The sequence below is a fragment of the Colossoma macropomum genome, unplaced genomic scaffold, assembly GCF_904425465.1.
Source record: "Colossoma macropomum unplaced genomic scaffold, Colossoma_macropomum, whole genome shotgun sequence".
Lineage (NCBI taxonomy): Eukaryota > Metazoa > Chordata > Actinopteri > Characiformes > Serrasalmidae > Colossoma > Colossoma macropomum.
In genome coordinates, this window is record NW_023494791.1 from 46,130,576 (window position 1) to 46,191,523 (window position 60,948).

At 39.4% G+C, this 60,948-nt stretch overlaps 3 protein-coding genes across 4 annotated transcripts; 1 reads left to right on the top strand and 2 right to left on the bottom strand.

Moving 5' to 3' along the window:
- The first annotated feature begins 11,875 nt into the window (after positions 1-11,875).
- Positions 11,876-18,018, top strand: tmem234 (transmembrane protein 234). Of its 2 annotated transcripts, none has more exons than XM_036575172.1 (5): positions 11,876-11,940; positions 13,150-13,301; positions 14,106-14,172; positions 15,075-15,167; positions 16,467-18,018. In XM_036575172.1, the coding sequence occupies exons 1-5, from the start codon at positions 11,928-11,930 to the stop codon at positions 16,601-16,603; spliced, it is 462 nt and encodes a 153-aa protein (XP_036431065.1). In that variant the 5' UTR covers positions 11,876-11,927; the 3' UTR covers positions 16,604-18,018. The 2 variants fall into 2 exon arrangements, with proteins under 2 accessions (XP_036431065.1, XP_036431066.1); XM_036575173.1 differs by having other exon boundaries at positions 11,894-11,936.
- Positions 18,019-22,755: 4,737 nt separating this feature from the next.
- dcdc2b (doublecortin domain containing 2B) lies at positions 22,756-48,856 on the bottom strand. The gene is made up of 14 exons (XM_036575174.1): positions 48,597-48,856; positions 46,451-46,562; positions 43,185-43,383; positions 40,701-40,749; positions 37,949-38,019; positions 35,644-35,775; positions 34,855-35,001; positions 34,722-34,761; positions 34,263-34,322; positions 32,907-33,084; positions 31,327-31,433; positions 30,901-30,972; positions 28,618-28,803; positions 22,756-23,235 (listed from the first exon to the last, which is right to left on the bottom strand). Exons 2-14 carry the CDS (start codon positions 46,530-46,532, stop codon positions 23,131-23,133), a joined length of 1,428 nt encoding a protein of 475 aa, XP_036431067.1. The 5' UTR covers positions 46,533-46,562; positions 48,597-48,856; the 3' UTR covers positions 22,756-23,130.
- A 1,186-nt stretch (positions 48,857-50,042) lies between these two features.
- On the bottom strand, positions 50,043-57,976 carry iqcc (IQ motif containing C). The gene is made up of 5 exons (XM_036573525.1): positions 57,860-57,976; positions 54,375-54,518; positions 53,012-53,294; positions 52,778-52,899; positions 50,043-50,354 (listed from the first exon to the last, which is right to left on the bottom strand). Exons 1-5 carry the CDS (start codon positions 57,899-57,901, stop codon positions 50,319-50,321), a joined length of 627 nt encoding a protein of 208 aa, XP_036429418.1. The 5' UTR covers positions 57,902-57,976; the 3' UTR covers positions 50,043-50,318.
- Positions 57,977-60,948: the final 2,972 nt, after the last annotated feature.

A 60,948-nucleotide genomic window follows, 5' to 3' on the forward strand; every position in this document is an offset into this window, starting at 1 on the left:
TCTCTATTCATATCCCCCATCTACAACCCCTCCTTACCCCCCCTCAAAGTCCTTTTGTTCCTCCGTCCCCCTCCTTAGTTTATAAGGTTCTTCTAAAATATTCTTGTTAGACTGGACTGCAAACTGGACTACAGACTCGACTAGACTGGTGACCAGACCAGACTGGTGACACACTGATGACCAAGCCGTGCCCGTGCATGATTGTCTGCATGCACGTGAATAAGACTAGACTCCTGATCCTGCTGATTGGCTGCTGATCGACCACGCTGTACCCATACTCTGTATGTGGAAATAAACTCCAGTCAACGCCGAAGCTCCAGTCTCCTGACTCTTCTTGCCGAATTTCTAACACCAGTCAGACAGCACATATACATCCACACACTTAGTCACACCTAGGGGCAATTTAGCATGTCCTGACTGCAATTCTTTGGACAGTGGGAGGAAACAGCCGGGAATTAAACCCAGGTCCTTCTTGCTGTGCCAACGCCCTTCTTGCTGTGACAGCGCTACCCACTGTACCACCGTGCCGCCCAGAACTACCCAGACAGAGAAAAGCAGACAAAACATGTAGAAACACAGTTCTGTAAAACTGTCACGGAAAAAGAACGGCTGTCCTTCATTGTCCTTAAATATTTTTATTAGGGAGCATCTTGAAACTTTTTTAAACACTGGAAAAAAATCAACATAATGCTTAAACACTTAAAACAGGACAACAAGAGTATGTAAACACAGGAAAACCAGACATACCAATATGGAGAAAAAAAAAACACTTCCAACCCAGATCCGCCTCAACCCCCACCACCCCCCCAAACCCTCCGAGCACCACCCTATCACTAACTACACATGTGAACGGACTGTTTAACTTCACCATAATCTCTCTGAAGATTAGACATGAAGGAGTACCAGATCTTTGCAAATCGACTAAGTTTATCCTTTATAATATCCCTGATTGTCTCTAGAGGTAAAGTGTTTGTTAGCTCTGTCTCGTTGAAGGCACCTCTGCCCCCCTCCAAAACTTAAGGATAAGTCTTTTGGCAACAATAACACTGTAGGAGATAAGTTGCTTCTGAGCTAAGCTAAAGCTAACAGAGTTCCAGATACCCCAGATATAATAAAGATTAGATCTGGCTCCAGCTCTTTCCCAAGCATGTCTGAAATAGCTGTGAAAATTCCTGTCCAGTACTTGTGAAGCTTGGGACAGAGTGCATGGCAGTGTGAAAGAGGTGAAACATCTGGAGCACATTTGAGTAGTTTTACTTTAGAATAGTGCAATTCATTTAGGACTCTGAACTGAATAAACGGTGTCCAGCATGAACAGAGCAAGTGTATGTATTCAAGACAGTCATCCCAAACATCATTATATACCCCCCCCCCCACCATTCATCTTCCCATGCTTCTTCAAGAGGCTTTTATTGTCATTCCATCTACATACGAGTGCACAGTGGAACAAAATTACATTCCTCGAAGATCAACATGGTGCAACATGGAACAAAACAATACAGTACAGACAAAGTGCAAACGTGCAGATGTAAGTGTGCAAACTTTAAACTAGAAACAATACAGTAAATACGATAAATTAAACAGACATTAGACACAGTGAACAGACAGGACAGTGCAGCACCGACACAGCACTCATTTCTGAGCATGAGGTAGTGAGGATGAGGTGCAGAGATATTTAACATGCTGTGATATGTGGGTATACGCAGTCAGATTATAACATAACGTTGCACCACAAAGCAACCCAGCATGCTCTGTGTTTTCGATTGAAATGAATAGAATGCAATGGGGTAAAGTTGCAAGTGGACACAGATTATTACTGCTATCGTTTGAAGCCCTCAAAAAAAGTTATATGATCTTGATTACACCATTTTCATGCAGTCAGAGTAGAGTCAACATATGCAGACCATAACCAGGATAAAAAAAAATGTGAGGTCCTTTTTCAATCTCTCACTTTCTCTCACTCTCTGTCTCACTTCTTGGTCCTCAGTGATTACTGAAGAAACGTACATTAAGCATACGTCCTTAAAGGCTGTCTGTACCAAACCCCGGCTTGGCTACTCACACGAGTCAGGTTTCCATTCAAACGTTTGGCAAATGTTATGCGCATTTATAAAATTTCAGCTGAAAAAAAATGTGGATCAAGTCTTGTTTTCATCCACTGAAGTTATGCAAAGAAACTTTAGATGAAGTAGGCTACCATGATTAGGGGTTGCATCAAAATGAGCAGGATGGAGGGATTTAACCCTTGTACTCAGTGGTCTGAGGACCCACCACATTATTGGTTCTATAAATCAAGGCAGCCATAACAATTTATGTAAAAGTACCGGATTTTTAAAGCCAGCCTAGGGTTCTCCTTTAGCAGCTGTAGCCAGTCAGCAGCCTGTCCATGTTGTCCACCTTTCCATTCAAACGCTTTGCAAATGTTATGCACATTTAGAAAATTTCAGCAGAAAAAAGTACAAAGAAACTTTAGATGATGTAGGCTATCATGGTTAGGGGCTGCATCAAAACAAGTATGATGGAGAGATTTAATTTGGTTTTGCTTTAAGTAGAATTATCGGTAACACTTTCTATGAATGTCACCTTTGTAAGCATCTATAAACACATTCATTATATGTTATAATGCATTCATAAGAAATTATAAACATGGCTATAAATATTTATAAAAATGCATTACACTTTGTAGACATGCTTATTATGCATTATGAATTGTTAACATGATACATTATAAGTACTGATCATAACAAATTATAAGAGCTCATAAGTCGTATTTGTCCACTCTAAGTAAAGTGAAGCGTACTGTACTAAAGCCTCCTCCAGTGTTCAGAGTGAGGCTACAAGCTGAAGTATTTACTGAAGGATTTACTGAAACACTAAGACATACACAGTAAAGCTCATTACAGGCTTCAAATGTCAGAGTTTAAACTAGAGCTGCCATCAGTGTTTTACCCAGCATGGGAAAGGTAATGTACACCACCGTTAGCTTGGTATTTGGCTTTACTTTACGCTCTCCAAGCTGGGACTGACTTCATTGGCACTGACAGTATAACATGTTATCGACACTACTTATAATGCATTATATTAACAATTCATAATGTATAATAAACATGGCTGTAAAGTGTTATTCATTTTTATAAATGTTTATAATCATGTTTATAATGCCATTTGAATGCATTATAACATGTTATAAATGCGTTTATAGATGCTTACAAACGTGACATTCATAGAAAGTGTTTCCGAATTATCTTTACAGCCATGTTTACCATCTTTTTATGGCTGTGCTGTTTGCAGCTCTGAGACACCGGGCAGGACGGGCAATGGCCTAATGAGGGCTGAAATCTCCAAGCCACCCTGACAACGTCCACTTTGTATCTGGGAAAGCAAACACACCAGACAATTCTGGGAGCATGGTGTGCAGAGCCATTTTTCAAACGAGCTTTGGATCAGGCATTTCAGAATGTTGAAAGCAATCATCAAAAAGCTATGCACCATGAAATGACCATCTGTAGAGCCAGTCGTTTCTTACTTACGGCTTGATATGTCATCGTTTATTCAAAAACCCAATTCCATTTTCCCATTTCAGCTTTAACGATATTCTAACTTTTTCACCTGGTCCTAGCATAAAAACTCTTTTTAGTTTTGGACTTTTCCATTGAGTTGTTTTTTCCAAATTTCCAAAAAATGGAGAATGGAAAACCTCCTACAGTTATCCAGACATAATACAACCTAATGACACTGTTACATTCTTCATTACGTTACGTGATACCCTGCTATAATAATAATAGTGAACGTTCTGATGCTGGTTGTAGTGTACGCAGGTAACTGGACAATACTGTAGTGTACGCAGGTAACACAACTACTTTAAACCACAAATAAGTTCTCATTCCATCACTAATATAGCAACTACACAGCTTGTAGCGTAAACTGAGCAGCTACTGGAGCTTGGCTAAAGTATGCTGACCCAAGCCTTTCAAAAATGAACGATGCCGTTTGCATTTTACAAGCATGATTTGTTAATTACCACCATAAACTCTCATATCAAAGTCATATGTTAGCCTTTAGTCAGTGTGCCTGGACACCTCAAGAGGTAAAAGCCACCCTGGGTAACGTTAATGTCTAATAAAGATATAAACACAGTGGGCAGTTAAGTCTACAGCTAAACCACAGCTGTTCTGAAGAGCTGCTGACTGGGTGGTCGCATCACTACCTCCACACTGAATCCTATGAAACTCATCTGAAACTTCAGAGGTGCACTGCAGTCCTCTGCGTCCTCATGCTAGTCACAGCCATGAACATATACAGACTTTGTTACCACAACACAAAATTCAACTGTTGACAGAACAAAATTGTAACAGTTTATTTGGTTTTCATTGGAGTGGAATTTCCTTTGGATCAAAATGAATAGATGTCATTCAATGAAATGTTCCTTTAGTAATTCTTGGCTTTTTTTAAAATGAAACAAAGACAACACAGGTAATTTATTTAATGTTGTTTTTTCGGTTTATATTTAAAATAAGTTTGATATGAAGTTTGGAATCAATGTTTTCAATCATTTAAAACTAGTTTGGTCACAGATTAACACAATCAACCCCTTAAATGGCCAGTGGCCACTGGCAGGCCCAACGTTTAAATACACACTTCTATAACCTAAGAATAGCTCAACCAGTTTGCTTTGACATGCCTGTATTTACTGAATAATAAGCTTTAATATGTAATAAGTCTGGAATTTTAAGGGGTTAAGAGACTAATATGCCTGTGCTGTGCAACCTGACACATTTAAATTCATTTTTAAATATTTATTTTCCATTTGGATTAATAGGGAGTCCACAAAGTACTGAAAAATATATTTAATTTAGAATTTCCCTGTAAATTTGATACATTTTTTCTAGGGGTACTGGGTTTTGATGTGGCAAGATCGGACAAATATTTATGGAATATTCTATTGATTGCAAGTAAAAAAGTCATAACAAGGAAGTGGCTGTCTCCTGATCCCCCTACACTGGATGACTGGATAAACCTGGTCAATGAACTATGTCTAATGGAAAAAATTACTGTTTCTATTAGACTGAAAATTTGTAAAATCTGGTTAAAGTGGGTTAATTATATAAAGTCTGTAAGACCAGACTTTGTAGAGATACAATATGAGTGAGTACTCCCTCCCTTTTTTATTTTATTATTATTTTTTTCATTATTTTTTTCCCCTCCTTTTTGTTCTTACCTAACCCCTTTATTTTTTACCCCAAGGCATCTCCTCAGGTTTTAATGTATGTAGTTATTTGTTTACTTTTATAGAATGTCAAAAAGAAGGGGGGGAAAAAAAGTGTTTTTTTAAAGAATAAAAAAGATGGAGAGATATAGATCACAAGGTGTATGAAAGGATATATATAATTGGAAATTAACATGTGCATGGAATTGTATGTTGTCATTGCATGCTTTTGAATGTCTCCCCTGGAAAAAATACAATAAAAATCTAGGTTCTTGGAAAAACTAAAAAAAAAAAAGAATTAATAGGGAGTCAAAAGGCTATAAAGAAATTGATTGATTAATTACTTGATTGATGAGGACCCGGAGAAATGGCAGGTCACTTCTAGTCTTCTAGAGCATGCCATCACTAGCCAGAGTGAGAGAAACCAGCTCTAACATCCCACAACCCAGGGTTAAATAAATAAACAGATAGAAACCGTAGCTAGAGGGCAGCACTGTGGGTAGCACTGTCACCTCCCAGACAGAAAGGCCTGGGTTCAATTCCCCAGCATGTTCTCCCCGTGTATGTGAGGGTTTTCTCCTACAGTCCAAAGACATGCAGTCAGGCCCTGTGATGGACTGGTGACCCATCCAGAATGCTGTTCAGCTGGTTGTGGTTATGCTGCTCTGTTTATAAGTAAACACAGACGTGTTTGTTTGTTTGTTATACACATTAGCTCTTAACTATACGGTTCTGACAGCTCTGGCTTCGGCTGTGTTGTTCCTGTTGTTGTTATCGTCACTGTTAACTCATTGTTTACCGGGCAATGTTAATGACTGTTTGTCCTCAAAGTTTTGAGCTGGATTTCCCATGAGAAGAAGAACAGCTTAGAACGTCCACACTGCCACTCGTTGGTTACACATCTGTCTAGACACACTTTCGAGTTTAGAGACGAGTACCACCCCCTGTATTTTCGTTAGAGCTTAGCCTAGAGTAGCGGTTAGCTGTTTGGTTTCTGTTAGTTAGGTAAGATACTAAAAATACAGCCTAGTGTAGTTTCTTTGTTATTTTCCTTTCTTTGGTGCCGTCTACATTCTCTCCCAGGTTGGTTCATCCCTCTGACACCCCAGTTTTCTTGTCTGTCAGTGTCTGTTCACCTTTGGAATTGTTTTCTGTTTTTATGGTGTCTTCTGGTTTTGTGACTGTTTTTATAAGAAACACATGATTATAGTAACTTGTTGTTACTTCATGGCCAGCCGTTTCAATCCACTCACCCTACACACGTTACTGTCCCCACACTCACGTCTAGACCATAACCTTTTCTGGGAACGTAACATTGTTTAAATAAATAAAAATCAAAAAATGGCCAGAGTGATAAACAGAGCTGTAATTGGTTCTAAAATTACACTGAAAAAAATCTTCTTGTTTCCAGAATCCTTAAAACACTGAATAAAACGTCAAAATACCCCTTTTGTTGTCTAGTTTATAGCCTTTAAATATGCACTCTCATAGTTGTATTTGCATATAACACAAATAACAAAAACGATGAATAAGAAACAAGACTCCAAACTGTTGAACAGTAGATTATTTAGATTATTAAGCACTTTAAATCTTCTTGTGGTTCCGATACGTCTTGACATAAAATGAATAACATCTACGATGTGGCCTGATTCCACATTTTTGAATGCTAATGTTTGTACTAAAACAGAACTCACCTTGTCAGGAGTCAAACAGGGGAGCCATTGTGTGAAATGAGGTCATACAAGAATGGTCACATTTCTTCACAACTCAAGAAAAACACAAACACACAAAAGGCCCATTTACACCTGTAGAGCCAGCATAAGTTTTAAACTCCGTAACCCTGTAGCTTTATTGCTCACCTTACGCTTCTTCTTTATCATTTTAGCGTATCATTTCCCTTTGGCACTGCATAATTTTCTCATGATTTCTAAAGTTTCACTGCTTGAATCACCCTGAGGTTACTTTACAACATTACTCAACAATGAAGGTTTCAGGTATTCCTCTAAGGAAGTAATAAATACAGTGAGCTGGCTTTTATACTTTGACTCATCGTGCCATGGGTGAAATAACCTACACAAGAAAGTAGTATCACCTTTGCTGCTGTGTGCCAGCAGCAGAACAGGAATTGGACTATATTGAACTATATTGCACCTAAACCAGTCACCTTTCACTTTCCTTCTTGTAAAGGTTAATTCAAATCCATTACATCATACTTAGCACTGCCACGGTTTTCGGATCACAGTCAGTGACTGAAGGATTGGGAAAGCAGCTCAGACCGCCCTCTGCAGGAGGAGAAATCTTTAGAGCAAACCAGTCACCTCAGTGTAGCCCTATCACAGCTAACATTTCACCATTTGTGACATTTGTGTTTGTCTCCTTTAACTGATTAACTTTAACCACACCACCACTTTAACCGCATCTTTACACTCACTGCACTGTTACTGTACTTTATGTCCTGGTATTATTGCTCTATTCATATTTGCACAGTTACAACTTATCTTTTTACATATTCAGTCAAACTATAGAAAGAGGCTGTATTATGTCATTACATGCTGTTATATAAAACTTCATTATTTTCCGAATGACCATTACCGGTCTTGTTTTTTCAGCCATCTGCATGCATTGCCCGTCACTGAGATTTTGGGATGCCCAACTCATGAATCAGTTCTGGAACCAGGCCAGTGTAGAGCATTTCAGAACTGTTTGCCAGACATGGATTACGCCTGGACTTAGGCTAAATTGCAATTGTAATGTTGTTTCAGCTTAACAGACATTTTATGAAGGCTTAAGTTTAACTAACGTGTGGGAATCCAGCAGACAGTGTTACACATCCTTGGCTAATCCTAGCAGGAAATACACACACAGGATGTGGAGCAAACTACTAGTGTCAGTTGGTTTATGAGCACATTAGAAATTAGTCTGATTCCATTAATCTTAGTTTATCTTGAAAAAACAAAACAAACATTATTGTCACCAGGACAACACTGTAAGAAAGAGCAAGTCCATGCAGGGCTCGACTGTCATTAATGCATTTTGGTGAATGGGAGGCCTTAACTCACAGTACTCTTGTTCAAATGTGTCGACCTACACATTTTACCTGTATAAAATACAGTTTGTCTCATTTTTGCAAAATTTATTTATGTTGTGCTTTTTACAACAGGTGTTGTCACAAAGCAGCCTTACAGAAAAATCCAGGTCCGAGCCCCCATGAGCGTCGGCAATGGCGAAAAACTCCCTAAGAGTAAGACGAAGAAACCTTGAGAGGAACCAAAGCTCAAAAGGGGAACCCATCCTCCTCTGGTCAACACCGGATAGCAAACAGCATTAGTATAAAATATTAAAATGCATATGAAAAATTATATGGATATGGAGTATTCCAATTTATTACTGTGTCCTTATCTTGTCAGGTAACTTCAATAATTCTTTTGGGCTCAGATTTTATTCCCCCCTTTTTTGCCCGACTGGATAGCCTAAAAAGTAATGTTATCAAAGTTTGGGTGCAACTTGCTTTAGCAAAGACACCTTTGGCCTCAATTTCACCTCGTCAGCAACTTTTCTTTTGTCAGCTCATCACAAAACACTGTCTGCTTTCATTATGTCTGCGTGTTTATTTCCCAGATGGCAAGAGGATAGTTGTCCACTGTTGGTAAAGCTGACAGCCCACGGGCTTTTTGCTCAGCATTTTCCAGGCAGCCCACTGGTGGTTGAGCAGAACGTTACACAAAATGGCAAAGTCATTTTCCACTCACAGTATAATTTACTTGTTATTGCTTAATTTTTTATCTTTTGTTAATTAGTTTAGTAAATCATTTTAACAACAGTATCATAAATAAAGCCAGTTACACAGCTGTAACCAATCTAGCACAGCGTTCATCAAAATCATTTTATATGAGGCCTAATCATATTTTTTTCTTTTGATTGTTTGTAACATTTGTCTTAGTTTATTTTCCAAAAATAAAAGGCTGTGTGTATTCGAATCTGTTTGAGGAGATTAAAAAGCAGTTAGACAGTAATCTGGGTGGTGCGAGGGTGGACTAGCAGTGGCAAACAGTCAGCGGGGTGCTGACCTTACCAAGCCAGCGGACTGATGTATGCTTACTTTCTGGGTAACTGTGTAAGAGAGACTGTTTAGCTGTTTTACAGTCAAATAAAGTAAAAATAATTGTCTGACTCTGTATGAAGGAATGAGTATGATAGCCACAGTTCATCTAGAAAGGGTGGAGTCCTTCTAGCTTAATGAGTTTATGGTCACTGCTTTAAAACAGCAATGACTCTATAACAGCAATGATAAATTCCATTGATGTGCACCAGTTACAGTGTAAAGGCCTCTACCAGCTCCACTCAGGAAACTGGAACTGCATAGCTTTGTGTTTTCCTGCACCTGTCATTAGCTTTGCTATTTAGCTGTTAGCTGATGATTAAGTCCTTCTGGAGCTAAATCTGGACTCCAAAACTGGTCCTCGGAAAGACTGGACTATAATATATTTAAAGCAGTAGTTATTAGCCCTCTGCCTCCGTCTACCTGCAAGTTTCACCTCCAACCCAAATCACCCCATCCAGCTTATCTAGCACATCTGAAGACCATGAATAGCTGGCTAAATGGTCCCATATTTGTGGTTTTTGTTAAATGCCTGCATGTTACAACTGGAACAAAGGCATAATTTTCAACAGGAGATTGGAAATAAGAAGTAATGGAAGCCCCACAGATTAGCATCATGCTAACAGCATGCCTACATCACCACACAGAGTTGTTAAGTTGTCCTAGACTAGCTGGTTGTTTCTGAAACTGTGTGAAATGCTGTTATCCATAAAATAGACCAGTGTGGATGCATTCAAGCTTTCAAATAGCTGCTGTTTCATGTCATTTTGTCTATTTTTATTCATATAGCATGATGCTATCTGGTGGCTATAAACTTCCATTACTTGGGATTAGCTACAGCTTTAACTCTCAAAAGCTAAGAAGTTTTTCAGAGACTTCAGAAAACAACCCTTTTTGGCTGACCAATCAACAGACTTGAGTTGTGTAACTTCTTAAGCACTCAGGCTTATAGGGGAATTCCACCGATTTTTCAAATATTTTTGCATAATTCCATCGTTGCGATATGAACAAAGTCATTCAGAGTGGTTTGATGTGAAATGCTTTGTTGTAGAGAAAGTTACAGTCTCAGATTTCTTTACAGTGGTGGTGATAGGAACCAGGGGTCGCCAGAACTACAACACAAATATAGACATTTTATTTACTATCCCAAACCACCAGTGAACCTACACGAGTCTTCTGAGATTTTGAAGTGATGTTAAAGATGATAAAATAGTGGAAAACCTGAATACATACATTTTTGTGGGACTATTTTGCCTCAAAATGCTCTTCATGAATCCCTCCACCATGAAAGAATTCAAATAAATGGATTAAAAAGACATTTTAGGCCAAAACTTTATTACATAACTGTTGCAAAACAATGTCTCAGGCGTCAAGCTGCGTATTCATAACCATTTATGGTAAAACGCTCTTTGCCGGGAGCTTTTAGAGGTGGATGTCTGGTTTCTATCACCACCACTGTGAACAATCCTGATTCAGTATTTCTCCAGACCGGGGCGTTTCACACCAAATCATGGCTCTTTCACAGCTGTGTGTTCCGCAGGACTCTGCACTAGGACGTTTGTATACTTTGCTCACAGCACGTTGTTCATGTGCATCCGTTAAAGTCAACATCCCCTGAGTTGTAAATATCCTGTACTTTGTTTTTTACACTCATTGTTCATTTTATCATTTCCACTTACCACACAGGTGCAGCTCTGCAGTTACAAATAGAAGTCCATCTGTTTCTCTGCATCATTTGTTAGCCCACCAGTGATCATCAGTCATTTAATAATCAAAAAACTTGAAAAAGTTAGATTAATAAATCTGACAAGCACTGTGAGTTCATTTTTATTAATAAAGTACAGCAGTAGAACAAATATTTCTTGTTCTAAAATCTGATGCTGAGCCACGTTCAAATGATGGCACACATTATTATTATTATTATTATTATTATTATTATTATTATTATTGACCAATTTAGGTCCAGCAACTATTAAGTATTATGGGGGAAAATGCCACAGAACTTCTTATTGGTCTTTTATAAATTTTGTAGTTTGGATTAATTGGATTAATATAACAAAACCCATATTTTTTATTATATGTAATTTTCATAATTGTATTCACAATCAAATTTTCTGTTGTTTTGTTAAAACTCAGTAGTCCTAAGTGACCAACAGGCCAAATTTAACATGATAAATTAGGTGATTAACTCGTTTTTTGCACTGTTAAAGAGCCTCTGGTGACACAGTGATTATTTTTTAATAAAACATGGCCGCAAATTTATATATTCAGGCCAGAAAATAATATGTTGAGGCACAAAATAATATATAGAGGCCACAAATTAATATATTGAGACACAAATGAATATATTAAGTTAGGTTTCTCATGGCCTCAATATGTTATATTGTGGCCTTAGTATATAAATACATGCTGTCTTAAAAATAAAAAAAGCTCCGTAGCTCCGTAATGTGGCAATATGAAGGATTTTTACAGATTTGTGCTCGGACAACAGGCCGAGCTCAGAAAACACTGACCAAATTAGACTTCTTCATAGTGTGTTTGTGTTCCGATTCTCCTGAAGGCCAGTAGGGAGCGCTGGTGCGCCCGGTCACTGCGAGGCAGCAGGACCACGAAGAAGACACAATGAAAACAGTAGGTGTGTTTCATGTAAACAGGTTTTCAGTCTCTTATTTTAATTATCCTCAGAAATTATTGACTTCAGATGACATTAAACACGTTTAAACGGCTGTTTAAACCTCTGTAGCACAAACTGCACCCTTCATTTACTCGTTAGCTGAAGCAGCGCAGATATCTGTGTGTTGTTTGGTGTCTTGTTTTGACTGGTCTGTCTGATTTTTTAGAAAACGAAATAAAATCCAAACTGTTCGTGTTTTAAACCGCTACTCCAGCAAAGTTACTGATCTGAAATAACGAATCAAAAAGAAGTCGTTTGGCAAAAAAATACAGCTCGAGCAGAAATACAGATGCATCAGATCAAAACAGTGCTTAAAGGGGAATTCCACCGGTTTTTCAAAAATTCTGCATAGTGCATCCGTTGAGATGTCAAAAGATTTATTCAGAGTGGTTTGATGTGAAATGGTTCATTGTAGAGAAACTCACAGACTCAGATGTCTTTAAAGTGGTGGTGATAGGAACCAGGGGGTCAGCATGACTACAACACCAATATAGACATTTTATTTACTATCAAAACCAGCAGTGAACCTACACGAGTCTGAGTTTTATATGGGATGATGATGATGGTAAATTTGAGTAAATATGCAGTAAATCTGGAGTAAATTGGGTAAAGTAATGAGCACCAAAACCCCATCTTTACTGTGCATATATTTTAAAAATAACCTTCTCAAAACTATCGTAAAACAGTGTCTCAGGCAGCAGGCAGTGAATTCATAACCATTTCATGTATTAACTTTCTGTGAGGGAGCTTTTAGAGGCATTAAATTCTTCGGACGTCTGGGTTCTATCACCACCACTATGAACGCAACTGTTCTTAGTTTAGTTTTAGTTTTTATCTAGTACGGAGCATTTTACTCCAAACCACTCTGATGAATGACTTTTTTACCTTAATGAGTTAATTATGCATAAGTTTTAAGTAAAGAGTGCTGTGGAGCTTCTTAGTAGATCCAGCATCTATCAGCATAGAAACTGAATTTTGTTAGGCTCTGTGTAAACACTTTAATCAGATTATTACCGTAAATTACTTTTTGCCAGTAACTGGACTATTTTTCTGCATGTAAACATTAAAATTGCATTAAATTGTGCACAGAATGTCTAAAAGCAGATTTTTATTGTTACTTGATGCTTGGCTGTGTATCTGTGCATGTAAACTCATTGTCTCTTTGTGTAGTGGATATACTGTGGCTCCTTCTGGTCGCTGTGTTGTGGGGGGTCACCAACCCACTCCTGAAGAAAGGAACTGTGGGTATTGAGCATGTGAAGGAAGGGAGCAGAATCTCTCAGCTTCTGGCTGAAGTAAAATTCCTCTTTCTCAACATTAAGGTGAAGTTATTTCAAAATCAAGTGTAAGAGGGTCATGTTTATTCTCTCAGATCTAGAATACAGAAGATAAGGCAGATCTAGCCGAATAATGGATCTGAACCAGGCCTGCTATCCTTTTCACAGATCTCTTCAAATACAGAACATTAAATAAATGAAGACTTTTTTTTAATTCCACAAATACGTTGTTAATTAAACCCAACAGTTTTGCTTACAGTTTTATTGCATATGCTCAAAAGCAGAATTAGGTCATGTTATTTGGCGTGTGAACCAGGCCTGCGACAGTAAGTTTTAGCTGACAGTTAATTACCAATTAATACCTGCAAGAGCAATAACGGTTCATTCTGTGTAACCACAGTGGCCAAATTGTCTAATTAGCGATCAAAATTGTGCTGTTTGACTGAATGTCACATTTCTCAACCATTATCAAAGCATTATATGCTTCTCACTCACCAAAAACAGTCATATACAAAAGTTTGATTGGTCAAATTACATGGTTTATTGATTTTCTAAGTGAAAATAACTTTCTACAGGAAACAAATTTAAATATGGCATTTCCCTTCAAGTTTATTTGCTGAGTTTAACATATTGAAAAAAAAAAAACATAAAATATGTAAAGTGTGCCATAACTTTTGCAGTGGCCACATTTTAAGTTTTACATTTTTCCTCAATATGATAAATTTAGACTGTGCATTAAAATGTGTAAACTATGTTCTCTATAGAGGATGTGTTCACTTGTTTACACTTGGAAAATCAACAAAACCCTGTCATTTGACTGGGTGCTTATTTATGCCTTTCTCTTCACAGTATCTTTTACCGTTCCTGCTGAACCAGAGCGGCTCTGTGGTGTTCTATTTCACTCTCGCTACAACAGGTCAGTTAGACAATTGCATTAGCTAATGATTGGCCCATAGCAGGGAACTATATTGTGGTTCAATGATTAATCCATAGAGGGGAAAAACACTGCATGTCCGAAAGTATCCAGACCCTTCTGACAAGTGAATTCAGCTACTTTAAGGTGCACCAAAAGCATTCAGTTGTGCTCTACAGTCTCCACAGGAAAGCCTTGACCAGTAAAATTCACAGTAGTCTGGAGTAGCCTGTTTTGCTCCAAAAACAACAGGATCCTCTTCAGCTCAAGTCCTGGAGGGCTAATCTGATGATTTCCTTGCACAAACACACCTGGTTCACTCATTTGTTTAACCAGGAAAAGCACTAAACTCTGCTGGACACGAGCCCTGAATTGGTGTTGAAGAACCCTGGCCTAAGGTTACCATATCTAATGCCAAGAGTGGGCTAGAGGGGTATAAAGCCCCCCCAGTATTGGGTTGTGGAGCAGTAGAGCTGCGTCCTCTAGAGTGATGGAGTAAATCCAGAACTGACCATCCAGCATCAGTACCTGACCTCACTAGTGCTTAATCAAATCCTCACAGCAGTGTTCCAACATCTAGTGTAAAGCCTTCCCTTAAGAGTAGAGGCTGTTACTGCAGCACAAACTCACTTTTAGTACCCTTCATTTCAGAAGAAATGACCTACAAACTTTTGAACATATAGGTCGTATTGCTGTCCAGCTATATCAGTGATTGATCCATAAATCAGAACCGTTCTGTAGTTCAGGGGTTTCCTGAGAGGGGAACTATAACAATACAGTTCCCCTTTCAGGGGTTCCTGAGATGGGAACTGTATTGTTATAGAGGTGAAGAGGTGATGTGTGGAGATAACTGGTTAGGAGTTTTATGGCTTCTCAGTGGCTGATGACTGTTATGTTTGTTGTAGATTTGTCGCTGGCCGTGCCAACAGTGAACTCTCTCAGCTTCCTGTTTACATTGCTCACTGGAAAACTGCTTGGGGAGGATTTTGGAGGGAAGAGTAAGTCTGATTTCTGTATAATTACTAGGGATGCACAATTTCAGAATCCTATTGGTATCGGCATATATATATTATTTTTTATATATATATATATATATAATATATATATATATACATACATACATACATCATCTAAACCGCTTATCCTTGTGGGTCACGGTGGGGTGCTGGCGACAGCACTACCCACTGCGCCACCATGCCGCCCTCATATTTATGAACACTACACAAATAAATGTTATATTTCTAGAGTAGATTTAGTCCCAGTTTCTAGGTTTTACAAATGGTAACGCATCATCATCTGCAGGTATGTACATGGACACTATCAGATATAAGCCCTTTTTTTTTACACTATTTTAAAAAATGACCATTTAAAAAAATGCATTTCATGTGAACATTTTATGATGAATGGACTAATAAACAATCCAAAATAACTTGGAATAAAATCTCTTTACATTCACGTACAATAAAGTTAAGGAGGGTTTTGACGTGCATCATAAAATGACCATTTTTAACAACAGCGACACAGTCGTGTGCAAAAGTTTAAGCACCCCTGGTCTAATTACATGCTTTGTTGATTGTGAAAATGAGTGCCCTTTACAGGAAATTTTCAGTAAATTTTAGTGCACAATTTGTTTATTTGCTCAGTTTAACCAGTTATAAATTGACGTTATAAAGGACGAGATGGTCACTGGTGCAAATATGAAAGGAAAAGCTTGTACCGTTCAACATGGCATCTGTTTAAAATCCTGCCCTTTAATAAAAAGAGCTAATCAGCTTGCTGGCCACGCCGTGAGCAAGTAAAGTCCTCTTTCATTGTGGAGATCTGTGCAAGCGCAGTAGCTAGAACAACCGAAAAACATACTTTTTGTGCATTACTGAGCCAAACGTTACAAACTATTTATGAGGTTTTTGTCAGATTTTACCAGTATGTTTTTGAAATAATAAAAGTAATTTGACCCTCAGTCTTGAATATTCCATTCAAAGAGAGAGGAGTCTGATCTTGTGTGGCTGGAAATAACTGCCCAATAGCGTTGCAAAGATGGCTGCCACATGAACAGACTTTGATTTACCACACTGGAAAAAAATAAAACAAAATATAAAACATAAAATATAAAACATGCCAGGCCATATTTGATCTTTTTTTCACCCCCAGTATGTTAAATTCAGTAATTGTGCATTAAAATATGCAGAAATGCAAAACAATTTGACTGGGGCGCCTAAACTTTTGCATACAACTGTATAACTTTCTTACAATCTGCATAATATGCTCATTAATGATTATTCCCCTCTATGTGTCAGGAGCTGTGCTGGGGATGGTGCTCACTATGCTGGGGGTCACTCTGTGTGTGGTCAGTTCTGTGTCAGAAGCTGAGAGTGCAGGACTTCACAACACGTCGCATATCACAAACACCGGACACCAGACCGTCCCTCACTAACAATGGACACAGCTGCATCAAGGTGGACACTCTATGGAAAGTCTTTCCTTACCAATGGGGTTTCTGTGGGTAAAATAAATTAGGGCTGAACTTGTGGACAGGATACAGTATTGCAGTCACGCTGCTGCTTATTTATGTTTTAAAAACACACTGGCGAACCGTTAATGTGACATGGTTGAAGTCTGGCCCTGCATTACTCTGACTTTCCTTCATAATCTTGATTTGCTTGATGATGTGAATGCTCTGAATCATCCAAACACCCACAGCAGCTCGTCTGGGACGTGTTAAAAGCGGTCAGGATGCTCACAGCACGTTTAGTGAACCGTTTGAGGGCATGGCAAGTATTGTGGTAACAATTCACTAGGCAACGTAAACATGAATATTTTTCCTCCTTACTTTAACCCTACAAATGAAACAGGAAGACAAACGTGAAGGATTTGGCACACTTTGCCGACAGGCCTACTGAAGGAGTCTTTGTTCTAACAGAAAGTAACCATTCTGAATGCATGTCGCCTTATTTCAGTAGATAAAGTTCACTCTATCAGTTCCTCACAGATGGACCAGATGCAGTTGTTCATAAATTTTTACCATAAGGTGACAGTGAAGTCTCCCCCCGCCTCCCACATACACCAGCTGCTTTGTAATCTTTGTTAGTGTTTATGGTTATTGATCCTGAGCCAGTGCCTGCAAAAAAACCCCAATCAAGAGAGTAAAACCAAACCAGATGTTTCCTGGCACGTGGGCTTTGTTTATTGTGCACTGGCAAAGCAGCAGTTAACGGATCCCTGATAAGAAGGCTTTTATTGACTAAATCATTCTGCTCAACTCCTGCTGGCAGTTTTGGCTCAAGTTTCAAGTAATTGCTTTGCAAATGAATACATTTTGTATTCCCCTTAGAGCACAACGGCACCTGTTTAATATAATCCCATGTAAATGAGTGGTGTCGGCTTCGTGGCCAGAGGGATGTTCAGGAAATGTTAACTGTCAGGAACCCTAGACTGGTCGGCTGCAGTGAACAGAATTCTTTTTAATTATACCACTGACAGCTAAATAGCACTTTAAAATATTCTGTTTACACAATGTACAGGCAGTGGACATTTCTGACCAAACTCTTCTTGACCTACAAGTCCTACACGTTACAAGCCTCATTGCTCAAATCCGATTTTTTGCTCAAATCCGATCTCTCTGACAGGATGGTTCACACTCGTTTAGGTAAGTGACTCAGATCCGTCATTAATGTGATGAACCCGCATCCTGAAATGACCCTCATGAGCTCATCCTACTCAGTAACATCACGTGAATGAATTGCATGCCTCATCAGCACAAACTAACGAGCAGAACGAGCTTCGCTGAGAAGATAATTAACTCTGATCAGCTCTCAGCTTCATTATTAGAGCGAGACGAAGGAGAAAAAGGTGAGATGAGCTGCTTTTCCACCGTTTACAGGCTTTAACTTCTGTTCGGCGCTGCTGCCATGGTAACGCTGAATAATGGCGCACGCACAGTGGAGAAAAAGCACATGAAGTCCGTTCTGAGCGTCACATTAAGGTCGCATGGCCATGAATCGGATACGTATCCGATCTAGGACCACATATGAAAGTGACTCAGGTCGGATTTGAAAAGATCAGATTTGTGTCCACACAGCCCAGAAAACATCAAATCACATTAGGGCAAAAAATCAGATTTGTGTCACTTCAGCCTGGTAATGTGAACGTAGCCAAAGTGCACTGGATTATCGAACGGAACCCCGTTCGTTTTTTTTTTTTTCCTTTTTCATTTTCTTCTCCATTATGTTTGTTTTTTATTCATGTTTTTGCTGAAATGTCACTAATGATTTTATTGAGAGTCACATTTTAAAACAAGCTGTTTGGAGCTTGACGGTTTATTGCTAAAACAAAAATAGAACTATCATTGAATATTAGCATAAAATGAGAGAACATAACTTTTTACATGTCTGTCTATACGTTGAACTATACATGAACTATCAAGAAAAATCCATACAATCACATGTTCTCATTAAACTGTAGCTTCACATACAGACTACAGACTTCCACAGCCGTTCTACTGAAGGCTCATGTTAAAGCACATTCTGCAGTTTTACAATACATTGGATCCTAAACACATGCGACCCTGATCAAAACTTCACATAAGCAGGGTGGCTAAAGTCTAGCTGACCTTTTGTAATAAACTGACAAGAACCTATTAATACAAATCTTTGGGCACAAAGTCACTCCAGTTATATGATCATAATCAGTAAACTCATCCCCAACGAAAGACAGATGGGAGGGTCTAGCTGCAGGGGATGGACTGGGTGATGGACTGTGTTGTTCTGAGGATGGCTGGTCAGGGGTAGGGGCAGGGGTCGGGTTTGATGCTAAAAGGAATAGTTAGGTCAAATATGTTAGTGTTGCTAACAGTCAATGAAAGCAAATAGCCACCAGTCAGCATTACGTAAACAGCCTCATACGGAGCCCTGCTGGTGACATATATAAATGAAAATAATGCATGGCCACGCCTTATTAACTCATGGAAACAAGATCCTAATGCATGGCAATTACTTAGTAAGACATGGGAGCGAGATCCTGCCTTACTAAGTTGTGGCCACACATTAGGATCTCATTCCCATGCCTTACTAAGTCGTGGCCATGACTTAATTATCTTGTTCACATGCCTTACTAAGTCATGGCTGCGCATTAGGATCTCATTCCCATGCCTTACTAAGTCATGGCCACGACTTAATTATCTTGTTCCCATGCCTTACTAAGTCATGGCCATGACTTTATCTTGTTCCCATGCCTTACTAAGTCATGGCCATGACTTAATTATCTTGTTCCCATGCCTTACTAAGTCATGACCATGACTTTATCTTGTTCCCATGCCTTACTAAGTCATGGCCATGACTTAATCATCTTGTTCCCATGCCTTACTAAGTCATGGCCATGACTTAATTATCTTGTTCCCATGCCTTACTAAGTCGTGGCCTTGACTTAATTATCTTGTTCCCATGCCTTACTAAGTCATGGCTATGCATTATTTTTATTTATACAGGATGTCACTAGCGGGGCTGCGTAGCCTTGTGCTAAATCGTGCCTAGAAGAATCCATAGACCTCTGAAGTCATTCTGTACTCAATGTTGTGCCCATATTAGGACTTTCCAGGTCTAAGCAGATTTTATCTATGGAGATTAATTAAAATGAATTAGAACAAAAATCAATTACGTTTTTGAAAATGACCTCTGTCGCCCCCTGTGGTAAACAAAAATACTCCAAAGCCGATACAGTGTGTCCAGTTTACATTTTTCCCCTGAATTTCACTGGATCCTCTCAATAAAGAGACTGTTAGGGTGTGTAAATATGAATATTGCTACATTCATGCCATTAGCAAGCTAACACTCATATGTTCAAACTAATGTATGTCAAACTGCCCATTAGCCTACTCCCGCTAAAACATCTTACAGAGTAACTCCACCCTGAGACCTTTTTTTTTCATTAACAGCTGAAATGCTCTGCTCTGTAATAATAAAATATACCAGCCTTGCGTAAGATGTGAACATCTTTCCAAACTGTAAAAATATAATTTTTATCATGGTCAGTTCCGCCTCTGCAGCACCCCCTCTGGTTCAACTCTGCTATAGGCACGGATGCAGATCAGTCAAACGTTACCGCCCCCTGATGACGTCCTACTTGTGCCACACACACATTAATATGTAAGCACAGGACTGTGGAGTGAGGACAGAACCACACTCACATGCTGAGCTAAAGACCCCCAGCACCACCTCACAAGGCTGCGATCTGCCAGCTGTCTGTACCAACTGTAAATAGTTAGTCCGAGCTTAGCTTGTAATAAAGATGTTGGACCGATTAAGTGAGGAGTCTCCATAAAGCTGCCGGTGTTGCATCCGATTCTCGTTTCCCTTCATAACTCAGACCCTTGTGCGCGACTCACTGAACAGAAATCAACGGCAAGCAACACTGGAACGGTTCAAGAAAGGTTAATGGTAAATGGCCATTGTTACTGACTGCATCACCCTTCCGTCCGAACTTTTTTCCTGCTTGCCGTTGATTTCTGTTCAGTGAGTTTGTGCGACCGAGGGCTCAGTTTGTACACGGGAACGTGAATTTGAGGTGGAGCTGAATCGGATGTAACACCGGTAAGCGCCATGAACAGCTTGCAGAACGTGAGGATTTAGGGCCACTGCAGCAAATTCTGACTGACCGGTGATGCAGTCTGTGACCTTGATGTCAAACTGAATGAAACTTAGTGTTCAAAGAAATCCACTTCAGGGCATCTAAGAAGTCAGGACTCGGGTGATATTGAATATGGACCTGCTGAACAGATCATTAGGAGCTGGCTGTCCCAGTTTTAGGGAATGTTCTACCATTCGGCACCTCTGCTGCTCGGTGTTAATCATTTTCTGGCACTACATTAACTCTTTGGCGGCTTGAGTCAGGGGCTCAAGACGCACTGCCTGATCAGAAACATCTTCCCTCGGTGAAGATGGGGATGGTGGTGGAGAAAAATCGTCAACCTCGTAAGACTCTCAGTCACAAAAGTGCCATTTGATTCTGTCGCTCTCCATATTTTGTGGTAGCTAATGTTAACTATAAAAACAAAGCAGCCCAGCCCACCCAGTTTCCCTCTCAGCCCCACTTCCAAACCTGTAGATCACTGCAGTGCCCCTCCCAGCGTGCCCCTCCCTTTTTTGAGCATTTTTTAAAGGTGAGCCAGGGTGGAGTCAGCTGAAAGTAGGGGGGTGTAGTTACTCTATAACCACCACATTCCATGAAGCGTGCTGGGTATTGTGGGGTATTTTGGTAAGATCAGTCTTATGATATCAATTCAGTGTGCAGCACCGTTAGCTTGCATGAACGTTAACGATCACGTTCGGAGGACCCAGAGCCATGTGGAGGAAAACATTTCGTAAGGTAGAACATACTGGGGTTGGGACATTTTTGTCTACAACAGGACATCATAGCAGTGACTTTGGAAAACGGCATTCGTTTTTGGGACAGAGAAACAAGCTTAGACCCAGATCATGATACCTACTACAGAATGACACACGACTTCAGAGGTCTATTTATTGTTGGCCATTTTTGGTCAAGCTAAAAGGCTATGGTAGGTGTACAGTATGACTGCTTAACCCTTAGAAGTCATTATTGTCTTTTTTTGCTATAGTATTTAAATAATCAAATTATGAAGTGTTTTATATTAGGTATTTTAATGAACAATTATGTTATTAAAATATATATATAAGACCGTACATTTGCAGTCGATTTACATCGTGTATCGACAAGTTTGAACCTGCACTTTTGACAGAATTTCTCTGCTTCATTCAATGAGCAATGAGTAAGAAAATTAATATAAAATTTGCTTTTTTTGCTGGCAATAACTTTGATTTCTAAGGGTTAAGGTTAGGAGTAGTGTGTGTTATATGTATGATGGTTCAGATTAGGGACATACTGCACATCAAAAGTTTGGGGACACCCAAGCATTGCTTTTCAATTAATTGAACAAAAGAGCATATTATCATAGCTGTTTTGTACTATTCACAATTAACTAGGCTCATTCTGAGAAAAATAATATCACACATGACGACAACTCTCTACAGTGCATTCACTCCTACAGCTGCTGTCAGTTTTTCCAAATGGTCCTGCAGAGTTCTAGAGATTTGTGGAGCTGATTGAACACCGCCCTGAGCAGCCAGTTGTTTCCATACTTAACAAGCCCCTGTCAACTCACCATTTCCCCTTCGGGGTATTTCCCAAGCAGTACTAAGGGCCCTTTTATTACTGTATTAGCAAAAGTGAAGTTAGTGAGATAAGCATTCTGAGGGGAAAGAGACGGAGTCAACACAAGTGTCAACTTAAGCAGCAGAACTTCCTCAGAAAGTTTCCCTTTTCAAACCCCAAACGTGCAGGACAAACAATTTTTAAGCCACAGCAGAAAAAAAACTTTAAAATGCTTAATTTTTCAAAGCGATGACATTCGATTTGCTATATTCGGAATGGGTTTGAGGAAGCAAACTGCTCCAGCTGTTATACATGACTGCTGATACAACTTCATTACTCTGCTAGCTTGCTACACCGCTAGCAACAACAAAAAATAAAGGTAATACAACACCGTCCAAAAGCAAAGCTTACAGCCAGACAAAGCAGTTAGTCACAGAATTTATTCACAGAATGTAACATTCTGCATTATGAAGTTTGAGTGACTGTCTATATAACTCTCTGAAAATAACCCAACTGAGGGCGAGCGTATTTCGACTGAGTGACCCCTCGCTGCCCCCTCCTCCTCTTGTATTGTGAGTGGCCACTTGTATAACATAGTTGGTAAGGCCATGTTAGAGCAAGCTCAGGCAAAACCAGGCCAGAGCTCATAATTCATGGGAAAGTAGCAGTGAAAATCATGTACTCAGACCAGGTGTCCTCAAATTTTTGATGAATGGTGTAGATGTACTGATAGGTCATGTTAAAAGTGTGACTGGACATCAGCTAGACCCTCCCCTATACATAACCCTGTCGAGCAGGTCACTCTGTCTGTTCAGATGAGGACATCTGGGTTCCTTCAGCATGGTCAGCCACTGGACTGTGCTGTGCGGCCCTCACTGGATATGCATCATGGGAACCTCCATCCTGACAAACCCACACAAACAAACAAACAGAGAGCGTCAGCACAACACATACATATTCCCTGGCACAGCAAACCTCATTAAAAGGATATGAGAACTCAGTCATTTACAGTCATCTGATGAACTCAACATAAAGCACAGTGCTGACAGACCACAACTCATACTGGCGGGTGCTTGGGATTTCTGTGGGTGAGAGGGTGTAGCTTTGGTCTCAGTGGTGGGATTTGCTGACAGAATGGATTATGCTCACCATCAGACGACTTGCAACTCATTTAATCTCTTTCTGCTCAATAGTTTTTAATATTCTGAACAAGTTTCTTCATGCTGTAAATAGCATTTTGGCCAAACCGCTGATTTATCATCCAAAAAACTATATAGACTGATATGAAGCACCACTCAAAATGAAGCTGCACTGATTTTCTTAAATTTGTGCAAAACCAAATGGTAAACATGTAAAGTCATTCAGAGTGGTTTGGTGTGAAATAATCCATTTTAGAGCAGCTTACAGAGTCAGAATTGTTCACAGTGGTGGTGATAGGAACCAGACGTCTGAAGAGTTTAATGCCTCTAAAAGCTCCCTCACGGAAAGCTATCACATGAAATGGTTATAAATACGTTGCCTGATGCCTGAGACACTGTGATACAATAGTTTTAAAATGCGAGTGTAGTTTAAAATGTATTTTGTAACATCTAGTATTGGTGGAGAGGTACATGTTCAATGCTGTAAGAGCACCAAAAGAAAACATATTTTCAGAATTACCACCGCTAACGTCACATATTAAACCTTTTGCAGGTTCACTGGTGAATATAAAAAAAAATTCTGGAATTCCCTTTTGAGCCCCTCAAAATCTAATTGAGGGGTAATAGCACCCCTTTATGGAGGACCTTCAGGCTGCTAAAGGTCAGTGAGTTCCAAGCCAGACCCATGAGATGCTTTGTATTTAAAAAAACAACCCCCTCAATCCTCCTCTGGTTTTGAATGTCTCACTCATCAGAACAACTGAGTAATTCAAGTTTATCATGTTGGAACAACCTTAAGTGGAACAAAAACAGCACTTGCACCATTACGAAGACTCAAAACAAGTTTCTTCCTGTGACAGCTGAAAGTTCATCTTCCCACAGACCCTCACTTTAACTGCAGAAGACTAAGCACTCTAGTTTGTGGTGATGATGATGATAATGATAATGATAGACTGGAATTCTGGTTAACTTTGCCTGACCAAGAGCGTGGGCTGTTAATAGTGTTGAGTATACTCTGGTTCAAACCCATACGAGAAACAGTCTGGCATGTTCCTCTCTGTCTGCATTCCTCACCCATCTCAACTCAACATTTTGATCAGCTTGCCCCTGCTTGAACTCTTGAAACCAGTCCAAGAAGATATGCTCAAGTCTTGAACACATTTCCAGCGGGTGACGTATACAGAGAGTGACAGAAATGCAGTAACATTCCTTACTTTAAAAGGAAGTAAACAGAGCAAGACAAACAAGTACAACCCCATTTCCAAAGCGTCTGGGAACTGAGGAGACACTGCTGTAGTTCTGAAAGTGAAATGTTTTTCTATTTTAGCTAAACATAGGATTTCAGCTGCTCAATAGTTTGGGGTCTCCTCTGTTGTATTTTTCATTTCATAACCCTCCAAATGTTTTCAGTGGGTGACAGGTTTGGACTGCAGGTAGGTCAGTTTCTCATCTGGACTCTTTTAATACAGAGCCATGCTGTTGTAATACATGCAGAATGTAGTTTGACATTGTCTTGCTGAAATAATCAAGGCCTTCCCTGAAAAAGACGTCATCTGGAGGGCAGCAAATGTTGCCAAAACATGTATATATCGTTCAGCATTAATGGTGCCTTCACAGATGTGCACGTCACCCATGCCATGTGCACTAATGCACCCCTATACCATCATCAATACTGGATTTTGAACTGTGCACTGATAATAAGCTGTGTGGTCTTTACCCGGAGGACACAGTGTCCATGATTTCAAAAAAGAAATTAAAATGTTGATTTTTCGGATTACAAAACACTTCTCCACTTCACTTCAGTCCATTTTAAATGAGCTTGGGCCCAGAGAAGGTGGCAGCGTTTCTGGATCCTGTTTATATGGTTTCTTCTTTGCGTTTAAGAGTTTTAATTAGCATTTGTTGATGCAGTGATGAACTGTTTTCACAGACAGTGGTTTTCAGAAGTGTTTCTGAGCCCATGCAGTGATTTCCACTACAGAATCATGTCCATTTTTAATGGTCTGAGGTCTGAGGGCCCAAAGATCAGGGCCAGTAAATACTGGTTTTGGCCTTGTCCCTTGCATACAGAGATTTCTCCAGATTCTCTGAATCTTTTAATGTTATTATGTACCGTAGATGATGAAAAGCAAAAGTTCTTTGCTATTTTATGTTGAGAAACATTGCTCTTGAATTGTTGCACTATTTGATCGTGCAGTCTTTTACAGAGTGGTGAACCCCTCCTCATCTTTACTTCTGCAAAACTCAGCCTCTCTGAGATGCTCTTTTTATACCCAAGCATGTTACTGACCTGTTGCCAATTAACCACCAGGTGTTTTTTTAAGCATTACACAACTTTACCAGCCTTTTGTTGCCCCCGTCCCAACTTTTTTGGAATGAGTTGCTGGCATCAAATTCAAAATGGGCAAATATTTAAAAAAAAACAATAACATTTCTCAGTTTCAAAATTTGATATGTTGTCAATTGCACATCATTGCTCTTTGTTTTTAAAACAACAGCGTCCCGAAGCTTTTGGAAATGGGGTTGTAATTTAGGAGCATTTCTATTGCTCGATTCATGATGAAATTTTCACAGAATAGAAAGGTAAAAACAATACATACAAAAAAAATTTGTATATACACACATATATATATATATATATATATATATAATATATATATACATACATTTATACACACACATATGAAGATTTTAGGCCGGCGTGCTCATGTGTGGCTGTAAACACATCTAAATTACACTAATATCACGGCTGCTTTTTTTTTTTGCCCAAAAAAAAAGTTTCCCCGCTAGTAATTTCGGTACTGCTGTGATGTTCCATCTCATAAATACAATATTTCCAACTGGAAGGCAGTACACAGGCATGATTTCCAGTCTGACAAAGTAGTGCTGTAGTACTCGAGATTGGTCTCGAGACCATAACCTCGTCTTGGTCATGACATCATCGTTTGGTTTTGTGTCGGTCTCAGGGTAAGGTGGACTTACCCTGTAGTCAAGACCAGCCGAGTGTGATGCCTCTGTCTGAGTTGTTATTTAATATCAACAAAACGAGCAGGATAAAACAGTCCTTTCTCTGCATCAGGGGTTCCCAAACATTTGCCACTCGTAGCCCACGCACAACCCAGAGTTACCCAGAGATAGTTTTTTCTGACTCACCTGATGAGAAGCTGATTTGTCAGCTACTGAGTGCTGTGTGCAGAGAGGCTAAAGAGATGAAAGCCGACGAGTTCTGACTCAATTTGACAGGTTTAGATACATATTCGCTGTGTTTAGTCTCTGAGTGTAAACTGTTGGGTGTTAAAGCATCATTTGAGCAAACAGCACAGAGATGTAGTTACTCATTCCCAGTTCCCATACATGTGAAGCTCAGAGCTGCGGTTTCACTGCTGTATTTCCTTCGTTTCGGTTATGCCTGCACTAAAAATATAAACACAACCAGCTGTAATTTTGCTAGAACAATCAATGAGCTCCATAATGTTTTATTTTGCAAATAATCAACAATATTTGTCATATTTAAAGTTATGTTTGGTTGACCATTTGAATTCTAACAAAGCAAACTGCAGAACTATCACATCCAACTGGATAATTCCTCTACATCCAATTAATTATCTCCTTTTTTCTGCTCGATAGCTGAATATTTCATCTTTCTTTGCCTCTACATCTACTCTATAATACCATTCAGCCATGACCGGCAGGTATTTTCTTGGAACTGTGTTAATCACGGAAGTGGACGTGGCCGACAGGACTGGGCTGCGCTGGTTTATATAAGTTTATATTTAAGTTTCTGTGTAAAGTATTACTAAGTCTTTAGTTAAAGATAGTTTTAATCTGTCCTTTTACTACATTTGGTTGCACCACAAATCCTTAAGTCATGTCTTAACCAGTAACAACTAACGTGTCACTGTAACATGATAACATTCAGATGTTTGACGATAACATGTTCAAACCCGATCTATAAACCCGCTGCCATGGAAACGAGACAGCAGCTTGTGCTGACTTTTTTCACAGAAACCATACCCAGTATAGCAGAGATGATGTGTGCAGGCTGAACGGAACTTGTGGACACTGTCAGCTCATACCCAGCGACAAACGAATACATAGTTTTTTAAATGACAGTTTCTGGCCAACCAACACAACAGCAGCTTCAGTTTAGACATTTCAGTATGGAGTTAAATCAGTGTCACTGGAACCTGAACCTGAATTCATTATGCTGAACCTGAATTTGTGACGCTGAACCTGAATTCCTGATGCTTTTTCAGGTTGAGAAATTCAGGGAAACAAACAGCCATAAAACAATAAATACTAGTATCTGATGTGAGCTTATATAAGAGAAGGAAGAATAAGTGACTTCCAATTGGAAACGTTCCACTGGCTGCTCTTCTGCCACGGTCCTTCATCGGCATGTACTCGGTGACAAAGAAGCCACTCCCAGAGACGTTTGGTGATTGGCCAGATGCAAGTTTGATTACATCTACCCTTGTTTGCTCTTCCCTGAGTACGCTGGATGTTTCCCTGAATTTCCAGACCTGAATTTTACCACCTAAATTTCTCAACCTGAAAAAACATCAGGAATTCACGTTCAGCTTCATGAATTCAGGTTCAGGTTCTGGTGACACAGCAGCTGCCACGTCTCACTGAGCTGTGGATGTTTTTTCATGTTTGTAGTTTAAACCAGGTAAATTTTAACCTAGTTAACCAAAAGTCATATTTTTGGTCTTTTTTGTGCTTTCAGTTTGGTTTCTGTTGGTTTCCCCAACTCCAACATGAGCTCAGCATGAGGTATAAATATTTAGTAAGTACTAAGCTCAATGTTAAAACTATTTTGTATGGTAAAACGTGATTTGATTTAGTAATGCATAAACCTGAACTTATATTACATAAAACACTTACATTACAACTGGCCTACATTTTAAATTTGAGTACAGCTGGTGCAGCCGCCCCCTGGTCCCTTTAACTGCGGTGTTGTTCTACTCCAGACGCATTTTTATCAAACAATCCATATTATAATTCTGTCTATCAGTCAGCCTGATTATGGCTGCTGGGCAGTAAGAACACACCTGCACTATTTATTCATTTTGAAACTGGGGGGAGAGATAGGGGGCAGAAACTGGATCCAGTCGAAACTACGCCCATACAGGAGTTAACTCACTTTATCAGCTTGGCCTCTTCCTTCATGTTGTAAATCTTCAGTGAATTTCTTGTCGTTTTGTGTTTGTGTTGGAGAAAAGCTCGCTCTCTGTGACGTCTCTGTGTCGGGCGCCTGGTCCTCTCTGTCGCTAGGAGACGGGCTGGAGTGTCTCGATGATGCCATGGGCTCTTCAGGTGCTTGTGTCTGCTGGAGGGAGAAAAAAACGACAAAAATCATAACCTGGTCTTAACACTGGGAAATGCAGCGAGTTGTCCTGTACTGACAGGGCCATTTGGGGGCCCTAAGGGACAGCCTACTTGGGGACCCCTCTACCCAACCCCAAGCATAATCTTTGTTAATAGAAAAAGTGGCTCCTTGCATTACTTTCTCTAAACGATATTGAATACATTTTGAAAAGTACATATTCAGGGCCCCCTGGTGGCTCAGGTGGCCCTAAACATCTGTGTATATTGCTCACAGCAAGAAACGGCCCTGTAATACTGTTAATTTAAGTTTTAATAGAACCACCAAAAAAACATTGAAATGAAACATTGCACACTGTTTGCAGGCTGCTAAATGTAGTGGAAGGCTAGTGGAAAGCTGTCAAAGTTTGAAATTTTGTCATTTTCATTTTCATTTCAAATGTGAGTTTGATGTTTTTCAGTCTCTGGCTGATCATTTCAACCTCTGAGCTGGAATTCATTACATGAATCTCTGAAGCTTCACTGGTGTCACATCTTTTATTTCTTTATTTACTTAATTAATTATATTTTGTATTCATCCTTATTTTATCTTACATATTAAATTACTGTATTGTAATTTGAAAGTTTTTTTTTATTTACTACTATGATTATTAATAACTATTATTAAAAAGTTACTATTAAACTTCTCAATCCCTGATCTCTGTACTGGCTCTGCTACATTGTAAATGAGGGTCTCCTCAATGTACTCTGAGTTTAAATAAAGATTGATTGATTAATTGATATTATTTAATAACGAATAATTAAATATAATTTATATATGTGCAGATATGCAAATTATTGCTATTTTGTTATCTTTCACATACCTTATGACTTTTTTTTTCTTTTTACTACTGCTTCACCTTTATTTAGCCATTCCCTCAGTAAGTCATTCTAATCTATGGATGTTTAGAAATGTATACAGTAGAAAAGATCACACCTACCTCTAGGCTTCACAAACAGATCACCAACTAATTAACTACTTAGAAGAAGAGTAGCAATATTTTGGTTTCCCACCAAATGAAGGAGAACAGCTCATTAACAGCTACTAGCGCTGCTCTGTAGGCAACCCTACAAGTCTGCAGTGACAGCAGAGGAAGGTAAAGTTCAGCTCCTCACTGCTGGGCTTTAGTTACATTTAGGGAATCATATGCCTTCAAAGAGGGGGATGTGAAAATTAATCATTATCACCCACCCCTAATACTTTGATTATCGTAACTTGTTAACAGAGAAAATCCTCACATTTGTGGGTTTCTTTGGTCTCTTGTGCTCCATTTTGGCGTAAACTCTCTGTTTGGAGTCTCTGAAAAACCTCCGTTTGGAGGGTCATGTAGCCCCAACACTTCGCCCTACCCCTCTATCTCAACCAGAATTGGGACATCCTACCCCTAGACGTGAACGTGCAAAACGGAGGGCTAAGGGCTCAGTGGTAGGGGCGAGGAGTGAAATGGGATTGGACCTTAGACTCTGTAACACTCATACGTGATACTTCATGACTGAATTTGGTTCATGACGATATCGTTTTTGTGGTGATTCTGCAGATGATAATCGTTTGTCTAAATAGACGTTCATGCAGCTCATTTCAAAATGTTACAATGGTAATCAAGCATGTGATGTTAGTTGTAGCTAATTTTAGCATAACTGCTGATGGAGGTGCAGTTTAATGATGTGAATGTACCAAGCGGTAATTTCTCACTAGGCAGTGCACAGTGCCTGATGTACCCCCCCCCCGTCAATTTAGATGTTTTCCAAATGAAAATAATTCAACTCATCCTCTACAGGGCATCATCTATATAGCATTTTCTGCTAATTTTATTGCATGAATATCTATTTATTTGCTGAGTTTAACATATTGGGGAAAAATTAAACACCAAACGTGTTTTTTTTTATTTTGCACTGGCCACATTTTATGTTTTATGTCCAATGTGTTAAATTCAGCAAATAAAGAGTAATTGTGCACTAAAATGTGCAGAGGTCAGCATACGACTGTATACAATGTATGTAGTCCATAGAGTACAGTGTAAGTATATAGTGTATAAAAGATTTTAGTACACAGAACACATACATGCTCCTGATGGTGATTTGTTTCTGGTTGGCTCTTGTAAAATTCCTCATCCTCAACCACTTCAGCAGCTCTCTGAAAATAATAATATAAAACTATATTTAATATAAAAAAATATATAAATGCATCATTGCTGTCATAAGAAAACCATGTAAAACCTTGTATATTTGGCAAAGTAAACTTTTTCTTTTAAAGCTTTTTTTAAAGTAATATTACATTTTTAAGTTGTATTAACAAAAATGAAGCATGCTTTTTCCTTTTTCTATAGAGTTACTGTTTCAGAGATACAATGCAGTACAGCAGAACAGCTCAGTGACAGTGAGAGAGCAAGAAAATGATCATAGGCTCTGCAGGAGGCCACAGTTACAGGTCTGAGAGACAGAAAAGAGAACAAAGAGAGAGACAAAGAGAGGGAAAATGAAGGAGTACCTGGTCCACAGGGAGCTCTGTGGCTGTGCTCTCATCCTCTGCCACCTCCGCAGCTCCTCGCACTTCCTCTCTTCTCCTGCCTACACCCTTAAACACACTTGGCTGGCCTACACAGACACGCACACACACACACACACACACACACACACACAGACACACACAGGATTACATTCTCCCTGAATCTATGCACTATTGATCTGTAGTGATACGTTTACATTTTTTAAATGTGAAAAACATTTATTTTTGGTTACTGAAGTTAAGATTAGGGTTTGGTTTACAGCTTATTACATACAAGTACTTACATACATATAATACACTACTGTGCCAAATTCAAAGCTCACCCTCCATTTATTTAATTACCTGTAAAAACGGCCAAGTTATTCATTTTCTAGAGCAATTTTGAGAAGGTTAGACATAAGGTAATCAACTTGCATAAGCAAAGAGAAAGTCAAAGGAAAATATGTGACAAAATAGTTTCCAAAAAATGATTAAAAGCTACAGAGAAAATGTGCCTCCTAGCAACCACCTGGAAGACCTGGTAGACACCAACACTGCCCCTTCAGATAAACAGCACTTAAAGCTTTCATCTCTGAGAGAGAGGAGAAAATCAAGCTGCTTCAGATCTGAAAACATCCACAGGTGTTTCTGTCCATCCTTCCACTGTGAGAAGACGACTCAGCGCTGTGGGTCTGAAAGGATGTGTAGCTGTCAAGAAGAACCTCACTGAGAAAAGGAGACGGACACATCAAACAAAGAAGCTGAAAGATGGACTGACCACCCCAGAGTCCAGACCTCAACACCACTGAATGTGTTTGATTACTTCAGAAAATGATCAACCAGCTTCTGAGACTGAACTTTGGAGGTGTGTCTGCAGATTCCTTGAGGAACTGAAAGTGAGTCTCCTGAAAAGAGCGGAAGCTGGAATAAAGGTGAAGAGTGACTCACTGAATGATGTCATATTATATTTAGTTGTTGAGGCTTCTGTTTAATTTCCTGTTAATTATTTGCAAAATGCATAACTTGTATTTAATGGTTGTTTTGACTGGAAATCAACTGAAGTGTGATTTAACATATGTGACATATTACTACATAGGTATCAATATGTAAAACATTTGGAACATATTATTTTTACCTATACACTGTTACAAAAGATGGTTCTTCAAGGGTTGGCATCGTGAAAGCGTTCTTCAGATTGATGGAAAATGTGTATGAATGTGCCATAAATGGTTCTATATAGAACTTTTGTGAAAAGGCTCTATAAAGCACCCAAAAGGGTTCTTCTATTGTTACAAGCTTGACATCATAACAATAGACGAACCCTTTTGGGTGCTATATAGAACGCTTTTTAAAAAGGAAGAGCTCTTTCATGATATAAATAAGCCTTTAATCATGCAAAAGGTTCTTTAGTGTTCATGGTGCTTTATCAAACCATTTCCTTTACTAAAGAACCCTTAAAGAACTATTTTTTTTAAGAATGTAAGTACTTGCATATGTATATTACTTATGAGGCCCAACAATCCTCACGCAGTATAACAACAGATGTGTGTGTGCGCAGCAGCCTCTTCACTCCACGCTCTTACCTGCTGCTGCTCTGGCTGTAGGTCTGTGTGCAGGTCTGTGTTTGCGGACTCTGACGGGTTTGGCGTAGAACACTGAACTGTCCTCTCTCTCGCCCTCCCCTGCTCTCCTCCGGAGCGGCTGAGAGGGACTCCCCCCTGCCGCCTCGTCACCTGTCGACTTCACCCGCCGGTCGTCCCTCTGACACACAGCAGCACTTAGCCAAACACTGCAAAGGATCATTCTGGAACTTCCCATGACCTGAGCATTACTTGCTTTTGGCCGAATCAGAAATATTACAGTTAATTATGAGTATATTTTTCACAATTGTACAGTTTGAACCCTCACATAGATATTCATCTATCTATCGTGCATTCGTGCCTATATAGTTCAATCAATGTGAATTAAGCAGTTACTCTAGTGTTCTTCAACTCATTGACTGAAAACAACATAATGGAAGCCAATGGGAAGCTACTTCTGCCCACTGTCTTCAATTGTAAGCATGTTTTTAGTCAGCTGGTTTGTTTTCAGGACAGGGAAACGTCAAAATTATCATCTGTGGTATTTGACTACATAGACAAATATTAGATTAAAAAAGAGGATTCCTTCAACTCTTTATTTATTCATATGTGGCAATATCTACAAATAGAAACAATGAGTGCGTTTACATGTACTCAATAATCCGATCATGATTCTGCAGTTATCTGACTATTCAAGTGGTCATGTAAACAGCACACTCATGATTTTTTAGATCAGAGTACCATCTAAAAATCCGATTAAGAAATCTGATAAACAGAGACAGATTTTAGCTCAGTAACTGTATGTGAACTCTTACTCTGATTTCCTTCTGATTTCTCAGTCTGCACATGTGTGAAAATGGAACGCCGTACTGGAAATAAGCGAGCAGCGTCACAGTGAGACACAGCAAAACACTTTTGGAGTGATGCTGAAACCGACTACATGCTTGACACAATGAAGTATTTAAATATTCTTCATCTTCTAGATGATACTTGTTCATATTTTCAGGTAAAGTGGTTCAATGTTTTTTTTTTTTTCTTTCAAAGCTGCAGTCTGAAGTTTGAGTTTACGTCACATCTTCTTCTGTGAGTTTATTGGCTGGTTGCAAAGCAGAAATCTGATTATTGCTTCTTATTACTCAAGTGCATGTAAACACGTTGATCAGATTACTGATAAAATTCGATTTTCTGCAGTTATTGGATTATTGAGTGCAAGTAAACGCTCTCAATGTGTCTGGATGAGCATCATATCAGAAGCTGCAGGTAAAATCCAGTCCTGTAAATTATGTAACGTTACACGGCTGGACTGCTTGCGTCCACTGCCGCAAGGCAGACTGACTAATTTTGACTCAGGTGTTTTACCTCAGGTGAGTCGAGCAGTGCAGAGTCACTGTGGCTGTCCTGAGGAAAGGCCTTCCTGACCTAAGGCACATGAAAGAAACAAACAGCAAAGTCCATATTAGTTCTTTACTTAATACAAAAGACTGATAAAGTAGCAAAGATTTGGAAATCTTCATGTATTAATATTTATCAGACACTATTATTAGCTTTAAAAAGCAACACTGATTTAAATTCGCTTTTAGCAACAGCATTCTGCCAGCACTTGCTGCTGTTTTTATATCATTGTTTTTTATATTTTATACATATTTTTATTCCCTATTCTGTATTTTATTATGCTATTCAAACAGCCAAGCTCATGTTTATATATTTTATGGCCATTCTGTTTTATTGACATACACTGTGAAGCACTTTGAGTTGCATTTCTTGTCTGTAATGTGCTCAGTAGATACAGTTATGTTTGTGCTTATCGATGTGACTAACCTCTGATCTCCTGTGCAGCCCCCGATCTCCTGCATAATGTCTAGGAAAGTAACGTTTTGAGATAATAAAATAGTGAACAGCTCATTGTGTCTACAAAATACTACATTATTGCCTTCATCCTCCTCCTCTTCACCTGTCTGCACTGCCTCCTGGTCCTTTGTTCAGCAGCAGCTCTACATATGGAAGCTTCTTGAAACGCTCCGTTCCCACGGCAACATAACACTGCCCGCTCTCCAGCTCCTCCACTGACGTCACCGTGATGCCGTCCAGATTGCACAACCTGAGAGATCAGAAAGGTCACATAAAATTAGAAAGTGGCAACAGCTGGAAGATTTAGTGCAGCATTTGCCACTTTAGCCTGTAATCATTCATTAGACAGTCTATTTTTTGCTCTATCCCAGTATACATGCACCAGTACTTCTTACATAGTGGACATTTACAAATTCAGTAGATCAATTCAATGGGAAACCATGATTTGCTGTGCAATTGATCATATTTAAACACTTCAATTTCTGTATTTAGGCATAATATTCAACTGGCATTATTCTGGAGTTATTCATACCAGGGTTACCTCACAGAGTTACAGACGGTCACTTCACTCAAATTTATTCGAATAAGAGACAGTGACATTACTCAGCACTTTACTATTACTGAACTATATTAAATCCAGACAGCAAATCCATGATACTCTGTTAGAAATAAAGGTTCTGTGCAGGTACATATTTCATTCATCAAGGTACAAACTATGTAAATGTTCCCTCAAAAGTACAACAGTGGTTTTAAGGTCCAATTGTGAACCTTAAATAAGTTTTTCCAGGTAAAAAGTACGTATTTGTACCTTTTCATTACCTAACCTGTTCCAGATTTTTCTGCAAGCTGCAACTTGTCATTTGTTTGTTTACATGTGCTCTTAGCTGTTTACCTGCGGACAGCTCCAGTGCGCAGCATGGCCTTCTCTGAAATGAGGCTGAGGATCTGTTCCAGATTTTTCTGCAAGCTGCGAGGAATGATGAAGCGCATGGCAGGGCTCAGAACGTCACCATTCCTAAACACACTACACAGAGACAGCGTGTGGATATGCAGGGGTTAAATGGAATGATGGGAAAGTAGATTGTTTCTAATACAATCTTCATAAAATACATTTATATACCTAGACAGCTACACCAATTCTGTTTCACAATCATGCAAATATACACGATCAGGTATAACATTATGACCGCCTCCTTGTTTCTATGCTCAATGTCCATTTTATCAGCTCCACTTACTATATAGGTGCACTTTGTAGTTCTACAGTTACAGACTGTAGTCCATCTGTTTCTCTGCATACTTTGTTAGCCCCCTTTTACCCTGTTCTTCAGTGGTCAGGACCCCCATGGACCCTCACAGAGCAGGTACTATTTGGGTGGTGGATCATTCTCAGCACTGCAGTAACACTGATGTGGTGGTGGTGTGTTAGTGTGTGTTGTGCTGGTCTGAGTGGATCAGACACAGCAGCACTGCTGGAGTTTTTAAACACCTCAGTGTCATTGCTGGACTGAGAATAGTCCACCAACCAAAAATATCCAGTCAACAGCGTCCTGTGGGCAGCGTCCTGTGACCACCAATGAAGGACTAGAGGATGATTAGCTCATACTGTACAGCAAGAGATGAGCTATCGTCTCTGGCTTTACAACTACAGGGTGGGCCATCAACGCAGGTGCGTCTAATAGAGTGGACAGTGAGTGGACACAGTGTTCAAAAACTCCAGCAGCACTGCTGAGTTTGATCCACTCGTACCAGCACAACACACACTAACACACCACCACCACGTCAGTGTTACTGCAGTGCTTTAAGTAGCCTAGACCAGGGCTTCCCAATCCCAGTTTTGGTGACTCACTGATCTATACATTTTGTTGGTTCACTACTCTACACACCTGACCAAACCAACAAAGCACTTGTTAATTAGTTAACAAGTTGAATCAGGTGTGGTTGATGAGACAAAACACAAGAATGGATGTAATGTTGGGTTGCCAGGACTGGGATTGGGAACCCCAGGCCTAGAAAATATTAATTGTACTTTTTCCCCACTATAACGTTATAGTCAAAGCAATTCCAAAGCATTCCCTTAAGCAGCTAATCTAGTTTGCATAGCTGGATAAAACTGTCACCACTAAGGTAGATAAAACCATACAGTCAGCCTATTTCATGTGAATAAATTCACACACTTAAAAAAGATGGTTCTTCAAAGGTTCTTTAGTAATGAAAATGGTTCTATATAGAACCAATGACACTCAGAACACTTTGCATGATTAAAGGGTTCTTTGCATCATGAAAGCGTTCTTCAAATTGACAGAGAATATGCTGCAGATGGGTCTACATAGCACCTTTTTGAAAAGGGTGCTATATAGAGCTGTGGCGTGCGCCCGTAGACCGGGCCCCGATGGCAGCCGCCAGAGCTGGCAGGAAGGCGGGGCCCGAGCTCCAAGTGAGGACGAAGCCCGACGAGGGCAGTGGGGAGAGGAACCTCACTTGCGGTGTTCCTGCCCGGTGGACAGGTGCATGCCACAAGAGCCCTTTTCATAAAGGTGGTATTTTGGCATATTGGCACAATTTTACTACTTTTAATATTTAATATTATTTACAAAGCTGTTTCAGCTGTTTAAATTAGTCCTCTTGTTCTCTAATTTCTCTTTCCCAACATGGTGATTATTGAGGTTACATGCATCATTAGCATTATTACATTAATTTAAAGCATAAATCAAACTTTACATAAAAGAATGCTTTCTTTCGGTTTCATTTTTGGTGTTGAATAGTTGGTTATTGGTCAAAAGCATCTGCAAAATTTGCAGTAGTATAAACTTTTACAGTAAAGGTGCTCTGAGTTCCAAATCATGTGCAAAAAGCATTCAGACATGAGTTTTCATCAGTTAGCCCTGTGATGATAGCGCATGCAGAAACATGATGAGCGACTTTTATGAAGTTATCTATCTTTATCTAGTCATGCAACAATAAAGATGCTGACATTCTAAGAAGTGCACTTGTTGTGCACCATTTTACCCATGTGCCTTTTTTTAGAACCGAAACTTATCTTTCTGTCAGTCCAACAGGATGCATTTATGCTGAGGCTGTGAGTGAGACAGCCTGGGCAGAGTTGGGGACAAAGTTTTTGTACGACTCCATCTGGGAAACATGTGTTTGAGTATGGGAAAGCATGAAAGAAAGGCATGTGATTGAACATTGTTACTCACTGTATAATGCAGGGCAGCGTTATGACTTTCCTCCACTTTGCAGACACGTTGGGCCTGCTGAGCACTTTGGCCTGTAAACACATTAAGACAGCAACACAAAGGGGTAAACGTGGCTGGTACCTGGAGCAGCTCAATGAAACGCAGACAAAAGTGTCTCACCACCCGTGGAAACACAGAACACACAGCTGCTATCAAGTGTACCTTTACATCCATCACTCGCACAAAAACAATCAAGCCTGCAGTCAAATAGTGAGGTCATTGCTGCTGTTATCTCAGCTGGACCCTTGCATAAGAAAGAGAACACCGCTGTTTGGCTCAGATGTTGATTAAACGGCTCCCTATAACTAATGAATGTGATTGTTGCAGTGTGTTTAAGCCTTATGTCTTTAGCCAACTTGGAACACCAGACAGCACAATTTAGACATTTAAAGTGAAATTTAGTTTTCCTCCTTACCCAAATGTAGTCGATTAGCCGAGATATGTTTAGTGTCTGAAGTCTGCTTCTTAAGCGTTGCACTAAAGCTACAAGGCTATAGCTAACAAGCATGGATTGCAGCTAACAAGCTTACCAGATAGCATTAAACAACCCACATTTAATACATTGTGTTAAGTAATGTCTAACAGAATTGGTTATGTGGTTTCTGGTATTGTATGGCAAACTGATATCTGATATCAGAAGGCTGGGAACACAGGGCTGTTTCCAAAAATACAGAACACAGGTCAAGAGCCTTGAAAATTTAGACAGGATCTCATGCCCAGTTTACCACAGGATGTCTATAATGTTTGACCAATTCGCAGGGGACAAGAAATCTCGGTATAAATAACAGAGAAAGGAGTGGCTACTCAATTTACACACCGCCCTCACCTCAGAAAAGAGTATAAAACATGCAACATGCCAGTATTTTGTTTACCCTAACCATCTGTCTTGCTATCTTAGGTAAATGCACTGTCATTAGCTTGGGAAATCACAGCTAACATCACAGCATAAAATCAAACACTTTTTTCAGTAATTTTTACGTCTCTTAGAGCTCTGTGTTTGAGGTAGCACACTTCAGATGTGACAGTACATATCAGCTTGATTTGAGCCACAGAGAACATGAGTGATTCCATATTTCAGAAACTCCTTTTCCCACAGAATATATAGCCAGAGCCGGTTTATGAGGAGCCTGGCCACTTCCTATTCCCCCTGCGAGGGAGCCCTCAATGAATGGGAGTAAATGGAGCTCAATGGCTAAAAACAAAAAGCTAAAATAGTTTCTAATCACTCGCCCACAACATTTCTTTAATTTTAGAAAGCAGAAGGATGTATTTCACTAAAAAAGAAACACAGGAACCTGGGAACGCAGAGATGACCCCAACAATAGCAGACCTCTCTACCTCTCCAAGGCTCACCATGACTTAACTACTCCTACTTATACTACTACTACTAATAATAATCCCTAATTCTTAAATTACCCTTATTAGTCCCACAACGGGGAAATTTCACCTCCGCATTTTAACCCATCCATGCAGTGAAACACCACATACACACTAGTGAATGCACACACACTAGGGGGCAGTGAGCACACTGGCCCAGAGCGGTGGGCAGCCCTATCCACGGCACCCGGGGGGCAGTTGGGGGTTAGTTGCCTTGCTGAAGGGCACTTCAGTCACATACTGTCAGCTCAGTGGATCAAACCGGCGACCTTGATGATGATGATGATGATAATAATAATAATAATAATAATAATAATAATAATGTTTAGTTATTAGTGTTAGTTTTAACTACCATGAAACTACTTTGTAAGTTATGTAGTAATCAGTGTGAGGAAATGGAAATTGGGCCTCTATTCAGACTTTTAGGGTTGAAAGGCCATCAATGCACTAGTTAAGCACCAACATTCCTTCAATGATGTCATATTTTTTTACCCTTCAAAATAACACCTACATTTTCTGTCCCGCATAAGATTTACCACGGTCTTCTGACTTGCCAGCAGGCCTGCCTGCCTCTGTGCTACTTTATTGACTTTCCTTCTTCCATTATGGAGATGAGATACAGCTTCAACATGTCCTGACACGTCCAGATAAGAGCCCTACCTTTGTTACAAAGGACAATGATGAATTTTCACTGTAGCCAGAGTAACACAGCAACTTAACAAGAGACCACATCTTACAAAAAACTTGCCTGCCCTCACATAACTACACAGAAATACCACAGCAGGCAACCAATTCAACATTAAGACCAGCTGCCAGTTCAGCATTAAGCTTTAATACATAGGCTACTTCATAAGCTATAGATATTTTAAAGCTAAATTTAAAGCAGCTCCATGTTAATCATTAAAAATGTCAGTGTTTTTGTTTGCACTAATCATTAGTACTTGTAAACACAGTTAACGTCTTTGCAAAATCCCCATATTTACCACTTATGATGATTAACAACAGTTCACCTTTACCCTGCCAGAGGAGCCAGCGTGGCTAGGTCTTTAAAATGCTACAAGAACTACTATACTGACACCTCCTGGTTAATCCCTCACTCAGTATGTGAGTCTGATGACTCTTATGAATCTGTGAATCTTATGCAGCCTTTGCATTGACGATTAAATGGAGATTAAATGTAAGAATCCTGCTGAATGTTCTTTAATGAAGTGACAGGGAAGGTACAAAAATCCTCACATGTCCGAATTCAACACTCATTTTTTTTCAATGTAATAAAAAACCTGAGATGCCAGGATTAATGTGTAATGAAGTACTGAAGCCTCCTACACAGACCTACCTCTCCAGCCCTGACCACTGGTGCTCTTTTCAGACCCACACTCAGATAACTGTGAGAAAGAGAGAAAACACCATAGAAATAGATTATATTCATGCAGAGGCACTTGTTTCATACCTAAAAGCAGTAGCCGCCGTCTTGAAGGCTGAATTTTGTCCTGTATTTCGTCCATTTCCACAGATAACATGCATGTCAGAAAGCACAAAACAAGTCTGTTTGAGATTACTTAACAACTCGGCAGGTTTTGAGGCAAATGTGTAACAGGTTAGGCATGAAGCAGCTAAAATGGCCCCAACTGACATGCTTTTGTCCATTTTTATAGCTAACAGTAGGTCATAAGCTAGTCCATTTGAGATTATTTGACCTCTTCAACTCATTGGGACCACCGTTGGTTCCAAAATGCACTTCGTCATATTCTTTACTTCATAACTTTCATATTTTATAAGCTTCATTCAAAAGGTGGGGGTCGTATGAGAGCTGTAACTGTCTTCTTTCCAGTCAAATAGATGGGTGATGTAATTTTAAACCCTTATAATAAAAGAAGCTGAACTCACAATTCTTTTTTCTACTGAAAGTCGACCCATTTTTCCACAAATCTGAGCTACAAACTGGCTCTCAGATGGCGTCTCTTCAGTGATCTGCTCTGTAAAAATTACTTTCATAAAAATACAAAGTGTGTCTAAGATTTTAGCTTTCAGCAGTAAATTGTAAGCATAAAGCAATATGTGTGATCATAAACCACATGTTCTGTTAATTTGAGGGGAACTTTTAAAAATGCAGTCATTTCATGCAGTTACTGAATAATTTGTCTTATGATTTGGGTATGTAAATTCAGATGGAAAAAAGAAATATACCTAAGAGCATAAGTGGTTTTAACAGTTAGAGTGAGAGATAATTTAGATATGCTAGTAATCTTCACTCCTACTACTTCTTAGGTATATTAGCCTCGTAGCTCCAGTGCAAAACTTAATAAAGTAACCTCAGACGGCAAATACAGGGTGTCCCAAAACAATTGACATCATTTCGTAGTCTAATAACGTAGCCAATTCTCCCTCAAATGATCTCAGATTTTAACAAAATGTGTAAAAACTAACCAAGTTTAATTTTAATGTTTTTTTCAGGTTGAAGAATGGCGTTCACTAGAAATGAAAAGGCATTCTGTGTGTTAGAATATGCTCAAACACAGTCAAACGAGGGTGTGCAGCGAGCATTTTCGAGACAAACTCAATAAAAATGCACCAACTGGAAAGCAGATTTGGACACGGCACAAAAAATTCAAAGAGGAAGGCTGTCTGTGCAGGACAAAGGGATCTGGACGACCACTAGTATCAGTAGATATTACATTTGTGAAGCTGTGAAATTGGTTATAAAATCTACATCCCTCTGATTTTCTTGTTCGATTTTTGAAAATAAATCTTGTATTGTTCAACATGAAGCCTATTTAATTTTGTTTGCCTGCGACATGTAGTTACTCAGATATTCACATCTCAAATGATGTCAATTTTTTGGGACACCCTGTATTTCTTGGCTGATAAAGTGCGATACTCTGGCTGTTTTAGTTAAATGGCTAAACTGCTAGCTATAAGCTGTAACTTCGTTAGCCTTGCAACTCTGTGCAAAACTAAAGAAGCAAACTTCACACCATACATGTCTTGGCTGAGTGACCATATTTGGGGTTTTCACCATTGAAGTGCTGAACGTTGTCCACTTTGACTAAACTGCTAAACTATTTAGCTAAGCTTCAGTTACTATTAGTCTGTAAATGCTAATAAAGCAACCTCTGGACAATAAAAGTATAGGCTGATCAACTCCATTTGCTGTGAGGGATAAATGTGTAAATTTGAGCTTCTCTGTGCCATTTTTTCACTGAACAAAGGCTGTGAGAAACATCTCTGGACTGAAAAGCTCTTTTTACGCATTAGCAGGTTCATCTTGACGGCTACAATCAAATGCTTTCTAAAGCTCTGAACTTTGGACTGAAGAAGAGTGTGGGAATTAAAAGCAGTCTGACAACAGACAGAAAAGGCTTTCTCTGATCCCGGAGTACTCAGAGTGATCCCAGTCTGAAGCTGCTGCAACTGGCAGGCCATTAGGCCCGAATGATTTGAGGCAGACTGCTTTTTCTACTTTACTGCTGTACTGGTAATAAAGTGAGCACCTCCTGTGGAGACGCCACTTATTTGGTAACTCCAGAAGGAGAGGTTTTAACCAAGTGCTTGAAACTGCCTTGATTTTGGAATGCTAGAATCAGTTATTCTCAGATTTTAAAATGTAAAATATTAAAAAATGCCTTCATATGTTTTTAATATATTGCATTAATGTGGAAACAGTTCATCAACATTTGTGTATTGTGTATTATTAAGCATAACTCTGAATCAAACTGAAAATCACACCACAATAACAAAATCTAATATAATTTTGGCAAAATCTGAGATTTTATAGGTGTGCTGAAGCATAACTGAACTGAATCACTGTGGTTGTACTCACTCAATCTTTTTGAACCTCTCGAAGCCTGCAGCTACATACTGCGCCCCCTGCTGGAGATGTTCCAGGTCGGGCACCCTGTGACCATGCCGTGGGGTGTATAGAGTCCGGACGGCCAGTGGGGCTCCAATACTGACTGTTACGTCATTTAGGAACGCTTCCATGGTGGAGGTCTGCTTGTGGTTCACAATGAACCTCCTCCCTAAATAAGAATCATAGACAAGATAAATTAAGACCCATTCAGACCAGCGATTCACACTGAATACAAGGGCAACTACAAGCAAGGCTGGACAATGTATCATCTGTTAACGATTATGGGTGTTTTAATGAATCAAGCTATTTGTTTAACCCAGGGGTCGCAACCTAAATGTTAAGAAGAGCCATTTTGTCCTTTCAATAAAAATCAATCTGCCGTGGGAGTCACAACATTTTATGTCCATTTATTGAAGTAAGTTTCACCATCTTGTCTGTAAATATGCCTCAGTATGTGCTAATGCCCTAGCATGGGCTAAAATATATAATATAAACGAAAACACAGACTAACTTTGCTCTACTTTAAGCTTTAGCTCAGCTATAGCCGCTTTTCTCACATCTGTGGCAGGAAACTTTTCCACAAAAGTAGAACATTTACTTGTAAAATGTCTCTCAATGTCTGAATTTTTACAAGGCTGAAGTCAGCTTCTCATTCACCAGCTTCTTGTTTGAACTTTGGTGCCATGTAAGGTGGAACTGGAGAGAATTCGAACGAGAAGCCTTGCAACTTTTTAGTGTTTGACAGATTAAACGTATCAGGGAAAACAGCTAGAGTGTTTATAAACGCAAATAGGTCCATTCGTCTCCAAATTATCAATGTTCGTCTTAAATCTCTTTCTTTGCTGTTTCGTTAGCTACTAGCTGGGCGAAATTGTTTGTCTGTGTTGCTATGCTGACCAGCAGTCTGCGTGCCAATCTTCAGGGTTAAAGGCTGAACTTTTAGCTGTAAATATGGAACTTCGTGGAACGTTTAAGACCGTTTGTTGTTAAAACTGCATTAGAACAACCAGCAGAACAAAGGAGGATTATTTTACTTTTACCTAATAATCTAATTCTGCTGTGGAGCCACAACAGGGCAGTAAAAGAGCCGCATGTTGCCGGCCCCTGGTTTAAGTAAATTATTTTGCAAGCCAATATTTAACCATGTTATTGATTCATCAGTGAGGCTTTAACATATTGAAAATATGGCAATATAAACACAATTTTGCTCAAATCGTGCACCCCCAACTGCATGTATGACATGTTTTGTAGGTCTGTTATTGGCATATGTTTTCAATGTAAAGTACAGAAGGGAGAGGTGAATTAGTCTAAATCAGGGGTTGCTAATTCTGGTTCTGGAGTGCCCCTGTCCTGCTTATTTTTTTTTTTTTCTGCTTGACCCAACAAATCAGCTAATTAACAAGCCCTTCCTGAACTGAAGTGGGTATAACAGAGCAGGAAAAACACTGCAAAGCACAGGACAGGGAAACTACAGGGACCCTTGATTCAGACTATTTCACCACTCCATTTTGTACACTCTCAAAAAAGATGGTTCTTCAAGGGTTCTGTAGGAAAGAAAATGGTTCTATATAGAATCATGAACACTCAAAGAACCATTTGCATGATTAAAGGGTTCTCTGCATCATGACAGGGTTCCTCAGATTGATGGAGAATGTGCTGTAGCTGGTTCTATATAGAATCTTTTTGAAAAGGGTTCTATATAGCAACAAAAAGGGTTCTGCGATTGTTACAAGCTTGACATCATCACAACAGCAGAACCCTGTCACAACTCTATACAGAACCATATACAACACATTCTCCTTTAATATGAAGAACGCTTTCATGATGCAAAGAACACTTTAATCACGCAAAGGGTTCTTTGAGTGTTCATGGTTCAACATACAACCATTTTCTTTACTAAAGACCCCTTGAAGAACCATCTTTTTTAAGAGTGTACTTCAAGCCCAGACCACACCACCCCTACATTCTCCAACAACCACCAACAAACCCAAATATTAAGCTGGTGTGCTAAACCCTTGTGTGATTGTTCGGAGACCTCCCATTCACATGGGTTCTTCTGGCTTGTTAGTTTTTGTTCTGGAACAATATGAAGCCCAGAGAACATTTTCCAACAAGCATTAACATTTTATTGCTGGCAATCAGCTTTGTATTGTTTCAGAACAAGAACCGACAAGCCAAATGAACCAGTGTGTGACTGACTAGGGGAGAACAATCTAAAACAGTGTAGATTGAGGAGAACATTTCAGAACAGTATGAATAGAGGTGAACGTTCTAGAACAACGCGAATGGGGAGAACATTCTAGAATGGCGTGAAAAGAGAGAACATTCCGAATGGAGCAGAACATTTTATAACAGTGTGAATGGAGGAGAACGTTCTAGAAATCGCTAATTACACAATTTAGCATGAAATACAAGTATGTTTTATAAGTACAATCTCAGAAATAAAGGTACTAAACTGCCACTGGGACAGTTCCCCTCTTGTCACTGGGGTGGGACCCTCTAGGGTACCTCTCAGTACCTTTAGTCAGGGAACATAATTGCATCATAATCCATTGAAACGCTATTCTCTAAGCCGTACTGACTCCACACACCCTCGTCTCCAGGCTTTTTATTTTACTGTTCTGTTTTAAAACATTCGGTTATGAAAAAGTACAAATACAAACTTTTCACCTGGAAAAACTTATTTAAGGTTCAAAACTGGACCTTAAACTCACTATTGTACCTTTGAGGGAACATTTACATTGTTCGTACCTTGATGAATGAAAAATGTACCTGCACAGAACCTTTATTTCTAATAGTGTAAGACCCCAGTAGTTCCCATTGATTAGAAGAGAAACTAGGTGCAGGATTGGACAATATATCATTTGTTAATCATTATTGTGATATTGGCCTTTGCAATACTGATATCGCAGAAGGCTGCATGCTCAGTATTGCTCAGTTCTCCTGGTGTTTGTTAGAGAACGTTAGGTCAGTGTGCTCTGGACTTTAAGCTGACTGACAGCTTTAGAATATAGGTCAATGCTGTGTAATGTTGAGTTGCCGTGCTCAGGGCTTCCTATTGAAAATATAAAACAATGCCACACCTACAAACTACGTCATGCATGTAAACTGACCTTGTAATTTAGACACAACAGATTTACCCCTTTACATCGTCATGCATAATTAAGTTATACAAACAATGGACTAAAATAAGCAGCTACATTAACCTGCAGTAAAGTGAAGAAGCATTAACAGACCTGTGAAGAAAGGATCTCCATTCCTGTACACCACCACACTCTTCACAGGGGGCAGCAGAGTGCTAACCCCACTGGAGGCCATTGCACTGAACTGGCTGAGACGAATTACGTCCTGGAATGTACATAACAATGTTGCTCAATGTATTGAAAGTTCAGCGATGGTCCACTGCAGCATGGTAAACACTTCTGACCCTTTCAGTTCTTATTTAAACAGAGTAATGCTGCATTGTGGTTGTATTCTGCCTGACAGGACAGGCTCACTGGGCACCAGCTGGACATTACATTACATCTCTCCACTCATATTACTGTGCACTGCCACTTGTTTATACATCCATAAATGTTTCATATTGCACAACTGTTAACACATCGCTTACAGTGTATAGTCACTCGGTTCATTCACTGGAGAGGACACACACCACTGCATTGTCAACTGTATAGCATTTGAGATTTTACTACTTATTTTTGTACTGAACATTATATATTTATTGTTGTTTTAGTATATTTTATTATTTATCTTTACTTCTTCTGTTTCCGCATGCGCTGTAAATAGTGTACGGCAATACTTTTGCTCTTGTTTTGCTGTTTACTGTACTTTGGACTGCTGCAGTAGAAGACTTTCCTTCTGGGACCAATAAAGTGATCAATCGATCGATCTATCGGCCTGTCTGTCTGTCTATCTATCTATCTATCTATCTATCTATGTCCTATAAGAATCAAAGTGCACATGCTAATTTGACTCCTAATTTGACTCAGGCAGGCAGAAACACAGCATTAGCATACATAAAATTAAGTATCCAAATTTTAGAGCACAATTTCTGCTTATTTCTTGAGTTTAACATATTAGAGAAAAAACAACATTAAATATAAAATGTGCCATAACTTTTGCACAGGTCACATACATTACTGTTTTTTACAGTTTAACATTTTGGAAAAAAGAAAAAGTAATTTCGCACTAAAATGTGCAGAAGTGTGTTCTCTGTGGAGGGACTAAATATGTAATTTGACCAGAGGTGCCCAAACCTTTGCATACGACTGTTTCTGAAACATACAGGTGAGTTTTATTCAGTAATCTTTGACTTTAAGCTCCAGAGACAATCAGTATAAAGTGTAACCCATTTTTATTTTGGTTTTAAACTCAGTGTAATGAATGCTAGGCTGAACTGCTCTTCCTTTTCTCATAGTTAAAGGGCAATCCCATCAATTTTTCAAAATTTTTGAAAAATCATTCAGAGGGGTCTGATGTGAAATGGTTAATTTGCAGAGAAATGTATCCACTGAAATTTACAGTGGTGGTGATAAGAACCAGGGGTCGCCATGTCTACAACACACCTCTCCACCATTAAAAAAATACATTTTAGGGCAAAACTTTATCTAAGAACAATTGTACAACAAATTTTCAGGTATCAGGCAGCATCTTTCTATTATTTTATGTTAATAACTTTTTTTGAGGGGCCTTTTGGAGGCCTTAAACGTCTGGTTCCTATCACCAGCACTGTAAACAATTCTGCATCAGTAGCGTTCTCTGGAATAATGCATTTTTTTCAACATTACATATAAAACCACTCAATGTTTCTTAGACAGTGCACTGTTAATGATTAGATTATGCAGAAATTTTGATGAATCAGTGTAAGTTGGCTCTTAAAACGTCAAATAAGGCTCTGTTCTGACTTATTTAATGACTTATTTGAGAATTTTATTAAACTGTAAGAATTTTTCTCTGGTCAATCCAACTAAACACTGGATGTTCAGACAGTAAAGTGTTATTAATGTTTTTTTGACACAGTATCATTTTCATATAGTGATTCGACACTAGTTATCAGTACCGAATTCAAAATTCTGGCATCATGGCAACCCTCATACAGAGACGCACTTTTCTGACCCCACAGTTAACACCCACGCACCGCCCACATTCTCTTACACAGACAATCTGAAATGCTGGTATGTCCTATAGATGGACAGAACACACCTGTGCCGAAGCATCTTTGGGATACAGACAATATTCACTTACTTTCATCCCCAGTTTTCACAATCCAACCGACGATGACCTCACACAGCACTCCCTCTCTACATATATATACCTATCATATACATTCTATATATGTCGTACAGCCCTCCCCACACCCACACACCTCAGTCTCATACTTACAGCAGATTATATCATCCAAATAACCTCACTGTATCCAGGTGTGTCTCAAAAGCAGTGATGCTTGCTACGTTGTGGTGGCTGTATCTTGTCTCGTACGCGGTCTTGTGCGGTGCAGCACTCCACAGCAGCTCACGCGTTTAGTGTCTCTCACGCACACACTGAAGTGTTTCCTGGTTGCTAGGCAGCGCTGCCAGCGATCAGTGGCAACAACAAAAGAGGGGAAAGGAGGAGGGGGGAGACTGGGGAGAGAGAGAGAGAGAGAGAGAGAGAGAGAGAGAGAGAGACAGTACAACAGGTCGCAAAGGCATAAATCTGATGACCTTGTCACCTCTCATCTCTTTCCCTCCTAAAGACAACATGTATTTATCATGTAGAACAAAAACATGACTTTTTGACTTTTACATTTATTACACAGTAATAATACAATAAAATAAACTCTATTACAGAACTACAGATCAACAAAACCAACTGTCGAATGTCAGAAATTATTCAACACTCCCAAAGAGTTTGATATAGTAAATCTAGTGGAGTACAAAAAGCACAGTATTGTAAAAGGAACAAAAAACGTCATATACAACACTGTACAAAAGTCAGAGTGCATAATTATATATACTTTCCTGTCCAAATAGCCACTAAAGGGGATTCAAGCATTTTGATGTAAATGTTTGAGATGTAAACAGAGTCATTCAGAGTGGTTTGGTGTGAAACGCTCTGTTCTAGAGAAACTTACAGAGTCAGAATTGTTCACAGTGGTGGTGATAGGAACCAGACGTCCACCTCTAAAAGCTCCCTCACATAGAGTTATTCGATGCAATGGTTATGAATTCACTGCCTGATGTCTGAGACACAGTTTTACAATAGTTTTGACATAAAGTTTTGGCCAAAAAATATCATTTAATGGTGGAGGGGTACATACAGGGTGTGTAAAGTAGTCCTCAAGTCAACATTACATATAAAAATTCAGAAGACACTTAGCCTCACTAGTGGTTTAGAATAGTAAATAAAATGACTAGATTTGTGTTGTAGTCATGGTGACCCCTGGTTCCTCTCACCACCACATTGGTGGAATTCTTCTTAAAGTTCAAGCTATTCATTTTTCAGGGTCAGAAAATCAAGCTGCTTCAGATCTGAAAACATCCACAGGTGTTTCTGTCCATCCTTCCACTGTGAGAAGACGACTCAGCGCTGTGGGTCTGAAAGGATGTGTAGCTGTCAAGAAGAGCCTCACTGAGAAAAGGAGACGGACACATCAAACAAAGAAGCTGAACGATGGACTGACCACCCCAGAGTCCAGACCTCAACACCACTGAATGTGTTTGATTACTTCAGAAAATGATCAACCAGCTTCTAAGACTGAACTTGTGTGTCTGCAGATTCTTTGAGGAACTGAAAGTGAGTCTCCTGAAAAGAATGGAAGCTGGAATAAAGGTAAAAAGTGGACACACTGAACATGTTGATATTACATTTAGTTGTTGAGGCCTTTGAATATATTTTAAATTTTTTTTTACACTGAAAAAATTATTACTTGTACTTAAAGGCTGTTTGCAATGGAAAAGGCTGAACGTATCTACTGAAATGATCATAGAAGAAAACGGGCTGGAGATCTGAAGTTGTGGCAAAGCTGTTCTCCTCCTTTAATATTTCCAGAGCTGAAATGTGTCAGCATGTCCATTTAGAACCTTCACTTGTGACTCCGCTGTCCATTACTTCGGCCCTTTGTTGTTAGGCCACTTCCATCTTCTGTTTCAAGGTGAGATACTGCCAAAGAGAAAGAACATCATGAGGCACAAGAACGACATGCACGAAAGCACGCTGTCAATCTAATCCTTCTTTTCTGATGCCAAACACTAGCTGGCTTATTCAGTATTAAACAGGCCTGCACCCTTTTTTAGTAGTAATCATTTCTAAAGAAACTTTATCCTCCTTATGCTGCAGGCATTTTATTGCAGGGTATTACATACCTATACATGATATAACTGCACAGGAATGCTTTAATAATAAACAGACAAATATTACTTTGTGTTACATCATATTACATTGTGTAATAAAATATATGGCACGGTGTAATAACTGCCAGCGGCATGAGTCACTTCACTCACACAGCAGTCTCATCTGTTATGATGAAAGACTTCATATCCACATTATATACTGTTGTTGTTATATTTGTGTGGTTTTATGTACCAAAACAATTTCAAAACTCTCTTTATCTCTTAAAATTAACCAGGTTGCTTTTGTTACTGTGCCTTTAAGATGATATATATATATGTAAATGAGCTCTGTCTTGATTGGCTGTCCTGTATTGTGTCTCATACAAAAAGTAGTCCAGGCTGAAACGCTCCTTATAACTTCAGTGCCAATGGGCAGGGTTAACTGCTGTGAGCTGAGAAGGCAGATATGACTGTATAGGCTGGGGGGTGAATGGTACATTCTAAAGCTTTAACAATGTTTACATGCTACACGCAAACTCTTTTATTCCAAAAAAAGCAGGAAAAATGTTTTTTACACAATATGGGCTCTTAAAATAAGCCAGAAAAGGTCTTACATTAATATACACTACCATTCATTAGTTTTGAATCACGTGCCATATTTACAATTGTTCACCAGTAATAATTTGTACACTGCAGACTGAAATGTGAAAACATAAACTGATGCTCTACTCACAGTTTAAAGTCTTTAATTATGACATGGTGAGAAAACAGCAAATGCTATTAAATAATGACTGTAATTATCTATTCATAGTAACTTCTTGTCATAAAATTACTACAGCTATTTCAATTTTCAATTAAAAATTAATCCTCCATGTTATACAGCTTTCTCAATAATACAGAATACAGAATCATCTACAGCTCCAATCACAAAGATGAATTTCCTCATTTTTACACCTTATAAATTGTAAATATAAGTTTGTTTGAAACCTACAGAATATCAGTGTCATAACTGACGTTTGAGTGTAAATAAGTTAACACATCCTTTACAGGGAACAAACTAAAATATGGCATTTTTCTGCAAATTTTACCATACAATTTCTATTTATTTGCTGAGTTTAACATACTGAAAAATAATAAAACATAAAACAAACATAAAATGTGCCATAACTTTTTGCAATTTTATGATTTATTTTTCTTCCAATATGTTACATTCAGCAAATAACCCGCAATCGTGCATTAAAACGTATATAGGCGTGTTCACTGTAGAGGATGTTTACTTTTTCACATAGAAAATCAAGAAAGCGTTTAATTTAACCAAGGGTGTGCAAACCTTTGCATACACCTGTATCTCCAACAAAACTGGTTTTATATTACTGAAAACAGCAGTGCACACCGATCAGCCATAACATGATGACCACCTCCTTGTTTCTGCGCTCATTGTCCATTTTATCAGCTCCACTTACTATATAGGTGCACTTTGTAGTTCTACAGTTACAGACTGTAGTCCATCTGTTTCTCTGATACTTTGTTAGCCCCCTTTTACCCTGTTCTTCAGTGGTCAAGACCCCCATGGACCCTCACAGAGCAGGTACTATTTGGGCGGTGGATCATTCTCAGCACTGCAGTAACACTGATGTGGTGGTGGTGGTGTGTTAGTGTGTGTTGCGCTGGTCTGAGTGGATCAGACACAGCAGTGCTGCTGGAGTTTTTAAACACTGTGTCCACTCTATTACCTTGTTGGTCCACCTTGTAGATGTAAAGTCAGAGACAGCAACTCATGTTTGTCAGCATAGTTTGTGTTGGTCATCCTCTAGACCTTCATCAGTGGTCACAGGACGCTGTTGGCTGGACATTTTTGGTTGGTGGACTATTTTGAGTCCAGCAGCGACACTGAGGTGTTTAAAAACTCCAGCAGCACTGCTGTGTCTGATCCACTCGTACCAGCGCAACACACACTAACACACCACCACCATGTCAGTGTTACTGCAGTGCTGAGAATGATCCACCACCCAAAGAGTACCTGCTCTGTGAGGGTCCATGGGGGTCCTGACCAGTGAAGAACAGGGTAAAAGGGGGCTAACAAAGTATGCAGAGAAACAGATGGACTACAGTCTGTAACTGTAGAACTACAAAGTGCACCTATATAGTAAGTGGAGCTGATAAAATGGACAATGAGCGTAGAAACAAGGAGGTGACCATCATGTTATGGCTGATCGGTGTGTATTAAAGTTATGAAAGTTTATTACTCCATACCTTCTTCCTGCTAGCGATGGCCTGCTGGATCCACAGCAGCTCCATGGCCAGCGCTTTTCTGTGCTGTCTCAATGCTTCAGGACTGTGTGCTACATCTTTAAGAAGAGGGCGCGTTTGGCTGCCTGTCAGACAGAAAACAAACACAAAGTAACTTAAACAAGTTTGCCTGAAATGATGAAACAGGCAATATTAATAATAGCATAAAGCACTAACACCCAGCACTCAAACACAAACCTTTTTGCAGAAAGCTGCTGTAGCTGGTCTCTAAGGCCATGCTGCTCATATCTACGCCTGCTTCAGTCTCCATTCCCTCTCCCTCCCTGTCGCCCCCTGGTGGTGTACAGGTCTGGCTGCCTTCTCTCTGCGGGCTGCCGTTGGGCTCTTCATCTTTCTCAGCTACTAAGACCACAGTGTGTACAAGAGACTTTCCACTTTCTTCAGGCTGTTCCTTCAGCTTCTCTGAATCCTCAGGATGAGTCTGGGTCTTTGGCCGACGGTATCTGAACGATGTGCTCTTCTGATGACAAAAACATCAGAAATGCTTCAGAAATCACAGTAGGAGGTGACCAACACTCCTCTCAGTTACACCGCGAGCAAACACAGATAAGTGAATAAAACAAAACAGCAGGTCCTACATCCAGTCATGTACACTACCAGTCAAAAGTTCAGACACACTTACTGAATAAACATTTTTCATCCTTTTAAAGACATTCTGATCTAAACACTTGCCTTTAATGCAAATTTCATTTGTTTCTAAGACAAATACAAACAGTGAAGCTGATATCTATGTAAAAATAATTTCCAAAACAACTTTTCAACTTAAAGCTATACTATGTTAATTTTGGGGATTTGGAGACCTCTCTGGTAGAAATGCGTAATTGCACATGATGTGCAGAAAAGCATTCCGTAACGAGGGTTGTCTCCCTTCCCCGAGTGAATGAATCTGACGATTGAAAGAGAACTCACTCAGTCAAAACATGGTGAAGTTCTGACTTTTTCCTAGGAAGTTACCGAATCATCTAAGATTATCTACTATCCATTCATTCTCTTCAGATTTTGCATTTGAGACCTAAACATCAAGCTGGACCTTCTATTTGAGCCTGTTTGTGTGACATTCACATGTAAAGATGTACGATGTGGTCCAAAAAATATTTCCAACCTGACACTTCTGACTAAACAATTATTGCAGGTTTTACAGGGCGGCTTGCGACAGCACACGCACACCACATTTTAGCCTGTTGTTATTCTCCTGACTCTGATTTCTTTCAGTTTTAACAAAAAAAAACTTACATAATGCAGCTTTAAAGATTTACACAATGTGAGCTTCAGGAAAAAAAAATACATAAATCTGAAAAAAGGTCAGTGCCCAATTTGGGTACAAGGAAATCAAAATCTGCCATTAAAATTCATTATTGATGCATCCCTATAATCAAAGGATTCACATGATCCAATAATCTATCAAAATCCTTGAAATATGGTACATTTTCCATATCTTGCAACACTATTCTGGATCTGAATTAGTTCTGTTAGTGAGAAAAAACAATGCATGAACTGTGCAGTGGAGCTGAACATAAGACTGGACTGAAATAAAACTTACCCTGTCTGTAAAGTGGGGTTTGGGTACGAACTGACCCCTCCAGGTCAGATGCTCCGCAGAGCCTTCAAGTTCTTTGACGATGTCCTCAAATTCAGCCTGTACTGACCGCAGCTCTTTCCTGACCAGAAAGCCACGACACTGAGCCTAGTGCACAAGGTAGAGGAAAAATAGGCATCAGAATAGGACTTAAATAAGCAACAGCCTCTACTCTTCTGGGAACGCTTTACACTAGATGTTGGAACATTGCTGTGAGGATTTGATTGAGCATTAGTGAGGTCAGGTGCTGATGTTGGATGATCATTTCTGGATCACAACTCATCCCACAGGTACTGGATTGAACACAGTTCCACTGCTCCACAGCTGGGGAGCTTTATACCCCTTGAGCCCACATTTGGCATTGGACATGGTGACCTTAGGCTGCTCCAGAACATCCCATTCTATTGGTCACTGGTTTTCTATGGAGATTATACAAGCGGAGTGTGCAACTGAACACCTGTGCCAACAATGGGTGCACTTTAAATGGGCAAACTGGCTTAAAACCAGCATTTAATATGCGATTTCTCATGTTATGTATTATTCTGTAGTGCAGTATCTCATCCCTCGGCTTCATAGATTTGACAGAATTCACAATTCTGTATCCTTTTTGTGTCTATCAGCACTCTTTCACTACAATACCCAGCATGCATTACACAAATACATCATACAACCACTGAGAAGTGATACAGAAATGTAATGATTTAGTAGCTACATCAAATACAGATGTGATATTCAGCTTCACAGCAGTAAAATTAGGTACCTGGCTTCTTCCTGCATATTCCAATTATGTAGGGAAAAAAAACAATTACACGTCCTGCCCTCACGTACCCGCCTCTAAACGCTTGTAGTTTCTCAAAAGCCCCTCCCACCTTCAAGATGCATCACCAAAAAATCTCACTCTTGTGACTATAAAGGTATCACTGCAGAAGGTGAGTAGACATGTTTACAACACATGTAGTGATGCTTACATATTTAATTTTGGCCAAAGTGTCCCTTTAAGAAAACTGAATTAACTTATTAAAAGGGGTACCGGGATCTCTCTGCGCTTCACCTCTTCAACTCCTTGGGACCACCTTTGGTTCCAAAACGCACTTCGTCATATTCTTCATAACTTTCATATTTCATAAGCTACATTTAAAATGTAGGAGTCATATGAGAGCTGTAACTGTCTTCTTTCCAGTCAAATAGATGGGTAATGTAATTATAAACAGATGGGGTCTTTTCAGTGATCTGCTCTGTGAAAATTATTTTTATAAAATAATACAAACACTAAGATTTTTGGCTTTCAGCAGTAAATTGTACAAACAGTAAATTGTAATACAGCTCCCGTCTCACCCAGAAAGCCCTCTGAATGGCAGGTGATCCCACTCACCCACTACACAGCTTCTTCAGCCTGTCTGCCTTCAGGGAGGAGACTGCGGAGTCTCCGGGTCAGGACCAGCAGACTCAGGGACAGCTTCATCCACCAGGCTGTGGATGTTTGGACCCAAACACAGGTTCCTGACCCCCACTCCCCAATAGTGAACTCTGACATTCTCAGGGACTGTTACGCACCCATCACTTTAACTGCTCGATAAGCTCATTCTGGTTGCACTACTGTTTATAATTGCACTATTTATACCCACAGACCTTAATCTGAATGTGCCTTATGTCACTTTAGTGTTAAATTCAGGGACCTTCTTATATCTTATATTTTTATTATTCTATTTTTCTACAATTAGTGTTTATTTTTATGATTAGAGTTTATTTAGTGTCTATTTAATTCACACATTTCCTGTTTACTGTCTATTTAATGTTACTGCTACACCATGGGGTCTGAGAGTAACGCAGTTTCAATACTCTGTATGTCCTGTACATATTGTAGTATTGACAATAAAGCTGACTTGACTTGTAAGCATATAGCAATATGTGGATGATCATAAAACACATGTTCTGTTCATTTGAGGGGAGCTTTTACAAAATAAATAAATAAATCAAATAAAAATTTACATTTATTTCATGCAGGTACTGGATAATTTTATGATTTGGTCAAGTAAATTCAGATGGACAAACCAAAATACACCCTGGAGAATAAGAGGTTAATGAATATCATCTGTAACGGTGCTTTTATTCACAGTTTTCAGCTTAGACTATGAAAAATAAGACACCCAGCTCCTGTAAACCTAAATGTAAGAACTCTAAGAACCAGTGGTGGACAGAAATGAAGCAAATGTAATTCGTTTCTGTACTTCAGTAGTTTTTTTGTGTATCTGTACTTTACTGAAGTCTTTCCATTTTGGGCGACTTTATACTTTCACTCCACTACATTTCAAAGTAAATATCTTACTTTTTACTCCACTACATTATGAGAAATCTGTCCTTCCTTTTGGTTTATGTGTGTATAAAAACGTAACATGTCAAAACGAAAGAAGTGCAAAGCAAAAACACCAATCAGGGCACAGCGGCACTTTGTGTTGAGCTTGTTTTGACCTGTTGGTCATACCGACCCAGTGCAGCACACAGTTCAACATCAGTGCAGCAGCGTAAAATTTTGGGAGAGTCTATTCAACATAAATGATGAACTAACCTAACTTTGTGTAAATAGACCACAATATAGAAATATGTACACATATGCAGTTGTGACTGACGTGTCTTTTTCTGAATTTATACAAACATTATTTCATTTTATAGTAAATGTGTTTTGGCTAGTTTATGTTTATGAACAGAGACCTACAGATGCAGTTTAGTAAAGGAAACTCATTTGTGAACCTGAGTTTAAAGTTTTTATTAAACTTAAACTTGTAACTAAGCTGCAAATAAATCTTAAACTGAAACTTTGCTTGTTTGTAAAAAGTGATTTCAGAGCCACTCAGTTCTACCTGATGGAAACTGTTTGCCTTCAGTGTTTTGTGCTTATGATAATTTTAATAGACATCAGCGTCACTAATTAATGACTCTATTAAAAGACTGGTTTACCAAGAGTGACACTGCAGCATTTTCACCTAAAATGAGTTAATGAAGCGAGTCTTGTTACAAAAATGATATCAGGACATTAAAGTCATGATTAATCTTTTAGTACTTTTACTTTCGATACTTAAGTACATTTGAAGGCAAATACTTCTGTACTTTTACTCGAGTGGAGGTCTAAAGGGAGGAACTTCTACTTTTACTGCAGTAATATTTTACCTGTGTATCTCTACTTTAACTCAGGTACATGGTTTGTGTACTTCGTCCACCGCTGCTAAGAACTGTGCTGATACCAGTAACACTGAATTGGGGCGTATTATATTAAATAACTCACAGAAATAAGCAGATTAATAAAACAAAGCTGAACAAAACTCGTCAGTGGCTTCACAGAGGCTGTTTCTAACTACCAGTTTCTCTATTACTGTCTAAACAATTCAGTTCAGCATGTTAGCCGAGGAAAAAGGAACAACTGCACAAAGCAGAACAAAATAAAGTCATTTTACCTGAAAACAGGTCATATTTTTAACCCATTCTTGTTTCTCCATTAACCGCTTTGTTTATTTTTCATAGCAACACAAAATTTCGCTCCTTCTCTCCTTCGTGCTCTGCTGCAGCGGAACTGAGAGGTGTTCGGCGCCCTCTAGCGCCAGGAGGCGGTACTACACCCCTCCTTCACTGAGCTGCCCAGTCCAAACTACAGGGTGTCCCAAAATAATTGACATCATTTTGTAGTCTAATAACAGCCAACTCTCCCTTAATGATCTCAAATTTTAACAAAATGTGTAAAAACCAACCAAGGCCCTGTGATGGACTTGCAACCTGTCCAGGGTGTATCCTGCCTTCCGCCCCATATGACAGCTGGGATAGGCTCCAGCACCCCACCGCGACCCAGAAGGATAAGCGGTTTAGATAATGTATGTATGTATGTATGTATGTATGTTTTTTTTGTTCAGGTTGAAGAATGGTGTTCAGTAGAAATGAAAAGGCATTTTGTGTGTTAGAATATGCTCAAACACAGTCAAACAAGAATGCGCAGCCTGCATTTTCGAGAAAATTCAATAAAAATGCACCAGCTGGAAACAGATTTGGACCCGGCACAAAAAATTCAAAGAGGAAGGCTGCCTGTGCAGGACAAAGGGGCCTGGACGACCACCAGTATCGGAAGACTTAACATTTGTGAAGCTGTGAAATCAGTTATAAAATCTACATCCCTCTGAATTTCTTGTTTGAATTTTGATAATTAAATATTGTATTGTTCAACACGAAGCCTATTTAATTTCGTTTGCCCAGGACCTGTAGTTACTCAGATATTCACTTCTCAAATGATGTCAATTTTTTTTGGGACACCCTGTATTATTATTAGGTGCCGTCAAGTCGTTCTCGACTCCTGGCGACTTTATTTTTCTCCAATATGCCCTGTCATCTATTTTGGGCCTTCATAGCTGGTCCATGACTGCTCTGATTCTGTCCATCCATCTTGTCGCTGGTCATCACCTTCACCTTTTACCTCCAAGTCTTCCAAGCATAATGGTCTTTCCCAATGAACTGGTTCTTCTGAGAATCTGTCCAAAATAAGAGCTTCAGTTTAGCTATCTGGGCTTGGAGTGAGAGGTGAGGCTTGATTTGGTCGAGGATCCATTAGTTTAGCTGTCCAAGGTTCTCTCCAAAGTCTTCACCAATACCAAAGCTCAAAGGCAGGCCTGAGCCTTGGGGTCCTCCTCCAGCAACAGAATCCATTTACATAAGAAGAGATGGTCTGAATATAAGCCAAACTTTATGCGTTTCCTTCATGAGTTTAAGGAATATGGCGCAAAACATATAAAGAAGGAAAGGACTGTGTTCCAAAAACTAGGCTGCAGCCTACATAGGCTGCCTTTCTAGACTGCAATGTCATTCAAGGCTGTTCCAATTAGACTGATCCTTTCAACGCAACTGAGAAATGCAGCCTACATTCTGTTCATTTTTGAGCTCACTATCGGAGTGTCATTCCTGATCACCCATAATCCATTGTGCATGCATCAGAAATGAGAAATCATTTGTGGTATTTAGGGGGTCCCATGTTGTCTGGCTACTCCAGCATTGGCTAAGTGCTAACTCACTCACCATAGTGGCTCTGATGCTTCAGTGGCAACACAACGTTTGCACCCCTTCTGCAGCCAGACGGTATCATTTCATTTCATTTTATTAGGTGTAACCAAAGCATACAAATCCAAAACACACAGTTATTAAATCATTAAAGCGAAGGAAGGCAGGCCGACTTCCGCTGTTTATTCAGGAGGCTGCAGTGTTTAACCCCGGACAATTTTTTTCCATTTTCTCTGAGTTGGAATGGAATGGGTAAGGAATGTGGTCCATAATGAAATTTAGTAGCTAGAAAAAATTAGGTCCGTATTGGAATCCATTAACTGGACATCTAACCGTGGACTTTCAGATGCAGATTGTGCTGAGCTTTCAGTGTGCTTTAACTATAAAAAGCAATTAGACTGACAATTACAGTATTGATCCCAGTGGTCCAGAAGTTCAACATTAATGTCTGGATCTGTTATAGCAGAACTGTTGATATGAGCAGCCAAAACCTGGTGCAGAATGAAAAAAATGCTCTCCCTTTCCGAAATTAGGACAATGTCCAGATGATGGACAGGTCACCTTTGGTGAACTAACTGGTGCCAAAGTTCTCATGTACATTTACCTCCAACATCCAGACATAGTACAGCAGCGCTGGGGAAGCTAAAAGTTACTCTCCAGGGAAATTAAGCTACAGCAAAGTGCAAACAAAGACAGAAAACCCAGTTAGCTTTGCTAAATCAAATTTTAAGCAGTCATAGCTAATCAATGAAAAATACCTCTGCTGATAAAAACAGCTTGGCCAGCTTAAGCTGGTTAAGTTGGTTGACTAGCATAGGATGTTTTTGCTTGACTTTGGTTCATTGACCACATGACCAAGCTGGATGACAGGCATGACTAGCTCTTGAACAAGCTGGCTGACCAGCACCAGCATAACCAGCTCTTGACCATGCTAATCGACCAACATGACCATGCTAGTCGACCAGTAAAACCATCAAACTTAAAACAAAAACATTCACTATGCTGGTCAACCAGCTTGAACAGCTGTTTGGCCAGCACAGGGTACGTTTTTACCTAGTCCAGCTGGACGTCCAGCTTGTCAACAGCCTACGCCAGGGGTCGGCAACATGCGGCTCCGCAGCCACATGCAACTCTTTTACTGCACTGCACTCCACAGCAGAATTAGATTTGTAGGTAAAAATAAAATAATCCTCCTTTACAGTAAAATAAAACTTTGCTGATCATTCAAACACTAAAAAGTCGTGAAGCTGAAGTCGCTTCTCATTCGAATTTTCCCGTTCCACCTTAAATGGTGCAGCAGTTACATTCTGGCGCCTTTGGTGCCATTTAAGGTGGAACTTCAGCCTCGAACACTGAGAGACATTTTACAAGAAACTGTTCTACCTTTGAGGAAAAGTTTCCTGCCAGAGATGCGAGAAAAGCAGCTATAGCTGAGCTAAAGCTTAAAGCAGAGCATAGTAAGTCTGAGTTTATGTTTGTATTTTTTAGTCTATACTAGAACATTCAC

What these genes read in the sequence shown, in the direction of transcription:
- tmem234 (XM_036575172.1), top strand. An exon ending in TCCTCTTTCTCAACATTAAG is followed by an intron (nt 13,302 to 14,105) that starts GTGAAGTTATTT and finishes TTCTCTTCACAG; the next exon opens with TATCTTTTACCGTTCCTGCT. An exon ending in GGAGGATTTTGGAGGGAAGA is followed by an intron (nt 15,168 to 16,466) that starts GTAAGTCTGATT and finishes TCTATGTGTCAG; the next exon opens with GAGCTGTGCTGGGGATGGTG.
- dcdc2b (XM_036575174.1), bottom strand. Translation starts at nt 46,532, where the DNA reads ATGGCCTCCAGTGGGGTTAGCACTCTGCTGCCCCCTGTGAAGAGTGTG. An exon ending in CAGTGGTCAGGGCTGGAGAG is followed by an intron (nt 38,020 to 40,700) that starts GTAGGTCTGTGT and finishes ATGTGTTTACAG; the next exon opens with GCCAAAGTGCTCAGCAGGCC. An exon ending in GAAGAGGCCAAGCTGATAAA is followed by an intron (nt 23,236 to 28,617) that starts GTGAGTTAACTC and finishes TGGGTTTGTCAG; the next exon opens with GATGGAGGTTCCCATGATGC.
- iqcc (XM_036573525.1), bottom strand. Translation starts at nt 57,901, where the DNA reads ATGGAGAAACAAGAATGGGTTAAAAATATGACCTGTTTTCAG. An exon ending in AAAATATGACCTGTTTTCAG is followed by an intron (nt 54,519 to 57,859) that starts GTAAAATGACTT and finishes CTTGTGCACTAG; the next exon opens with GCTCAGTGTCGTGGCTTTCT. An exon ending in CCATCGCTAGCAGGAAGAAG is followed by an intron (nt 50,355 to 52,777) that starts GTATGGAGTAAT and finishes TCTCTTTGGCAG; the next exon opens with TATCTCACCTTGAAACAGAA.